The sequence below is a fragment of the Pezoporus flaviventris genome, unplaced genomic scaffold (genome assembly GCF_033815535.1).
Source record: "Pezoporus flaviventris isolate CSIRO_AGI_PZ_B2104156 unplaced genomic scaffold, CSIRO_AGI_Pfla_v1 ptg000007l, whole genome shotgun sequence".
Classification (NCBI taxonomy): domain Eukaryota; kingdom Metazoa; phylum Chordata; class Aves; order Psittaciformes; family Psittacidae; genus Pezoporus; species Pezoporus flaviventris.
In genome coordinates this window covers 29295106-29367194 of record NW_026892555.1, presented here as the reverse complement: position 1 = coordinate 29367194, position 72089 = coordinate 29295106, and the positions used below count along the sequence as shown (strand labels likewise).

Sequence of the window (72089 nt, the reverse complement as noted above, 5' to 3'; positions counted from 1 at the left end):
ACACTGTAGAAGGGGATAAAGTTCCTGTGGTGCACATAAAGAATTTGCTGTGGAAGACAGTCTAGGCTATTCCTGCTTCAGGTAAAGGCAAACCCACTCGTGGGATTGCTTTTGCTCAGGGACCGGGATATACTTGGTGGGTAATGTGGGAAGATGGGGAAGTCCGATGTGTACCTCAAGGGGATTTGATTTTAGGGGAAAACAGCCAATGAACTCAATTGTATACTGTTGCCAGCTGTGTAGCACTTTTATAGCCCACTGACTAGATGTCTTCAGGTCACCAGTGACTGGCCCTGACTTCCCTCTGATCATCCCAACAGAGAATGAACTTTGACAAAACCATACGAGCTCAGCAGTGACCAGGTGAGTTCCGCGTGTCATCAGCAGGACTGTCACAAGAGATGGAGCCTGACATCATGGACTGGATGAATTGAGCAGCTTTATAAGGATTGGTCCATGGACAAAGGAATGATCTCTCTCTTTGTGTGGGTGTGGCGGGGTGTGTAGATATATATGGAGATATATATATATACATGAGACAAGAGCGATGGCATATAGAAAAATGTGGATCTGAGCATGACATGAATAGCATGGAATGAGGGGTGGATACTGTCCTGGGTTCAGCAGTAGCAGTCATTTTTCTCCTTAGTAACTGGTGCAGTGCTGTGGTTTTGACTTTCAGCCTGGAAACAGCACTGATAACACCAATGTTTTTAGTTTCTGCTCAGTAATGTTTACTCTGACCAAGGACTTTCTGGGCCTCATGCTCTGCCGGGGAGGAGGGGAAGCCAGGAGGAAGCAGAGACAGGACACCTGACCCAAACTAGCCAAAGAGGTATCCCATACCACAGCATGTCATGCCCAGTATATAAACGGGGGGCAGTTACCCAGAAGGCCCAGATCGCTGCTCAGGTTGGGCTGGGTTTTGGTCGGCAGGTGGTGAGTGGTTGTATTCTCTTCCCTTGTTATTTCCCTTATCATTATTATTATTGGTGGTATCAGTAATGGTTTGTGTCATACCTTAGTTACTGGGCTGTACTTATCTCAACCTGGGGGAGTTACATTCTTTTGATTCTCCTCCTCATCCCTCCAGCAGCAGAGGGAGGAAGAAGCAGCAGGGAGTGAGCGAGTGGCTGCGTGGTTCTGTGTTACCGGCTGGTCTTAAACCACAACAACTACCACACTATTTTAACAAAGAGTCAGCATCCTCAATGGGAACAAGTAAACCATAGAAATGTTACTGCAAATTGCATAAAGAGAAGTATCTTCCCTCGTTTCACAGGCATGTTTCTCCTATGAAATCAAATGCTGCTGAACCAACCAAACTTTCCCGATAAACTCTTTAGCTTATTTTTGTTTTAATTGAGATAATAATTCTATTTTTATAGTAAAATTAAACCAGTCATATATTCCCCCTCCCACCTCGAATAGGAAATTGGTTCCCCAGAAATGCTGAAAAAGAATTTTCTACAAAATCCAATCCCATCTGATAGGTTTGTTGGAAAAATTCGTACTGGCTATTATGAAGACTACTATTTTTGTACCTGCCTTCTCTTGCTCCATCAGGGATAATGAATAAATGACCTGAATAACATCTCATAGTCCACTAACAGTAGCAAGAGGTATTGATTTTAAAATAGAAAATTAAACTGTTGTAAATATTTTCACTGCAGATAAAGCCTCTGCTTTGTTATTAACAGTCCTGGGGAAACGCACACAAGATTTTTCTGGTAATACACAATCCTATTTACTGATATTTGAAAATTACCATAGGCTTCTCCTCTGGGAAATTCATTTATTTCTACTGTTAATGTGAAAAAAAAAAAAAAAAGCATGTCTATTTATCAGTCCACATAGTAAGTAGCCAGTGTTTAGTCAACAGTCACTAATTAATGTTCACAAAATTTCTGGTTTTGTTTATCTCATTTTATTGTCAAAGATGAATCCAAGATAGAAAAAAAGAAATGAATGGATCAAAACTTCAACAGATTCAGTAGCAAAGCTACAACTGTACCTGCAGCTTCCTGATAATCATGGCTATATACATTTCTCCACATCCCAGAGAGAGAGCTAACATTTATTACCTCCCTCCACGCCAAATGGCCAATGAGGACCCAAGAAGGACCTAAAAAATAGATGTTTTCCATGTTGGTTTGGAAAAACTAAGCATTTTTACTCCTCTTTTACTACTTAGCTGTAAAAGTTTAACTTCACTTATTGTTCTACTCAAGTATATATGAAGGCTAACTTGCCATATCCTTTGACAGAGCCATTTTTTGACTAAATTTCAAGGATAATGGTCTTTGGCTGAAGAATAATGAATAAGGGTCTAAATCAGGGTCTGACCTCCTGTTTTCTGGCAGCACTACATGTTCACATTCTGCAAAAATGATTCAAGAATAACCTCCTGGAAGCACAAGAACAGTCCATCTTCCATTCCCACTACAAAGGGAAATAAAAAAGCCAGAGCAACCTGGGCTGTTGTATGATACTATGAAAATCAGGATCCCATTGCAACATTAGGAGAAAAACCAAACACGGAGGCTGAACCTGTAAAGAGATGAACCATCTGAAATTATAATATTACTGACATCAAATGGGGAAAAACAAAGAAAATATAAAATCAGAAGTACTGGTAAACCCTTGAAAGTGTTTCAAAAGAAGCTTGAAAGTAATCTTGAAATCCATTTTCATGGATTACACAGTGAAGAAGTTCCCAAAATGGAATACAGGGCACCATGCTGTAAAATAATGAAAAAGATTAGGAACACAAGCAGAATAGAGAAAAGATTTAATAAACAGGAAAGGGCAGCAGAAACCAGAGCTAAAAACAGCCAGCTCATATGATGAGCTACAAACTATTTGACAAGGAATCGATACTGATGGTATACTCAGGACTCCGCTTGCACTCAATCCCTGCCTTTGCCCAAAGGAATTTATTCTGTAGTTATGGGCTTACTGCTCTTTAAATCAATGAAACAATGTATATCTACATTGCACTTTATGACTTACAGTGAAAGATCTCGTCACAATGGTCTCACAGGTGAGAGGAGACATCCTTATGTATGCATGAGTAACTGCACTGAAAATGTCCTTATGTTTACAGCAATGAGGAGCACTTAGTACGGCTGAAGGGATTTGGGCAGAAGGTCTAGGGGGAAGGGAACAAAAGTAGTCATTCCTGAAAGACCTTGGAGGGAAGGCCAAATACTGAGAATGGCACAGCGGCTTGAAGCGCAACAGGGATAATTTACTGATGGATTACTAAGTATCAGGCTTCAGTGAAAGCTACAGAAAAGTTTCAAAATCTCTACAAAACAGGCCTGTTTTAAAGCGGCCATCATTTCTGAAAGGAAAAATAATAGACTAATGGGTCTAAACCCAGCCGTTCTGGAGGTGAGTCCCCACAGAACAGAAAGGGAAAGCAATCATGCCAGAGAAAAGAGAACTTGGAAGAATATTCTGCTGGGTACCAGGAAGCCAATTGTGGACTAATGCACATCTCTCATTGCTGTCCCTAATTTAAATAGGCTGAACATTCAATCACTATTATTATGTTATCTTTTTAGCCAAAGGTCGAACACATGGGCATTGAAACCTTATCATTTCTCCTGTACATGTTAAAAATTTATGCCCCTACATTTGGCATATAATATTGCACTTCGTAACTAGAATGTTTATTAGTAACTAGAATTGAAGGGTGTATCTGAGCAGAAGAAAGCAGAAAATGCTTTGGGTGGCTGGCCTCCACCCAACAAGTAGGGATGCATTTCAGCAAGGTAAGGAATGACATGGTCCCTCTCACAGAGCTTCCCAGCATGGACACACATGTATGATGCATTGTGCTAGGGCTGGGGTTGCCTGTGAGCAGTTCTTTTTATTGCAGCTCCTATGATTATTTCTCATATAACAGAAGTCTCTACAGGGCTTTTTCTTTATATACACTCTATGATGCAGATATTAAAAAAAAATAAATCACAAAGTAAAGTTATTAGCAGAAAACCTCCTCATAATTCTGTAACTCCGAAACAAGGAGTATCTCTTCTGTAAGTTTATTAAAGAATCATACAATAATCTAGGTTTGAAGGAATTTAGGTCATCTAGGCAGACCTCCCAGAGCAGGGCCAGTTTCCAGCTTAATGAGCTTGCTCAAGGCTGTGTCCAAGAAAGTTTCAAGAATCTCCAAGGATGGCAACTCACCAACTTTCCTAGGTAACTATTTCAGTGTTTCCCATTCTCATTGAGCAGAAATATTTGCTTTATATCTATCCAGAAAATTTAATGTTTTAATTGCTATACTGAAGGTAAAAATTGCCAAGTATGGTCTTTTCAGCATGCCAAATAAATATATTTAAATAGACAAATGTCCAGCTCTTTGCTACAACTTGCAGTGTAACCTGGAATACAATAATGCATTTTTAATAGCATATGTCTTGTGGAATAAAATAAAAGAAGTCAAGGACTGTCAGGATTTCCAAGTTACTACTCTCCCAATTTAAATAATGGGAACAGAGACAGCTGTTCATAGATAGACTGTTCATAGATAGCTGTTCATAGATAGACAGATCATAGCTTTCCATCCTGCTTTTTAAAATAATTATAATAATAATAATAATCATCATCTATCTTTGGTTCCTTCCAAAAGGGGGATTTTGATGCACCCTGTTGCAGCTCTGTCTCCTAGGCAGGACATACTGTATGCTTCAACAGCACTCACCAAAATTTCAGATAATGTGTTAGAAATTATAGTAGTTATTTTTATATGTATCCCAGTGTCTTAAAAGACACAGTTATGCTATTGACTACGCAGCACAGAACAGCACAAGGTTTTCTGTCAAATTTAAGCAATAACACAGAACCCTCATGGGCATGGACTGGTCGAGGAGGAAGAGAGGATGTTACAGGACCTCATGTCTTAATGTCTGACTTCTGTCCCAGCACTGGGCTATCCAAATCACAGTCCCAGGTGCACTAGGCAGAGACCTGCTGCAAGGAGCTGAGAACTGCAGAATTGTGAGACTCCTCATCCCAGAAGCATGAAGAGAAACAGGTCCCCCACTACACATTGGGATCACCTTGCCCTTCTCCCCTGCCACCCAGACTGGGGCTGCAGTGACCTCGGAGTCAAGTGTCACTGGTGGACAACAAAAAAGATGAAAGGACAGAGAAGAGGCAACAGTTATTGTAGACCCAAGAAGCACATGGAAATATCTTCTACGTGACTGGTTTTACCTTAGCAAAGTATCCAGGCCCATGTCATGACAGTATTTACTGCAAGTCAATGCACATAATGCCATTGTGCTTTCTGTAGTCAAAAACTGTGAGTGATTTAGCAATTGCCAAGCAAGCTGAGAGCACTGGGATAAAGTAACACAGCCTTTTTTGTAACTGTAGATGTTTCCTGATTTTATTTCTCTTTGGATAAGAATGTATCTCTAAGAAAACATTGATTTCCAAAACTGCCAGTGGCAGTAAAACCATCACAACCTTTGAGAAACAATACAGATGATTAGTTACCTCTATGGTTAAAAATGTAAACCATACTTAGAGGCTGAAATAATCTTTCACTTTCTGGTCTTTACCTCTTTTTTTACACCTGGGTCTATTAAAATGAAGGCCCCATTATCAAACTTTGGTTTCTTATGCAAAACTACCCTGAAGCCATTTTCCTTCCTCCTCAGGGAGCTCAATCGATTAGTCAACCTTATTTTCCTAATAAGTGGGTCCTGTCCTTCCAGCTGTTGATGTTTTCACCACTTCACATTTCTTCAAGGACATTTACATAATAGTTCTCTTGAACTGTGCTTATTACTCCAGCAGCTGAAGCAGGGCACACCATGGTAACAGGACCACAATTACTTCTGAGATCTTTGACAGCACTACCGCAGTCATTGCTATATGAATGGGATGAACACATTTAATGACAATCTCAGGGAGAAAAAAAAATGGAAAATTATTGTATAAACACACATCATAGTCTTCTACCCTAAATTCAAAACCATCTAGGATAAAACACTAACTGAATCAAACATTTGTATTTTCCTTCACTGTTAAGGTTATATGTGTGTATAAAGACGTAATCTGGTTTTATCCCATGAAAAGAATGATGCAATACAGATCTAGGGATATAAAAGTGTAAAAGCAGGTATTTCAGCCTTAAACAGTATTCTTTCTTCCTCTATTTTATCTATCTTATACAAATGCTGCTCTGAAATACACTACAGAATGAATCAATGCACCACTGCAGTTATGGGAGCAGGAGTGGCACCTGAATGCCTAATTTTGAAAAATACAGATTGCTCCTAACTCTCCTGAATGGTGTAATACCCCCACCCAAGGCTACAAGGATCCTGGATTGCTCCTGTTGCTATTACTTGGATGCATGTCACTCCTGTGCCTTCCATGCTGCAGAGTTTCCAAAGTATCTGCAGGAGGTTTCAAATGAACTCCAATTTTCAAAGCGATACCCAGGGGGAAGCACTGAATTTCATTTCGGTTTGTTTTGAAGCACAGACCTTCAGGCATGAACCTCAGAGCTTCCTAAACTTGAGTGAAGCTTTCAGAAAAACTGACTGGAGTCAGTAATAAAAGCTTTTGGTTTCAGAAACTACTATAAGTAGTTCACATCAGTATCACAATGTTCTAACCTCAAAGTAAAATACACCATAAAAGTGTGATCTTTGTTATAAATGCAGAGTAAACTTACGAAAAAATGGCTGCTAACTGTAGCTGGTTGCAACCATCACATATGATCTCATAATTAAGTCATTCCAGGAGTCAACAAATGACTTTAAAGAACTCTGCTGAGAAACCAGTGGAGCTGCTTGCTGAGAATGACAATTCATCGTTTCCAGTTTAATAAGATGAAGGAAACAAACACAAGAAACCTGTGAAAGCTAAGTGTAGCATTTACCTCAGGATGTTCAGCAGCTAGCTTTTAAGGGATGCTGTTGCCAAAATCCTTCTAAGCCAGAACTCTGAAGAGATCAGCTCTGCAAGCTCTGGCCAAGAAGTTCGCTGCTTCCACCTCCTAGTGGGGATCAAATCAAGCCCCAAGAGCTTGCAACTGTGCTCATCAACTTCAGTGAAGGAACTGCAGTGTAGCCAAGTCTCTACTCCTCGAAGGCTGTTAATGCTCACCCACAGACTCCCATTGGGGCTGCGTTTCCAGCTCTTCTGCAGAGCACAGAAACACAGCTTCGCTCATGCTAAGCAAATAATACACACTCTCTGCTCAGGCCTTGCCTCTTTGTACTAATATCTTCAGCCTGAAGGACTGAGAGGAAGCTTATCCATGGCGTACAATGCTTCAGCTTGAAAGTTGGCACCCTAATGTGCAGAGGATTTATGGCATATGAGTGTGCATAACAGAATCAGATTGTTATACCAAGAAATTGGACCCAATCTCGTCCTGACAAAACTAGTGGTAATTTTCCTAATTAATGCATTGGGAGCAGTCCTCAGGAACTATATTGAAAAGTAGTTTTCCATTAGCCTCTGCAGGGCTGCAGTTTTACAACATAACAATTATTCAAATCTCATTTCATTGTAAAAATTATAGTTTTAAGCTTTGTCATGGGTTTTGGCATTTGATAAATTCATGACACATTTCACTACATGTTCCTGCTCAGGTGTTAATGTGCAAAATCACACAAATGCAACAAAATACAATAAAGCTTCTGACTTAAAATATTGATTAGGTGATTAAACTGTCACACGAGATTTGTTTGTTTGTCATTTGTAAATTAGTAGCTCAATCCTCACAATTTATAAGCAGAACAAATAATAAAACAAAAGGCTTGGTTCACTATAAAAACCACTAAGCATTTGTACAAGGCCAAAGCAGTCATGGAAAATTGATTTTTCACAGCTTTCTTAGTCTTGAATAGGCTTTGCTTTGTAGAAGACTTTCAATGAGTGAAGCCAAAACTCATTATAGCTAAGACCTTTAGGAACAACGTGTGTTTGCTCCATTATTTTTAATGTCATCAACATCACAGTTTAATCTCCTGTACTGAAGTGGGAAGAGCGCACAGATACATTTGCATTTTATTACCAGGGTAAAAGAGGGTGACTATGGTAGATATTTAGTAAAATGTGGACTGTGGGAGAAGGCAAATTATTATTCATTATTTTTCACAGGATAAGCTGTGGGTAAAGAGCAGGTTTAAGGTAATTTGGAGCTGGGCTTTTTGTACAACATACAATTATGCTTTATGGAACTCTTTATCATCAAATCTAAGGACAGTTGACACATGAATAGTCCTAGACAAATTTGGGGAATAGGAAACTAGAAGCAGCATTCCAAGTGTTGCTGAAGAAACCTCTCAGCCAGTGATCACTGTAACATAGGAAGCCCTGAGCAACCTGGTCTCTTCTAATCTGGCCTTGCTGGGGGCAGCAGGTTGGACCAGAGTCCTCCTGAGGTGCCTTCCAACCTGAACTGTGCTACATCCCCCTGTACATGCTCTTTTCTTACACTGTTAACATCCTAGCTGGTATCAGAAGCAAGGGCTACAGGGATGGAAGTTTTTACACTCTGTTGATAGACAAAATTTTATCATCTCGATCCAAAATATGTTAAAGTTTCCAGTAGCTTCTCTGGTTATTGAATTAGTCTAGTTAATTTTACCAGGATTATTGTGAAGACATTGTTCTAGACACACCTGAATAATAACAGTGATGGGGCCGGCCAACCTGCATTTTTCAAGTTATGATCCACACAAAAAACATTAGCTGCTCACTCAGCTCTTGGCAGACACATGATCTTATGGAGTCACAGTGTTTAAATCCAGAAGTGCCATTTGTGATCACCTAATCTGATCTACTTATTGCAGGCTATTACCTTTGTACTGAGCTCAGTAATTTTGTGTTTGACTTAAATACATCTTCCAGAATGACATACCATCTTAATTTGAAAATGAGGGATGGGGAATCCATCTCTCCCCTTCATCATGTATTTCAATGATTAATCACTCTTTCTGTTAAAAATGGGCACAGATTTTCTAATTTGAATTTGGCTGGTGACAGCTTCCAGCCATTGCTTCTGTAGTACTCAGAATTTTCTTATTGTGAGTATGCTCACACATTTTAATGAGGTCACCTCTGAGTCTTGTTTTTAATTCACTAACATGCCAATTTCCTTATTCCTTATGGGATGAGGTATTTCTCCCAGGTCATGAATCATTTTCATCGTTCTTTCTCTTGCTTTCTCAAATCATTGAACAGTTTTTAAAATATGAATATGAACTGGATACAACATTCCATTTCTGTGCATATAAGACAGATATCTTCCACACTCCTTTCAGGAATGTGTTTATCAGTGGACATCCTTCCATTGACTGGAACATGTAAACTGGAATATACAGCTACTGTAAGAGTGAATTTTTTCATATACAAAGGTTTAGTTGAGTACCCCAATCCCTGAGTAAAGAAAAATTTCTTAGTTAAGCTGTGGCCTTTCAAAAGTCACATTACCATCTGACCTCAGTTTCCATAACCATAAAACTGGATTAAAATCTTGTTGTTGTGGTTTAAACCCTACAGACAGCTTGTTCACACACCACCAGTGAGTGGTGCTGGGCTGGAAGCAATCAAGGCCACACCCCCCCCCCCCCCCCGGGGCTCTCCCCTTCCCTGCTGCCTGATGGATGGGAAGGAGAATCAAAAAGAATGCAACTCCCTCGGGTTGAGATAAGAACAGTTTAGTAACTAAGGTATAACACAAATCACTACTGCTACCACCAATAATAATAATGATAAAGGAAAAACAAGGGAAGAGAATACAACACCTCACCACCAGCCGATAGATAACTCACCCCCCCCAGCCCAACCAAGCACCGACCAATACCTCCTCCAACCCTGCTGTCCTCTAGCCCTTCTGGGTAACTCCCAGTTACATCCTGGGCATGACGTGCTGTGGTATGGAATACCTCTTTGGCTAGCTTGGGTCAGGTATCCTGTCTCTGCTTCCTCCTGGCTTCCCCTCCTCCCTGGCAGAGCATGAGGCTCACAAAGTCCTTGGCCAAACCAAAACATCATTGTTATCAGCTCTGTTCCCAGGCCAAAAGTCAAAACACAGCACTGCACCAGCTACCAAGAAGGAGAAAAATGACTGCTACTGCTGAACCCAGGACACTTGTTAATCCTGATACACCAGGAAAAATTAAAAATTGCTTGCTGTATTACTGTCATGGCAACTCCATTCTTCACCACAACTGACATTTTCAAATCACTATGCCCTCTTTATGTTAAATAATTAATTTTATGCTACAGTCCTTGCTTCTCCTGTGGCTTTGCAAAGTAAATTCTTATTCCCTAGAACCACCACAGACATGGGAAAAACCATTATCCCACTACTACAATGATGAGATAAATGACTACCGAGATAAAAAAGCACATGTGCTTAAGTATATTAGTTCAAACCTACTGAATTTTGCAAACTTTTAGCTGACAATTCTCACTTTAGAATCACTGCTGCCATAGTTTGTAAGTAATAATGCCAACATAATACATCACTGAATTGAAAATTTGAGCTATCCAGAATGTGTTTTATTTACTTTCAAAATTATTTCTTTTTAGCATAGAGATACATGGTTTCTCAGAATTGATGGATGCTGCATTCCTTTTGCTGCTCAGTATTCTTATCATCCTTTCAGACAATTGAATTTCTTTCATTTGTAAAATCTATTGCCAGAGGAAGGATTGTAAGTAACACCCAATGACTGGAATTGGAACTGTTCTAGCAATACAGGAATACTTCACTGAACCATATTAATACCTAGGAAACCCATTAAAAAAATTTTTGTATTTACTCAGCCTTAGGAATTAGAACTTGAGCAATATCATGAAAAAGCTCATAGAATCATAGAATAGTTAGGGTTGGAAAGGACCTTAAGATCATCAAGTTCCAACCCCCCTGCCGTGGGCAGGGACACCTTACGCTAAACCATCTCACCCAAGGCTCTGTCCAACCTGCCCTTGAACACTGTCAGGGATGAAACATTCACAGCTTCCCTGGGCAACTCATTCCACTGCCTCACCACCCTCACAGTAAAGAACTTCTTCCTTATATCCAATCTAAACTTCCCCTGTTATGTTTTAACCCACTACCCCTTGTCCTGTCACTATAGTACCTAATGAGGAGTCCCTCCCCAGCATCCTTATAGCACCCCTTCAGATACTGTAAGGCTGCTATGAGGTCTCCACACAGCCTTTTCTTCTCCAGGCTGAACAGCCCCAACTTTCTCAGCCTATCTTCATACAGGAGGTGCTCCAGCCCTGTGACCATCCTCGTGGCCCTCTTCTGGACTTGTTCCAACAGTTCCATGCCCTTTTTATGTTGAGGACACCAGAACTGTACACAATACTCCAAGTGAGGCCTCATGAGAGTAGAGGGAAATAAACCTGTTATATTCATATAACAGATTTCTGCAAGATACTGATACTTGAATTAATTTGATTTTTGATTTTCGGAAATTTTCTAAATAAATGTGACCACATTAAATGTCTAAAGGCTGATTAACCATAGAGACTGAAGAAAACAATAGCAAGCACATCTTTATCCAAAGAGGTATTTTCTAGACTTGATCCCAAAAAATTATCTCCTTTAAAACAGATGTGAAGCAGCATTTGTCAATAATCTAAATGGGACTATTAAATCATCAAGATGATAGTAGACGTGAAAATACTGATAAAAATTGTGACTTCGTAAATAATTATTTGCAGAACGACTAAGAGAAAGCAATAGCCCTTTCCAGACTTAAAAATTTATGAACAGATGACACACTATTGATTGGATCATTTACTGCACCTTCTTTAGGTCTAATTAATGAAACTGTCCACAGAATTAAACATGGTACTTAGCAGGATGACTCTGTGTCCTAGTGCTTCGCAAACATCTCCACATTTAACCATTTTCATGCTCCTGGAGTGGCCTACTGAGGAGTCTACTGGTTGTTCTAGTGAAGTCAGGCAGTGTTTCTCATTAACTTCAAGCATCTTATGCTTACCTATGTATCAGTATAAAGATACTTATGAGACATATAATTTGTAAGATCTGACAAAACAACAATCTTGATGAAACAATACTGTTAATAATTAGATGTAAAAAATATTTGGTTTGTTTCTTTTATGAGTTAACTTTAAATCATTACTATAGCAATGACGATGTGGAAAAATAAATTTCCTCTATTTTGCAAATAATATAAATTTGCATTTTTATATGTTCCAATACAAAGGTATATATCCAGAAATGGGCAGTCTAACATAACAGAGAACAACAACCTGGAAAACAGTCTGAAAGGGATCTGTGGAGAAGTGGAGAAGTGGCATAAACTCTTCAGCAGCTACATTATATCAAGAAAAGCTAATACAGTTTTGAGCACATTAAAAAAAAAAAAAAAGAAATGAGCAAAAGTGGAGAGGCAGGTTTTGCCTGTTGATGAGATCATTTTAGAATAATATGTTCCTGTCTACTACCCTTCTATTAAGATGCTAAAAGAGAGGGATAGAAATGGAAAAAGAAAAGCCGTAAAGCTCAGGCCTAAGCAAGGAACTTCAGAGGCCAGAAGATCTTGGTTTTTCAGTAGAAGAACTGAGAAGACACTGCAAACTAAACCGAAGACACAAAGAAAATGAGATGGACTCAGAAGGCGGAGAAATTAAAATTTAAAACTAGATATAATTTTTCACAAAGATTAGTGAATTTTTCATCTCTCAGTGCCTTCAGGTAAACACTAGGTACCTTTCTTTCAGGATAGTTTTAGGAAAATATGAGTTATTTTGCCAAATAGTTTTTAGAATGCAAGAGTAACTGTGTGTTTGTTCAATACATGAAAGAAAGAGAATTTATGATTTACTATTCTTTCCTGTCCATCTACAAAGGTAGAAATGTCAGTGGAGCAAGAATTTCGGCAAAGGAGATTCAAGTTTTCTGGCTCAGTAGTCTTGTTACCACAATTTCACTGTTAATCAGGCATCTGACAAGCAACTTCAGAAGATCATATCTTAAAATAATGGATTGTGATCCTTGCCTAACTATTCAGTCTATGAATCCAAGAGTTTAACATTTTCATCCTCAAAGTCATATTGTTAAATCTGTAGTATACTACTTGCATTGCACTATCTCATGTCACATATACACTGCAGTATGGAACATTTTCAAAATGAGATGACAGCCTTAGTTTTCATGGTTTGTGAGCTTCAATCACAACTTCTCTACTTACACTGTAGAGATGTGTTAGAATACCAAGGACAGCAAAAAGGTTTGGGTTAGCAACTGGATATTCTACTGCAAACCATCATAAAATGTGGTATTCTAAATTCTGAAATTTTGGGTAATGAAGTATTTCTAATTCTAAAATCGATCTAGTTATAAAAGCAACCAGCCTTTGGAAGTTGACATCCTACATTAGTCCACAGAATATAGCTGTGGCTACCAACAGCTGTACATATTCATCTGCCAGTTGTAGATTCCTACTTGAGTCTTCCCAAGAAAGAGAGTGCATCACTCTTCAGCTTACAACCTCATTTGTTCTCAAGGAACTTCCCTTAATCATCTTTCCTTTTCACCCTTCAGATAACAAATCTGTAATCTGTAGGTTACCAACACTATGACCCATTCAGACTTCTCTATCTATAATCTGTTCTGGTAATAAGTCCACCCCAAACTGCCACACTTCAAAGAACTTTTGAACAATTTGCACTTAAGTTTAAAAAACAGTATAAAAATGCATTCCTGGACAGTCCCATTCTGCTGCTGAACTAGGAAGTTTTAATCTAATGTGATCTTCCATGTTTGGTTATTACAATGGCTATGTACCATGGAGTCATCAAAAAAGGCAGGCAGCTTTTGCTATTATTATTATTATTATTATTATTATTATTATTATTATTATTACTATTTTCTGGTTAAAGTTAAAGCCCTTACATGACTTGAATCTAATAGCATTTGACTGAATAGGAAATCAGAAGTCAGACAAGAATATTTTCAGCCCTAGAAAAGATAAAACTGAGTTACTGATTTAAATGGCTGTTGAATTAGTTCACATGAATAATAGCTCATGGTCTTTTCAAGTTTTGTGGGTTAATAAGACTCCTTTTTACTTCTTGTCCGAAGATTTACTAGAAAAGAGTCATTCCTTCTGGACACAGTGATTACATTCAAACTCCAGAGATGAAAAAAGAAACAGCTATGCAAAGCAAAAAGCATAAATAGCATTGGCTCTTGGTAGCACTTTTCTTACCACCTTCATGCGACAAGCACAAAGGTCTACACAACAAAAACTGAGGGAACACTTCATAGCATGGGACTGCAGCACATGGGCTTTGCAGAGCTGCACATAAAAACAGGAAAAGGCCAAAAGGGACAGGACAGATGTGCACCAGTCAACAGAACTATCACCCATATGACAAAGCTGGAACTCAGGTGGTACATGGGCTTTTGTAAGTTCAGAGCTGAGACAACAAATACGGGGAGAAAATTTATGTGATCCAAAAAGAAGATTCCTATTGAGCTCCATACCTACAGTACCTACAAGCAAACACTACCAAAAGAGGTCAATACCAAGGTCAATACAAAAGTAAACACTTTATTCTCTTTGAACAACTTTTGTTGTGAGTTACTAAGCCAGTAGCTCCCTACCTGCATGAACTTTCACTATAACACCCTTTTTCTTTCAAACAGTAGCATTAAGATGTTTATCTAACTTCTACCCGGACACAAGCTGCTAATTTCCATTTCTATTTTCCATGTCACCAATTAAATATCTACCTAAGCACTATTTACTTTTAGTGTACCCAACCATACTGCTTGGAGGCAGTGACTATGTGGAGCATAGTGTGGAACAAATTCCCACAAGAGACAAGAACCTCCAAAAACTCCATCACCTTCTACTCAGCACAGTGTACACTCATGAACCCTATGCATTTAAAATAGGAGTATAACCATCAAAGTACTCATCACAAACCCAAAACGTCACACTATCTGAATAACAAACCCTGCCCTAGAGACAGAAAAAGGCACACGGGGCATCAACACATTGTTTAATTCCCCTCTTGGAAATCTCTCCTGTTCAAGGGTGATAGTAACATTTTGTATCTATGCATTTTGATATAGTCTTTAATCACTGATTTGCATAAAACCACTGCTTCACTTAGCAAACAGCTAATCAATACTTTGCTTTCACCTCATAACTCACTGTGTGGCCCATGCTTTGTTTACTGACCATTATTCAACTGTGTTATGATGGCAGAATAATTAATCTCCTCCAGGGCTTCTCATTGGTGCTCATTACTTCAATATCTAAGAGCTGCACAAATGCAAATCAACTTAGCTTCACAAAAATTCAGTGGCACAGAAAAGGTACTACTGCTGTCTAAACTGTAGGGTTTGGAAGCACAGCAAAATTAAAGCAGAGGTGTTCAGTGATTTTAGATGTCCTGTCTAAGGGATCATAGATGTAGTTTAAAAGTATTTAACAATATTCCAAACACAGACATTGCAGCACCAGTCGCAGGTGTGACTGCTGAGCAAATTAGATTTAAGACTCTAAAGGTGGTCATTAAAAATTAGATAATTAGAAACTATTAAAGGTTCCACATACAGAGATCACAGAACTTGTTCAAGTGGTTATATTAGCACCAGGTGGGAAAAGTTCAGTGCAACAGTGCATTATTTTGCTCACATGACCTTCCTTCACCCTCCCTTGCTTCCATCATTAATGACTTCCAAGCTCCAGCAATAAATGAGGCAGGAGCCACACAGGTATAACTCATCTCTCCTGCACAGCCCTAGTACATCGCTACAGCAGGTCCATCCTGCTCAACGCTTGGGCCAGAAATCATGCAATAAAAACAATGTGTGATCACACATGTATCACAAGGGGAACAAATTAAGGTTGCCAGGCAACCACCTCCCCATATTATGCTGCAAATCCCTGTCATCTCTTCAGCAAACAAATGCAAGGCTCTGTCTCACAACCCTGCTCTCTCCCTAGTCTGCTCCTGCAACGCTAATTACCCATGCTCCCAAAGGCTTCTTCATTGTAGTTTCTTTGTCTAGCCAGTGCCTGCTTTCTGCTTTCACTCACTACATCAGCTGTTTTTCTGTCTTAGTGTTCTTCATAATTAACATTTAGTTCACTTCATTTCCTATTTCCCTGACCAACTCTCAATCCCAAAAGATGAAACAGACACTGTTAAAAAAAAAAAAAAAAAAAAAAAATTAAAGCATGCTCAATGAGGAAACTTCAGACTTCAGCTATTTAAGTTTTAGCAAGTCTCCAAAAGCGGTGTAAAGCAGTTTTTTTCTAAAGCATTAAAATATTGCCAACTTTAAGTGGATTTTTACAGTGAAAAGACAATCCATCTCTCTGTTACCAAAACAACTGCCTGCCAGATTTCAATTATCTGCTGCAGAATAGGGCATGCTGCTGCATTTCCAAGAAAAGATCACCAGAATGAGCAAAATATTGTCATATTGCACAAAATTTATCCTCAAAACCAGCTAAGACATCTCAGCTGACTTTTTAAAAGGACAAACAATAACCAGTGGGCATGCAACACAGAATGTTAGATGACGACAATGAAGTCTGGCAAAGCTGTGAGCAAAAACAGTGTTCAATGAAATTTCCTGTAAAGTCTTTAATGGAAAAAAAATATTTCTTTAACAGAGAAAGACTAAAAGTTAAAAAAAAAAATGTTCTCCTACACTTCATTGTCAAAGTTCTTTTCTGCTACTGTTTTCCTTTAAGTGTGAATTTCACTCAAATGCAACTAATATTTTCAGTCTGGTTTATCTATTCTCAGCATATTTTACCATCACATATTGTCTTTACTGTGATAAGTCACTGAGTAAGTCAAAATAAATTTTAATTGCAAAACTAAATGATGAGCCTGGTATGAAGAACTTATTTGAGAGCCAGCAATAACATAACAGTTATTGCTCTAAAACACGTATCTATGGATATACCTGACTATAAAGAGAAAACTGGTCTAGAGTACAGATGGGAGCAGCAAATGGTCTACTGAACTTCTCCAGGGGGAACAAGACAAAATGATGAAATAGCTGATAAATAGTCAACAGTCATAAGAAATTTAGTCAATCTGAAGAAAAGCAAAAACAGAAAAAGAAAGTTAAAACACTTGTGTATTTACTCATAAAGGAAGACAGAGCAAATGGAATTAGACACTTTGCAGCATAATTTGGTTGTTAGTTTCTTGGTACACAAAGCATTTTGCTGTGCAGAAAAATAAAGTCAGGAAACCAAATCAGAAAATGTGCCAGTATAATACCTTTTTTCAGTCGGATACTTGGAGGACACATTCAAACTAGGCCTCATGGTCTTAGAATAACTTGTGATTTAGATCTGATAAACACTGGCACTTTTATTTTTCTAGGAAAATTTCATTGTGAACCTCCAAGGCGCAGCGGATGGCATTGTCCCCAGTTAGCCTAATCTCAATTACTCCTGCATCACCTACTCGTCTCCTCCCATTTTAAAAGAACTGGATCTGGTATTCTTATCTCCACTCCTTTTTACCTTAAGGAATGAAGAACCCTATGACTCTATGAACAAAAGTGTACTTAGTATCCCAGATCTAGATAAACATAATAGGTCTTAGTAGGACACATGCTTAAAATAAGCAAAAGAAGATGCCTCTTTACACAGCAAAGAGCCACTCTGTGGAGCCAACTGCCACGGGACATTGTGGATATTGCAGAAGAAACCCTGTCAAGGGTTACAAAGTAGGAAAACTGCGTCAGGCACAGGCAGTTCCTGAGAGCAGTCAGTGGCTGGAACAATCCCTGTGGGAATACTGCACGTGCTGCTCCTACTTTCAGCCTTCCCCAGCATTCACCTACAGCCAGTGGTAACACAGAGAGGCTGGACTACAGGAGGGTTACTAAATGTGTAGAAGACCACAGGAAGGCCCCAAGCTGCATACACTGGCAGAATAATAGGAGCTCTACCACACATGTTAGCCCTTTGCTGCTACTCCTAGGCCTGTGTTTATGGCTGCTCTTCCTACGTGATTTTCCATTTCAGAGACAGGTGTCTGCTCTTCCCTAAAAAAGCCAAACAAACAAACAAAACCACTAAGGTAAGGGAATTTGTAAGAGGGAACAAGAAAGCAGGACAGAGTCGAAGGGTTACAAATGCAGAAAATACAGGTTTGCTAGGGGACATCAAGCTGAGCATCTGTAACAGCTTTTCTGTGACCACTCCAAGCATATTAAGGATGTGGTGGCCTACCCAGAGATGTGGTGCCCAGTGGTGGCCTACCCAGAGATGGGTCATGATGAGAAAACCAAAATGGGTCCACAGGCACTGGGATTCCCCTGCAAGCTGCCTCCTTGGAGAGCTGCTGCCAACAGGTTCACCCAAGGCAAGAATGTCACTGACCAGAAAATCCTGTTACCTGCTGGGGCCTTGGAAGGGGAGAATATACAATTTACAAGCTACTGGATAAACGGCCCCTTGGTCTGATCCCACACAACAGTTCTCATGGTCTCATGAGCATGCTGTCCTCATTCACAATGAATGACACAATTGGTTTCTGCTACAATTTGCTCTGTTTTCCCCCATAAGGCCTATGGTGGTTTATGTATTTGCAGTACAGGACAGAGTCTAGACACAACCAACCTGCTCTCATCACATGGCCTGGCACAGCTCACATCTCATGGACAAGGGTGTTGCGGGAGACCTCATTATGTACAATTCCTGTGTTAACACTAAGCCATCGCTTACACATTTCTAGGGGGGGAAAAAAAATCTGCAAATAGCGTAATACGATTATTCAGCTTCCCCACAGTGTTCCTGAATGCTGCTGAAAGGAACACCATGTGCAGCCGTGCACGTATAAAAGCCTGCATGAAACCAGCCAAGTGCTAAAGCTGCGCTATTCTAACGTGTATGTGGAATGAACAGCAACCGAAATCACTAATGGTGACATTGTTTGCAGCTGGCTTATGAAGTCACTACCAAGCTTTAACAAGATTTTTAGAGAGGCTACACCCAGCAAAAAAGAACAAATTCAGAAGCAAGAGAAATGCTAATACAGCAGTAATGTACTGTTATGTTTCTGTAACTCGAATGTTACATAGGAAAATGAAAGGATAAGAAAAATACAATTCAAGAAGAAAATGGTGCCATGCTTCACATATAAGACACAGCTATGCATACGTACCAGTGCTCTTCATTCTCCCTGTGCTTTCAGCACACAGCTGATCTTTGCATCTGCTTAGTGTAGTGATAGCATTCTGCAGAAAATTGCAGGAAAAGTTACAGAAAAAGCCAAAACATTACAGAAATTACAAAATTTCACCTGCACGTTTGTAGTCCTTTCTCTATATTTCACATTAAAATAGACAGGGTTTAGCTGCTTACTGAAACACAAACTCTGCTAATATCTTCTAAACTAGCTTAACCTGCTGTGATGAATAAGGCTAGACAAAAGATTTTTTTACCGATGTTATAAAAAGATTTTGGCAAACATCCCTACAAGAAAATCTTTATTGTACCCATGGTTTCAAGGCACAGAGGACTGTTTCAAGGTTCTGGTTTATGAGAACAGAATGAAAACAAAACATCAAATAGGGCTCACCAAGGGACAACCATCCATCTTGTTATGTATGTAGGGAGAATCCAGTGGAAAAAGTAGAACATGAGCATATAATTAAAAACTGTATCATGATATTTATGCATAGGAAGGGTAACTGAGGTTGCACAGGCACCATTCTTTTCTGAATTCCAAGGACTTAATCTTAGATTCTGAATAATATCCTTTACCATAGTTTTGGTGAGGGGTTGGAAGGAATAGGGATGAAAACAAGCTAATCATGAATTAATTACTAGTTAATTTTCTAAAATTGCATAGACACAAAGAGAATTTGCTCCATGAGGCCTAAAGAAGAACTAAAAGTAACCAAAGGAAATAAAATCAGATGTTCTAAATAAGGTCTGTTACATTTCCTAATGATAAAGGCTAAGGGTAAAGAAGTCTCCCAAAAGTCAGTAGGAAAAAGCTGAATTTCTCAAGTTATTTCAGAAAGTGAAACAAGGCTGCACAGCCTTCCAGCCAATGCAGCAGAGACACAAACCCCAGGCAAACAGAAAGAGATTCATGACCTACTCCCATCTCTGCCATTTGTACTATTACCGTACCAATGTAGTTCATTTACCTAGCAACAACAGTCTTCAAAGCGCTGCATAAACATTTTTCTTTCCAGTATCATCTCCCTTTTCCTCTTGTCTGCAAGGGGGTAAAAAGTAAGATCCTTTATAAGAAATGGAGAAAAGAACAAGAGTTTTTCACTGGGACAGAGTCCCAGGCCACAGAAGAAGCATCTGACAAAAGTGGGGTGAAAGCCACAGTTATATCCCATTGCTATTTAGAAGCAGTTAAGGAGTGCTTTGCTCAGCAGCACATCTTTAGAGCCTGGGCATCCATGCATCTGGAGCTAGGCTAGGCTGCAAATGAATTTTGATGTTAATCGAGAGAAGGTCCACACTGTGAAAGAAACCAAGTCCTAGGCGTGCTAGGACATGCAGGAGCTTGATTCACACTCCCTCTAAAATGTAGGTGAAACAACATCAAAAAGTGGCAGCGGATCAGAGATGATACATGGAGTGTCTCGTAACTGCTCCAGCATATGCCAAGAGCTTGACGTGACAGCTGATTGGCCATGCAACTTCTTCCATTGCTTTCTCCCCAACTCCGTACCTCTCCCTGAGGGAGAGCCAAGCCCCTGTTCCCGGCCTGATAGCCTGCTGCAGCACCGCGCTGGCTCCCCCGGAACGCGGGCGCGGAGGGTCCGCGCCCTATCCCCGGCCTGGGGCATCGGAGGCCGGGTAGAGGAAGCGCTCCCGCACCGCCGGGTGGCAGGGCCGGGAGCGGGAAGTTCTGCTGTCCCTGCGGCGGTGGCTGCGGGGAAGGCGGGCGCGATCGAGCTCTTGCAGGGGCTGTAGGAACCCACCGCCGACGGGAACCCTGCCGCTGTGCCTGTCGCCCTTCGCTGCCGGCTGAGCTCGGAGGAAAGGCAAGACAGGATTAAACAAAAAGGACAGATGCCAGGGTGGGCTTGCTGCCTGCTGGGCGTGACGGGTGCTGCGACGGGGGAACGAAACCGAGAACGGAACCGAGGGCAGTCCTGGCGCCCCCACCTCCCCAGACAGCCGAGCCTCACCGCTTCCCGGTGCCGCCCCGTGCCGGGAAGGAAGCAGGGCATCGGGGAGCAGCCGGGCGGAGCTTCACCGTGGCGCCTCACCCGCTCCGCGCTGCGGCTGCCGAGCTGGCGCAGGGCCCGCGGGGGGGGGGGCAGGGGGAGGACAGCCGCGCCCAGTGCTGCCTACCCCAGCCCTGCCTGCCCCTCCTCTGTGCGTGCCTACTTCCTCTGCCTATCTCCCTACCTCTCCTTCCTTGCCTCCCTGCCTGTCTCCCCGCTTGCCCCCTCCTTGCCTGTCCGCCCGCACTCTGCCTCCGGTAGCGCAGTCGCCTCCAGCACCACGGACAGCGCCCGCACAGTCTCCGCCCGCACCGCGCAGGGCCGGGCTGATCCGTGCTCCCGTCTGCTGCCCCGCCTGGCCCGGAGTAGGGCCACCCCTGCCGGGGTACCGGGGGCTAGGGGTGCCCCTCCTGGCGTGCCCCTCCCTACGCCCTCCCATGCGCTGCACTCAGTCGTTTCTCACCATTTCCTTTCAGGGTCAACCTCCTCTCACTATAGACACCCCGACACTTCCAGATATCCGTCCCCTGCTCACCCTACCCTATATGCAGCCACAGCTGAAGGCCCAGAAGTGTTTTCCCTCAAAAGGCCGCAGGGCCCTCCGGCCGCCTTCCTTCTCTCGGTGCCTTGCAGGCAGGGGATTGCCCAGCCCCTGCATCGCAGCACCTCACCCCCTCCGCCGAGCTGTGCTGCCTCTCCAGGCAGCCACAGCAGCATCTGCCCTACCACAGCTCACACCCTGAGGAATCACACACATCTCCCTGGGCACATTGTGCAGTCTGGGGATGCTCGTCTCCCCAGAATCACTTCCAGACTTTACTATTCTCATTTAAATTTAAATAAATAAATAAAAAAAAAAAATAATTTAGTTCCTGCAATTCAGAAATCACCAGTAGTGACTCCAAAAGAGATAGCTGGCCCTCAGACTCATGCTCAGGACCCTGCTCTACTCGAAGATGCTGTTCACTGACATCCAGGAAGCTTGAAAAGTGTAATCCTATGATGCCTGTCCTAAGGAAGCACACATGGAGGAAGAACACCCCAGCCAGTGCTGGCACATCTCAGGGACTGTGCAGCTGCAATAGCACCACTGAAGGAAGCAGAATTGTGCCTGCACTCTGGCTGCTTCAGAAGAGCACAGCTCCACCCGTGAGACCTCTGGCTCTCTCCCACTTTTCTCACCCACCCATACACACCGTGAAACAACTCCACAAGTAGCATCCTCCAAATTCCAAGCTGAAAATTTGCCATGTCTGTCTACCAGCAGCATGGGAGTCTGTTATCACTGATAGCTTCTAACAATAGGGCTGGTTTCCCTTGGGAGTCGCAAATGAGCTCCAGTTGGACAGCACATGGATTAGACAGTAAAGATGGAGTGTCGTCCTCTTTGCACCACTCTCTTGTATACTGTCTCCTCCAGGCAAGCAACTGCTTTCAGCCCTAGGAGGTGTACAAATAGGCCCCATCGCTGCCATGTTTCTAGCAAGAATTTGAATTAAACACCCACATTTATGTAGTGTCTACCAGTCATGTCACTGGTGTTCCTCCTGCGGGGGAGAGAGAACCCTTAGAGTGAATGTAGAGAATCCTTACAATGTGTCCATCCCCTGTCATATGATGTTATCAGGTCCCATTCTGCACACTTTATCAGATGAATCAAGCTCACAGCTTCCCTGTGGCTTGTATTACAGCACAGCAGGGGGGTGGTTATTGATTTATTTTCCCAATTATCCTGAGTTTGGCTTTCCAGAGCCCTTCAAGAGTGTAAGCAGGTCCAGCTGCCATTCCCCATGTTTTAGCAGAGTTCCAGTTGTCCATGGTGAGGTCTGAGGATACTAAAACAAATACCAACATGGAGAAAAATTCAATATAAAACTATTGTTCGTGGTATCTGTATACGTTTGTAAGAAATGGGATGCAGAGGTAAAAATAATCTGAGCAGCAGTTTTACTGAAATGGTTTACAAAATCCCTTGTGTTGGTCCCTTCTTTTTTTGGTTGTATCTTTGGAATAAAATGTGTTAAAATGAATTTGTACATGTTTTACAGGTAGCAACAGCAGAGCCTTCAACACCAATAGGCTTCTCTCGTGTAAGACATAAAACATTTGACATGGAATGTACTATCGAAGCCAGGCCGAGGGGGGAGAGGCATTCAAGGGCTGATTTCCATTTCAAACTGCATTCTGGCACTTTGTACTCCAGCACCATTGGTGGATCAATATTTAATGCCCAGAGATTCTGGCTCTGCAGGAGTCATGTCAGGGGACCTCTAGAGCCAATCTGCTTGGGTAGAGGAGTGATAATTATTCATGGGCTCCTGCCTCTCACTCCTTCTCTTGCACAGCCCCACTCTGCTGACTCAGTGCCTTACTCAGTCTCCTCTCCCTCTCTCCGCCGCTGTAGCTGGACCCCTTTGCCTTCACAGCCTCTGAGAGCCTGCACGTCTCACCATGGCCAAAACAGCGATGGGTAAGAAAATGCCTCTCTTTCCTCCAGCCACTACACCGGCCACTATTCCCTGGGAATGCTGCTGGCACTGACCGCTCCTCTCAGCATCCCCGGAGTTTAGGAAGAAATCAAGACAACGCTAAGCAGATTTTTGATTTCTTTGATCATGAAAAAAAAAAAAAAAGTGAGAGGGTGGGGGACCCCGGGCTCTTTTAACATCCTGAGATCAGATTAATTATTTAACGATGGGTGAGGTCGGCACATGAGCACAGCCTGATTTTGAAATGGCTTTCGTTATTTTGAAGATTAATATATATATTATGGTATTAATATATATATTAAATATATATATATAAAAAAGAAAACGAACCGGAAAGTTATCCCCGCTGTAGATACACCTCCCCCCGCCGTTGTAGCCCCCAGTCTGTGCTCCCCTCTGCTCCTGAAACACCCTGCGTAGGGAGGAGAAGAAAAGCAGGCACGGGTACAGACACCGCCGGACCGGGAAGTGCGGGTGCCCGTGATGGTGCCGTGGGGACGGGAAAGGATCGGGTGGGGGGGCTGCAGCGGCGCGATCACCGGCCGCGGCGCGCACTGCGGGCCTGCCGCGCCCAGCCCGGCGGAAGGGGCGGTGGTGTGGGGGGGGGGACGGGGGGGGACACGGGGGGCGGCAGCGGGAGTCACCGCTCGGTTGCTGCCCAGGTGCTGCCCGCACCTGCAGTCTAACGGAGGGATAACGGGGACTGGGGGACAGGCTGAAGCAGGTCACTGCATCATGGCTAGCTGGTATTTTCTAGTACCTTTCACCCTGTTTTTCTCTGGCCCGGGGGCTGTTGATACCTTGGGGTTGTGAGCTGCAAGCAGAACATCCCCTCACCCTCCCGGTCCTCCCCCCGCCATCCCCCGGCCAGAGCCGCGCCCTACAGCCGCATCCCCCGCCTCTTCCCCCGCCGGGCCCAGGGGAGCGGCCGGGCGGGGCCGGGCGAGCTGCGCTCTCCCCCCCGCAGCCCCGGCCCCGAGAGCCCCCGGGAGACCTTTGCTCTCCGGTCCTCTCTGGCCGTCGGGTGGTTGTCCCGGCGCCCGCGGCGGGAGCGAAAGGCGCAGCCCCGCGCCGGCCCCTTTGTTCGAGGGAGTGAGGGTTGGGGTGGGGTGGGGTGGGGGGTGGGGGGAATGGTAGTGGAGGGTGTGTGAGTGAGAGAACAGGCTGCTGAAAGCATCCAGGCAGTATTGATCCTTGATTTTTCTTTTGGGGCAAATGAAGCAGGACCTACGTTTACGCATTCAAATTCAAGTTTTCACAATCATTCACGATTAAAGTCATGCACGCACAAATCCCACAGAATAAGGTTGGAGAGCTCCAACACAATTATTATCCTTCTCCAAGAAACAAAACCCATTCAAATTCCCATTTTGTGCAGACTCTCTCTCTAAATCACAAAGTTATACCAAATCCTCGTGTCACTGATGCATTATATATTTATTCATTTGAATGCTTATGATCCAATCCTGAGGAATAATCGGTGTGGACTGAAAGCATTTTGACTGGCCATGGCACACCTGGGAACAAGGCGTGAGACAGCTATAGGTGCAAGCAGAGGAGGGAAAGCACGGCTGTGGGAGTCTGGCCAGCCCTGCAGTGCCGAGCACGCCGTCCCCTCCCCACTGCAGCAGTCTGGTAATCAGTATTGATAATTTGCAGGCAGTCAGAGACTGATTTCCGCAGAAGGCCCTGTTAGGAATTCTGTCACTAGGGAAGAAAGGGCTCTTCAGCCTTCGATTAATTGTCTCACATCACGCAAATGGGAAGCTTTCTGCAGCAAGAGATGCCTGGAATCATTTGAGTTTGCCTAGAGACAGGCTGACCATGCCTCGCCAGTTTGCCTATTAATAATATCTGGTTAAGGAGCTACATATGCAAGCAATAAAAAGCAATGTAACTACCTAGTTTGGGTTTCTAACAACACTAATTACAGCAGCATACGATAAAAAAAGTGAAAGATACATTATTAAAAGCATCTTCCCTCTTTAAACTCCCAAAGGTTAAGTATGATCTTCACCATTTCTTTAAACCTTATTCTTCGTTGGTGTAGTTATTTGTAGAGAAAATTTGGATCTAGGCAGCTGATTAGAGTAAGCCACTTCATCATGGGAGTTTCTTCAAGGCAACAAATTTTATTTTCATGTGGAAAAAATAGATGCACTTTTAGTCATACGCTTTTCCAGTTAGTGCTAAATAAGCTACATTTGTTTTGTACTCAAGCTTTACCCAGTAGACCACTGAGACAACTATAGAGTGCCTGACTTTTCCCTTTTTTTTTCCCTGTTGAACACCGTATTTTGCAAAGTGGCAGTGAAGGCTTGATCCTGCTGCCACTGGAGCCAACAGAACATTTCTAATCAGCTTAAGCTGGCCCTCTATTATGTTTCTGGCCCTGGTCCAGCAAGGCACTTAAGCAGGTGTCTGAGTTTGAGCATGTGAATAGTCCTGTGGCTTTGGACAGAACAGCATGTAACTCAGGTTAGGCAGATGCTAAATACCTTGATAAGTCTGTGTTTATTTTCTGCCCTAGAAGGCAGAATTAAGCCTAATTTTCTCTTCAGCTCTGTTAATAAAAGGTTTTAAGGAAAGCCCCTTTGTCATACATAGGAATTTCAACAGCTGTAGGAAACTCTGGAGCTCAGTACACCCTCAAGACCTATGGAGTTCTTTCTGTTTAGCTTAGAGTATATGAATGATGCACATGAGACACACACACACACGCACTTTTATGTATTTGTATTTAAGTGTGTATTATTTTTAAATTTCATATAACACAACCATACAGACATTCTGGGAGCTTTTAAATTGCATCTTCCCCTTGACACCATCCTCTAAATGAAGCCAGGGTTGGATAAATGGACTCCTTCATGCATTATGCTGCCTAACTTATAGGCCATGCACCTGGCTGGATAAACTTTTTTAGGGTGTGTACATGGCAGTGTGAGGGTGAAACTGTCAATGATGCCACTAGAGCTAAATAAGGTGTCTGAAACCATTATTTCATTCTTTCCTTGCAGTGTTTACATTAAGGAATTTATTTTGAAGACATCTTCAGACAATCATCACACAGAAAGTCTCAGTCACTATTATGGTTCTTGTTTATTTTATAGGAACTTGTTTAACAGAAGTATATGGGATATGTGTTAATAATGTGTTAAAGAAGTGTTTTAATTCAAACTGCTTTTAAGACAGAAACTCTGTGAGGTTATAAATAGGTGGGATTCTGAGGAAACAGAAGAGAGAGTTCAGGCAGCTTCATGCTGCCTCCTTTGCATATCTCAGTAAGACTAATTAAACTGTTGTAAAAGTGCTTCAGAGTTGTTCTTCTACTTTATCATTTGCATTTTGGTTACAAGCTCAGTCTTCCATACTTAGCTTGATGGAAGCAGTGTCACTGTTGTCTATTAACTGAGTACTGCGTTATTCTTTTATCTGGTATACAAATGTACATATGAAGTCACAAGTAACTATGGTTGTTGAATTTAACTGGTTTAATTATTTTAATAACTAGGGAGCTTTACTGCAAAGGGGTAGGCATTTTGCCTCTGATCTGCCAGTACACTTCAAGAATTGCTTGATATTCCACAACTGTGCATGAGTAGTCATCTGGACATCAATGGCAGCGACAAGCTTCAAGTTAAACGGCATATGGCTAGGCGCCAGGCTGCATTTGGACAGAGCATGCTCCTTTCCATATTATGCAGTTTTTAGCAGAAGGCTTTAACCTCCTGCTTTTATAAATAAATGCAGTTCTTCCCCTTTTAGAAATAAATTAACACAAATCATCACTACATTATTTTCAGCTGTCATAAAATTGCATATTTGAATAGACAAATAGGAAATTAAGATGAGAATGAATTTAGACAAGATTCAGAAGACTTTGTTGTCTCATAATGTCAGCAGACATGTGATTTGACTGAGACACTGTTATTCCAACTTTTATCAAGATCTAGAATAAACATTTCAACTAGTTTATTTTTCCAAAAATTTTGATTACTAAGCTAATATGGCAAGTACAATTCACTGGAGACCTGAAGGTTAACACCCGTGCACATTCTTTCCCTGTGTTTAAAAAGTAGATTACTCTTCCTGCTGTTGATAATTGAGGCAGTAGAAACAGTCCATATGGCTGGGAATTTATGTTGCTTTATAGCAGTTCTTTACTTACCCTGTGAAGTGTAGAGGCAGGAGCATGGAAGCATCATCTATTCCGTCATCTTATGGAAGAGATCCCATAACATGCTGAGGAAATAAAAATAAAATTCAGCAGCTTGAACACTTCTAAAATGTTCTCTCACCTCCACCTCCATCACCTCTTTGTTCTAATATAAGCTCTATTTAGACTAAAGGCTTCCTTTTTGATAAAGTATACCTGGAATTAATTCACATTGATTTTGTCAATTTGAATTGCCTTTAATTCATTGTTTTTTGTTTTTCATTTCTTTGGAATTTTACAAAAATAATACATTTCTCTTGATCACATTTTGCACAGCTATTTTTTAGTATTAATATATGTGTAATCCAGTCTTATAGTTAGAATTTCTCTGGTGCGCTTATAGCTATTTCTTTACAAAAGAATTCTTCATTTTCAAATCAATAGCATTAATAAAAAAAAAAAAAAACACCACCAAAAAAAACCAGCCACCTCATTGCAGAAGAGAGATGGGACAGTCAAATCCAGCAGTATTTTTAGATTGCATTTTAGCCTTCAAAGACCATATGAAATTAACTACTTATTTCTCCTAAGAGCCTTCTGTGAGTAGTAGGCATTATTATGTAGTCTGAAACAGAGAGATCAAAATGTTCCTATGACAGGTAGGTCTGGCCAATACTTGACCCATGCAGCATTTTCATGTAGGTCTAATTTAACTACCTTCATAATCAAAAGGAACATGAGATGTTCCTCATTCCTGAAAAACATCAGGCTCTAGGTGTCTTAAAGTGATACCACCCTAAAATGGTGTCACTCCAAATAATACAGTGGGAAAATGAACTCGCTAAAAGGTTTTATAAAGATTATACAGCAAGAAAGCCACCACTTGAATGTGAGTGACTGAGGGTGGCTCCTAGCCCTGTGACTAGCCGGCAAAATCACAGCTGGGAGTAAAGTCCTTCAACAAGTCTTCTCACTTGGTGTGCTCCCCCCAGGCTGTATATGTATACTGAGTAAATTTGCCTGTCAGCTTCTGGTACCAGCCTTCACAGCTGGTACTTCCCAGTGCTTTAAAGAGGATCAAATATCACATCATGAACCAGTGCTCACTTACCTCTGCAGTAACTACCTTCAAAAATCCAATGTTCTCCGTACAAGTCACCTTTATATACAAAGGAACTGTTGCTGTTATCAGGTAGCTTACAGAGAATGTGTTCTTCAGCAGTATCCATAAAATGGATGACAGATGAACCAACTTTGCAAATAAGGCTTGCTTTGATGGAGCCAAGGGAGTTCAACCACTAACCTCCGTACCATCAGCTGATCCTCATCCCATGGGGGCCACAGAAATTGCTGGATGATTTGATGGAATGTGTGCCATTCACAGTTCTTTCTAGGCTGCACAAAATGCTCATGCTGTGAGTTCTGTGGATACAGTCTGAGGTGGTGATGGTTTCCGTGTGAGTCCCCCTGTGATCATGAGCCAGCGATTCTACCTGGGACACATACTCAATCCTGCAAGATGCTGGGCCCCCATGACTACAGCACAGGCAGTATCTATTGCTCTGGTTGCTCAACACTTTTCAAAACCAGAAAAAAATTGCTTCAGAGACCTCAGTCTTCACAGATCTGCATCCTCAGTCAAAAGAAAAGGACCAGTGCAAAAATGCTGGCTTCTGGGATTACAGTACTCAAGACATCATGTGTCTGAGCAATACCAGCACAAAAAACTACTCTGTAATTACTTAATTTTCCATTTATTACATTTTTCCTTTTTCTTCTGCTAAAATATAGTTTAACCAATGAAATCAATTTAAGCTCTTTCCGCCAAGATGTGCAGTTAAACTGATGCCAGCATCTACACAAGACATACAACTTTGCTGAAGTTGGTGATATTTAAAAATGTATTTTTTAAAGTTATAGCTATCTAATCGAAGAAGTTCACTAATAAATTATAATTTATGCATTCATTCTAATACACAAAACCCATCACTGTTGTAGCAGTTACTGTGTGGAGAGATTGTGATCCTTCATGCACTCAATCACAAAACATCATTGTTAGGATTTGGTAGGGCTCTGGGGGATTCTTTGCACTTTTTCCCCAAGCAGGTGGTGTAGTCTAGAGAGTTGACTTAGGATAGAGTAACTAAAGTTCTAAGGCACCTGTGGTGGGATCCAGGTGTGACTGTACCTCCTCAACACACCGGGAAAGGTCAGTGCCTCCAGCTATGGCTGAACAGAATATTGCTGCGGGCTGCCCAGAGTGAAGGTACTCATCACTTAGTGACCCAGAGGGAGATGCAGTGGGGAATGGTGAGACTGCAACTGTCCCTTGGGAACTTAATCTGTGGCTGCAGAGAAACTCTGCTTCAGTCTCCTCCATCGTGGTGGGAGGAAAAAGAGGTGTCAGTGAGTGCACTCCTGCCCCTCAGCCAAACAACTGGTGGTTGGCCTCCAAGTATTCTGCTGAGATCTGGTGGTCCTTGTCCCTCGCCAGAGAACACTAGAGCCACCAAGCTGTGGCCCCTTTCCACCCTCCTGTGGGAAGAGCATCGTGCTGGAGAGAGGACAACAGAGCACACAGGAGGGAAGATAACTTCCACCTGTAAGTGGGAAGTTCTGGCTTATAAGACCATTGATGGATTTTGCATGATACAGCAAAATAGACTAGAGCAGAAAATAAAATTTGAGTTTCATTGGGTGGCAGGTGGGACCCTTCACCTTGAATTCCCTAATTTCTGCAAGAGGTTGAACCCAGCTCTGGCCCTTCCCAGTCAAAGGTGCTCACTGTAGACAGTTGTCCCAAAGGACTATAAGAGTGCCAGCAACATTTCCTTTCTGCTGTATGTTAAAAGAAAGCAATGGCTGTCCCTCCATTTATGCAGGACCCTGTCCTATCTATGCATGCCACATGCTCTCATGAAGTAGGCTAGACAGATTTCTTCAGAGGACAGGGTCTGGATTGGAAGAACATGCAGTTCCCAGTGTTAAGGGAGTAAACAGTTCAAGTCTGAGGCACCCTTGCTTGTACAAAAAGGTAGCACACTACAGTGCACCACCAATTTGATGAGCACAAATTGTGCTATTTGTGGATGTTCATGATCGCTCTGCAGCCATGCAGGAATTTGCAGAATCTACGTTTTTGATTTAGAAGCTTAAATTTTTCTTAAACATCAATTTAGGTGCCTAGCTCCTTTATCAGATTTGTCCGTTAAACATTTTATGAACTGACTTTGTCTTCATTAAGATGGGGATAATCTTCAATACTTACCCCAGAGCTGTGATGTGAGGTTATGTCCCATAGTGCATGGAAATGTGTAACAATGCTTGAATGTTACAGGAGTTGCAAAATCCGTAGTGATCAAATTAGGAAACCAAGCAATTTACCATCTGAAGCTGTATTAGCATTCAGGTTCTTTTTATGATCCTTGGGAGATTTTTTTAGGTAAAGAAAGAATAATGATGTGTATATTTAATATTACTGATTGGTGTAGAAGTCTACAAATTGAGAATTTACCTTAAGGTAAGTTATGCTTTACCTAAAGCTAGCTAAGGTACCTTATAATGCTTACATTTTTTGCATTTAAATACAATCACTAGTCACTAAATGACTATGTAGCTAAAACTTTTGATCTTTGTACTATTTTTGATCTTATCTAAAGTTATTGAAAAGACAAATTGTCCTTTTGGCCTAAAATTTCTGATATACACATGTTCACATTCATCCTCTGGTTTCCACTAGGATGTCTCCTGATGTGATTTCATTGGCAGGGCTCCTTGAGGTGTTCAATATTACTACAGTTACTATTATTACAATTCAATATTGTTACAGTTAATTATTACAGTAAAGGACTTTTGACCTTTACAAAAGGCTGCAGACAATACAGCCAGGTCAAAGATGCACAAAATAATTTAGTTATATTTGTACATAAAAGTGTAGCAAAATTTGGGTTTTGGTTTTTGTACTGTAATTCCTCTAGCTACCTGAATGGATCTGTAAAAAAATGTTTGCATTCCCCTAGGAAATCTTCTGATTTAAAATGGATGCATGAATCAAGCTTTATAGTTTTTCAAATACTTTTTTTAAAGTGAAATTCACTCCTGTAACCTGTATGATTAGCCTTTACTGGCATTTATTTGATTTATTATGTAGAGTAATACAAAATACTTATTTCTAAGATAATATTTTTTCTATGTGTTTAGATTATTTTTTTTTTCACACTGTCAAGGCTGCAATCAGGGAGCTTTCAATATTACATATTGTAGATAGGAAAGAATCCCATACTCATTGTGGTTTAAAAAAACAAAATATTTAATATCTGTCAACAAACCACTTGTTCTCAAGGCAAATATCTTCCTGCTACAGAAATAATTTTCTATCTCTAAACATCATTATTTTCTAAGAAAAATATCAATAATGACTTCTTAAGAGACCTGGTAGTAAGATACTGATTTTAATCTGCATTGAGGAGTCAAGTTATTCCTTTTTGAAGTGCATTTGTATTTTTTTCAAGGAAATATTAAGAAAGGAAATAATCTTACTTAGAGAATCATACTGCGTTAGATTAGTAGTGTAAAGAATTCCACCTTCTAGCGGTGGGAGGCCTGAAAAACAGGATTAAGCATGACAAGGGTACTTTTAAATGCTCTGCAAAATTGTAATTATCAGTCTGCATAGCTTGCCAATGCTGTTCTAGAGGTCTCAGTCCTGCTGGCATGCTGATTTCTGCACAGAAGATGTGAACAGTCCTGTCAAGGGTAAAAAATTGCCGCAGTAAGAATAAATACTGAACCCTGGCAGAAAATTCAAGGAATTTAGAGAAGCAAACAGGGGTAACCTACATTACAAAGATTACAAAATTACATTTAGTATTTTTCTATGTGATTAGATGGATATAATTTCCTAGATTAAAACAAAGACTGGAAACAGAGTATTAGGGACTTCAGTCTGCCCCTGGACTGCTACTCTAATATTTTTGTAGTCTTTTAGTGTCATTTACATATTAGAGGAAAGTCTGAGTTAGCAGTCAGGAAGACATTCTTGTGCGCAATCTGCTGTCCTCGTCAGTTTCCCATCTGCTTCATTACCACCACCTACTGATTTCCAGTCCCAATCCATTTCCTTGGTATTTTTTCCCTCATTTTCGTAACTTAATATCATCATCTATTCAGTCATCATAGTATCACCCTTATTCTTGGTCCAGTTTCAATCATCCCATTTCCTGACTGACTTTACCTTTTTTCTTATTCTTTTATTTTTAATTCATCCTCTCTTTGCAGTTTCTTTCACCAGGCAGATTGAACTGCCATCCCTTCACACAGCCCATTCCTTCTGCTAATTGCTGATCCTCCACACTTCTGTTGGGCCAGAAGGGAAGGAATTAAGACCACAGGATAGTTCTTTTTTCTTCCCATTTCCAGCTCTCCTTTAGTCCAGAGTGACAAGGAAGAGCACTGCAAATCAATTGGCTGTAAAGCTTGGTTGTGTTTCTGCCAGCCACAGTTGAAGCTTGAAATCAGATATTTCAGTGACTTCTTCCGCAGCCAGGCCTGGGCAGATTTTTCAAATGAGGAATGATTTCCTGGCACAAAGCTCTAGAGCCTTCCAAACAAATAAGTGCTTGTTTAGTTTACCGCATGCATCTATTTTTCCCTAGTCATCTTCCTAGAAATAGTGAAATAATTTTTGCTAAGAGCTTCTCCAAAATTCAGCAAGAGGCAGCCCTTCAGCCAAGAAAACTGTAGGCCAAATTGCAATTTAACAAAGTCATGTTCAGTGGAAGGAGGACTCCTGTATTTTCTAGTGCAGTGGAAGAAGAAGGGTGGCATTAGGTGGGAAATAGCAATGTCTCACTGTGGTGTATGGGTAACACATTTAAGCTGCTCAAATGTGCAAAGGCCAGGAACACCAGCCTTGCTAGAATTAGATCCTAAAACAGCAGAAATCTATGGTAGTAGACCCATGTTGATTTAAGTGTGATGAACCCATTTTTTCCCTCCTTTAAATCTCCCAAAGCATCATCTTAGGAAGGAAATATATTTATTATTTTGAAAAGTCATACAAAAGCCAGCTACACTAATAAAGGAGGATCTGATTACACAGGAAAGGAGACTTTTTAATACATAAAAAAGAATTTGATTATACAAAAAAGATTAAAAACAGACTGCTACAAGTTGACACTTGCCTATCTCCAGGTCCTGCTACTTACTGAAAAAATACAACATACTGAAGAATACGTAGGCCAACCCAGTTCTGGAAGTTTGATAGGTCTGTTAGAAAGGATGGGCTGATACATAGAATAAGTTCTGATTTGCCTTGAGTGACAGGCTCCTGATGCTGGGACATGCTGATGCACAGTGCCCTGAAAATCTAGCTGTTTTATTCTAAATGAGCCAAGCACCTTCACACCAGAGCCCCACAGAAACCATTGGAGCATCTCTGCAGGGATTGACTCCTTGTGTGGTTCCTTTTAGTAGCAAAGCGGTGTTTCTGAAGTCATCAAGATCCTCTTCTGCTTAAGTGGAGGCCAGTACTACAGAAAAATAGAGACAGAGAGGCTCTGTCTAACAGATATATAGCTGCAGAGTGATAAATAGACTGACAGAGCAAATGAATTCTAAAAATCTTCAGTAATGTTTCAGCACAGGAAAAAAATCACTGAATTGAAAAAGAAGGAAGGAGAAGAGAAAGAAAAAAAAAGGGGTGGATTGTGGAAGGTTTCATTTACAGCAGTCACATTACTGAAAGTCCATATAAATTGTTACAGCGTAGACATTTAAGATTAATTTTACATCTTAAAAAGAATCTATGTATTTCTATGATGCAAGTCTGAGGAGAGCTACTTAAAACACAAGTTGCTTCCTCTGACCAGTGGTTCTTGTTCTAGTTTTATTGTAGCATCAGTTGTAATAAAATATTCCACCAGCAAATGTTTTAGCCCAGCCAATTTAATCAATTCTGAATAATATACTAATTTCTTTGCACAATCCACATGGCTTCAAAGAAGAAGCTGTTATTCTTTGTTGTTTTTTTTTTCCATTCATTTTCATATCTTCTGATTAAAGTAATCTGTAATGTTTACAATCTATTCCTAACTATGATATATTTTAGCAATGCGATGTTGAGTGGTATCATTATTTGCTTAATGGAAGCAATCAAAATGTTTGAATATATGCATAAAGATATGTCGGGTACAATAGTAGAAATATAGAAATACTTCTATAGTAGAAGTAGTAGAAATATAAATCAGGTTAATTGGTAATAATAACATAGTTTAGTTAAAGAACATATAGAAAAATCTGGAGCCACAGAAGCACAGATATATGTTATGTGGAAAAGCTTGTGCCTGTCATTTCATTGATCTTTCCTTCAAATAGTTGTAAGCAGCTAGTACATTCTCCCTTGGCCACCTCTTTGCCCAACTAAACAACCTTGCCCCTTCTACCACGCTTCACAGGTAGTCCTCCACTGGACCTTCACCTGTTTTTTGATGTCCCTCTTGGACTGGGGGCCCAGAACTGGATGCAGTACCCAAGGTGCAGCTCCACAAAACCAAACACCTTTGACTACTGCTGAACCTAACCTCCCCTCCTGCTGAGTCATACATACCTCTGCCTCCTTCATCTCTCCATTTTCCCAGTCTGACCCATTTAAAAGAAAGGTGGAAGAAACAGCAAAAAACTCTTCCTTGTGGGACTTTCAGAGCCAGCCTACATACACTGAATATATTTCCGTAAATTTAAGAAAAGGAAAAAAGTCACTGCCTCAGTATCTGTTCCTATTTTGGTGTTTAGATTTCACCTTTCAGCATTGACAATTATGGGTTTATGTAGACATAGACTGAAACATCATCTGAAATTTCACTTGGGTTTTTGTGTCCTCTTGAGGGCTCTGTAGAAGACTAATAGAAAATTATCTTATGTCTTTAACTGCTGTGAAATAAATTTTCACAGTGAGCACTGAATAATGAAATATCTAGAAGTAGCCCCAGTTTCTAGATTTGGGGACCTGCCAAAAAATCCTTTCCCTAGTCATTCTGCTGCCCACAGTTTAGGAGGTAATGCCAAATGAAAAGATGAGTTTTACAGATTCTGCTTCATATCAGCATGGTTGATAAGGGAGTTGATTTCATTTTTGCTTACTCTGTGCAGTGCTTTCAAAGTCCTTCGAAACCTAAAGACATTATTTTTGAATGAAAAGATTTTTCCAGGAATAAACACACCCTTGACAGGCTTCCTCCTAGGGAGACATCCTTAAATTAGACCCAGAAATTCAGTCCTTTGGAATATCTTGTAATCAAATAAATACAGCCCCTTGCTCCCACATATACCAAATTAAGTAGACTCTTAAATTTGTATAAAAGCATTTAAACTTCTGTAATCTTTGTTATGAAAAAAAGGGGAATTAAACCATATGACATAAAGCACCAAAGTATAAATGAGACTATTGGGTACCCATGACACAGTCTCAATTATGGTACTTCCTTGGGCTTAAATCAAAATCCTCCACAAACACAAATTCCGTAAATAGGCAAACTCTAATACAGTTTTATACAGAAACTTTAGAGTCATTTACTAAGAGCTTGTTTTGTCATTTACTAAGATCATTCAGCTTTTAAATACTATTGTTAATTAACACAGTTATAATGTGTATGCCATTGTCTGTATTATTGCAAGGATAGGAACCCTTCATTTTTAAGTAATCTACTTGCATACATCATTTGCGAGTGTGTACAGAAAACAAACTAATGCCTTTATTCAAACTGATGATACATCCTTATTTGAAAATGTCTCACAAAGTTAAAATTCCATTCAAAACCCAGAAGAATATTGGATTTTTCAGACTGTCTCCTTTCATTGTCTTGCATTTTGACATTTAGTCAGTAGTCGTGGCAGCCAGAAAGAGTGATTGTAGTAGAATAAAGATGCAGTTACACATACATGGCTTTAGGTCAAGTACATTAAATACATGTGGATTGCTCTAAATCCACCAATAAACATATATAAAAAGCTATCTATGTATATATTTTTATGTATAAACATATGTACAAACTAAATAATGAATGATTCTATATGTCTGCTATTCAGACACTGTAAGGTGGGCTTTCTAGTCTACATAAAATAATTAGTTTGAGGGGTACCTTTCACAGCCCTCACAGCAGCATATTGTCTGTAAAATTGATTCTCCTGATAATTATGGTGTGAAAATAATTGCAGTAGGTTCTGCACTCAGTGGAATGACTCAGCAAGCAAGGAATACATTTACTGAAATGTAAAGATCAAGTCCGATCCTACTGTAAATTATAATTGCATTTATCCCATATAATGTAAACACAAGTGTCTACTTAGCTGATTGCCCTCAGTATTTTCTTTGCCTAAAGGAAGAAAAATGCACCTTGCAATTGAATTTGCTTCTTGTTTTCTGAGCCTTGAGTTGTGAATAACTCATATTTTAGCCTTCATAGTTTCAAAGCACAATTTTTAAAATATTGGAAGATATCTGTACTTTGGAGTGGCACAGGATGTGTATTAATGAGGGCTGTGGTTACAAGCCCAATATGAATTATAAAAAATAGTCACATTTTGTATGTGACTTACTGTTCTGTTAAAGCCACATGCGTATCTGGTCCCAGAAAAATGACAAGGACCAGCCTGTTTGTCTATGAAAACTGGAACTGTAGTAATACGTCTCTGTTCCCTTGTTTGAGGTACACAACAGCTAAGACTCCCTGAATGATGAAAACAGAAAAAGTTGGATATTTTTATCCATTCTTTCTAAATTGCCTTACTTGCTGAAGGATTTTATGCTATTCCTTTGCTTGATGCTGCATTACTGTCTTGCTTTCAGAACATAGAATCATAGCATCACAGAATGGTTTGGGTTGGAAAGGACTTTAAGATCATCTAGTTCCAACCCCCCTGCCGTTTGCAGGGACACCCCACACTAAACCATCTCACCCAAGGTTCTGTCCAGCCTGGCCTTGAACACTGCCACGGATGGAGCATTCACAGCTTCCCTGGACAACCCATTCCAGTGCCTCACCACCTTCACAGTAAAGAACTTTTTCCTTGTATCTAGCATGAACTTTTCCTTTAAACCCATTAGCCCTTGTCCTATTGTCCTACAGTTTTTGTTGATAAGTTCCTCCCCAGCATCCTCATAGATAGCCCTCTTCAGATGGTGGAAGGCTGCTATGAGGTCTTCACGCAGCCTTCTCTTCTCCTTCTCTTCTCCAGGATGAACAAGCCCAGCTTGCTAAAAAATTGCTCTCTTGAGAAGCTCAGTCTGGCTCTTAGGACAGTTTTGACAGTGATCTCAGTCCAAAGACAGGGGATGGCATTTCATAATGTGAAATTATACCAGTACAAATACAGAAAGAATCTACTGTGTCCAGATGAAAAGAAACAGCAGCAGAACTCCTATTTCTATTGTGAAGACTGACAACATGCCAGGATTATATCATTACTCTCTAGGCATGATAATACACAGCTGCCATGGAACAAAAACATCCAATGTCAGCAGGTGACATGTGGCCAGATGTTACAAGACCAGGAAGAGTTTGTTGAGACTATATAAAAGGATCAAGATGATGCAGAATTAAGTCACTGGAAGCCCCTGAAGAGATCATTATGAAAAACTGAGTAAATGCCACTGTTCCAAATACATGTGGCTGAAGGAGAGAATCAGAAAAATGAAAGAGACTGGCAGCCAGCTCTGCCACACCCTGCTCTAGTAGCCCAGTCTTACTGCACTAAAACATAAGCCGTAGCATGATTCATACCTTGGGAAGATGCTGTTTGATCATAGTAGGCTTTATAACTAAACTGTTGCCATTTTATTTCATCATACTTGATTTGCATCCTCACTCTAGGGGCTGTTTCACCAGCCAGCACCAGTATTGCCAGCAGCACTCTCAAGGAGACAGCCTGTGCCAGTGGAGGTGTCACTCTAGAAATCAGACCTATGTTCTCCATTAAGTTTTCCTATAGAGAGGGTCTGTGACCTGAGGCAGGTTTTTTCAACTCTGAGTAATTTCTCCCCCAGCATCCCTTGCCTGTCTTTTATCGTTTACACCATAACCTTTTTGGCATGGGGTGTTGGCATCCAACTTGTTTGTGCAGAAGGCACTGCACAGGTAGATGGACCTCCATGTGTTCACACCATGCAATAAGATCACCTTAAGAGTTTACTGGGAGACAGCAGCCATCTCCTAGTCCCTGACTGCTGGGTACTCAAGGGAGACTAGTGTGCTTAACACAAGGACTCAAAATTGCGCTTCTCATGCCGTGCCTGGATCAGCACAAGTGTAGGCACACTGGTGGTGTGGTGACTGATACCTACATGGCAGGGCTGGTGGCGGAAAGCAGGCTGCCTGCAGGCTCTGCACCTTCCAAGCTGTAATACAGTCCACCCCACACTGACAAGGACACTGAAGAACCACTTCCTTTGCAAGTCCTTCCCTAGTGCTGCAGCCATGAGCATGGCCCCAAGACTAAGCACCACAGCTTTGCAGCCAGGAAACAGCATGGCTCCAGGGGCTTCTAAGCACTGCACAGCCACTTCTGGGGGAAGTATCATACCTCTCGTGGTTGTCTGGCTGCGGGGAAGTCCTGAAGCAAGCTGCTGTTATGGCAGGCTAGTACAGGTGGTAGCCTCAATCTCTGACATCCTGAGACCAGATAATCTGTGAACAACAGAGCTGGGGTGGGTGTGTTAGGAGCATCTCTAAGAAGCTTTCTGCTTCTCTGGCCTTTATACATGGACATTAGCATCCCTGAAAACATTGCTTTTAGCCTGCATGGAGACAGATTCTGGTTCAGTGCTGTTTACCAGAGGGCATCTTCAAAGCCATGCTAGCGGAAATTTTTGAGTGAAATACCTGGCTTTTTAAGCCATTTTGTATTTAACCTGTCTCAGAAGTAAAAGAGTTTAATGGCTTTGTGTGCTGGTGAAAGGGTGTGTCACAACTCTTCAGGTATACGATGAGAAGGAAATAACTTTTCACACAGTGAGCACTAAATCATGAAGAGCAAATCTGCTCGTTCAGAAATTCCAGGGATTAAGGTTTTTATTTTTAAATCATTCATACAAGACTCTGAGTGATAGCTCAGGGGATAGGGATTTTTCTTGAGAACAGGAAAATTAATTATAGGATCAGACCCAGAATAATACGCACAGAATTGTTGTTATTACTGTATCAGTAGTCCTGAACTAAAAGTAAAACAGAATTTTTCTGTCAGACATGACACAGCCAAGTTTGCTACAATACCAAAAGAGACTGTTTTTCCCATGTGCAGGTATATACACAAAACCATCACCAGGTCTCAAGCAGGTAAGGTGAGTCAAACAGACTAACCAAACAGCCTACTCCCTTTTTCCATCCAGTTCACATTCAGGAAAATCTCTTTGGTTCACATCATCCCATAGCTGAATTTCCATAGTTTTTAGTGCTTCCTTAGAATACAGGAGACAGCAGATAGTAGAACAGTTACTGGGTGGGGCTGCCTTAAAGATTTGCAAACTACGGATGTTTGCACAACTTTCACAGTTAGGTGATAGTAAGAACTATCTATGGCTGAGGTAGCCTCTTATGAAGGCAGGTGTAAGTCCAGCATCTTAAACATCAGCATTCTGCAAAAGCATCTGAAGAGCAGGGATTAAATTTCTCACTGCAAAAAACTGAACAGTTGTTTTCAGTTAGCCATCAGGAAATAAAGGTGTCTTAGCCATTGAGTTCATTCCTCAGTTTTCATCCTCTCCATTGTCTTCAAAGTCTGCTTTAGTAGCTCACATCTTTTCTTACATAAAAAAAACTCTATGGGAGGAAAATTGGGAGAAAGAAGATAGGGTGTGGAGGTGAGGAAGGAAATATAGTGGGAGATGCCTTGAGCAAATTGCAAAGGTAAAGCAGACCTTAAAGAAGGAGGTCTTCTCCCCTTGGGAAAAAAAATATCACTGCAATTTTTATTTTCACCCTGGCTGAAGTTCCCTGAAGTTTAAATAGATTTCAGGAGGGTCACAGACCTCTGTATTAGCAGTGGGCTACGTTCCCTTCCACTCAGTCCTGAAGGACTGCTGGAACTGAACTGCCAGGGGCTTCCTCATGCTGATGTGATGCACTGGCTCCCCAGAGGGATGGCTCAGATGACAGAGTGCAGCACCTGGCTCTGCCACTGCCACTGCTACAGACCAGTGTCTGCAGAGCTGGAGAAGGAGAAGCCTACCCATAGCTTTCCTGTCTGCTCTTCCCATGCCTACCAGCATGCTGTGTGATGAGGCTGTCATGTCTCTGAGTTCACTGACAAGCTCTGGACAGGCACATGTCTATATTCCTTCCACACTGGAAGAAAATGTATGAGTTTTTCTTTCTACAAACAGACAGTACAATCTGGCCCAAGTTTCTGTAATAGTGACTATGGCAAAGCATCTGTATCACTGTTTGTTTTGGGTAACCATGACAACATCAATTATTTTTTTATTATTAAAAAAACACTTCCATTAAAATCTTGACAATGCAATTGCATTAGCATAACAAAATAGTCCCATTAACTCATGTCACAGGTGACTATAACAGTCAGGGTTCAGTAAATGGGTTTTCTCATTGCTTCAGCAGTGAAAATTACACAAATAGAAATAATACAAATAATACATTTTCTGGACATAAGGTAGGAAACGCTGGAGTCACTGTTGGCAGAGAAAACTCAATCATACACAATTTCTATTCCTTGTTTTCTGTTTCTTGTTTCTTTTCATAGTACCAATTTACTCTATGGCCTAGATACTGAAATATCCAGAATTTCAGGGACAGAGGACACGACCAAAACTCTGTATTCATCTCTATATTAAATCGCATTGTAGTATATGAAGAGTGCAATTTTAAAGACTTAGCCATCAATGATTGGTCCCACCCGGGTGAGGGTCCCATGGCACCTTTACCACCAGTGAAACAGCTGAGGACTCTAGGGCATTAAAGAGCCCATGCTCTGTGAGTACAATTTAAAGCAACCTTATTTTCGTTGGGGAGACTGGAAAAGCACATACTCAAGGTAGTGAGATAGACTCACACCAAATACTCTGTTGAGAAGTGTTTTGCTTTCAGAGAGACGGTAACAAAATAAGCCCCACCTCTGTGAACCACCAAAATGAGATATCACTCATGACTGAACATGGATAAGATGTATTCACTGCAGGGGCTTTTGCTTTCATTCCCTCCATTACTGACAACTCTGTAAGCCTCTCAACATCCTTAGGTTTTGTGACAACACAGAGATTCACTGGCCTTAAAACAACCTAATTCATTTATCTCTTGGAGCTGGACCAGTCACTCCCTCGTGATGCTCATCTTTCCATTGACTAAAATGAAAGCTTTCATGACTGCTGCAAACTAGCTGTCTTAAGTATTAGACCACAAACTCACACATTTCAGACAAGTGCTAAAAATTAAATGATATGTAGGATCCCTGTCAGTCATGCCCCATCTTGAGTTTTAGTTCTCCCAGTCCCATATATGAGTCCCAGTACTAGTTCACCACTTTGTAAACACTTAGCATGCAGCTTTTTTCAAATACTCCACCACCTATGGGGAACCAATTACAGTTATGATCATATAACACCATTTCATTTGACATAAAACTATGCAGCACACTTCTGAAACAGTTTATTAAAACAAAAACAAAAATACTGGCCAGAAGATTGTACCTGTTGGTGTTCACAAAATTATGTGGGTTTTCATGACTTAAAGCATTGTCTTGACAGACCAAAAGCTCTATCATCTCAAAGGAGCATTAACAAAGTGAAATTTTGCGGCAGACTGCTTTGTCAATAACATCCATGAGAAATCGTTGTACAGGATGGGTGTAGTAGGTCTTCTCTGCCTTGCAGTAAAGATGCTTCATCTAATCTTATTTCTTACTCCCTGCAGTTTCTTTCAAAGCAGAAAGCAAAGCAGGATACCCCGTTCCTGGCAGTATTCAAAGCCAGGCTGGATGGGGCTTTGAGCAACCTGGTCTAGTGGAAGGTGTTCCTGCCTGTGGCAGGGGGTTTGGAACTAGATGATCTTTAAGGTCCCTTCCAGCTGAAACCATTCTATGATTCTATGATTTCAGTTTGGTTTCAGAAATCTGACTGTCTCACAGGTACCTGGAATGGGAACATGGGGCTGAGCCATATTATCAGCTCACATTTTGACCATGGGCAACATGCCAGTTTCTGTTTCCTTCCAGGTGTGCACAACTTCAAGAACCATTTTGCTGGTAGGACTTGAACCATCAAAAATCAGTAACACTTCATTATATGTGGACTGGATTCAGGAAGGCAAAAGGAATCAATATATTTGCTTTCATCAGATATTAATTATAAGTAACATTTACAATTATGTCTCTTGCTTTCATGTGTTAAAAATAGTCTTGCTTATGAATAATGTTGTCTCTGCTGTGACACTGCAATCTGTCGTAGCAGTGCTTTGCCAAGGAACAAAATATGACCCAAATTGCCAGTGTCCTGTCAGTCAGGACAGATTTTCATTTTACAGTGTAAACTGTATAATATTCCTTATAACTACTGGTTTATAGATGAAAACAGACAGGGTGGTTTTACCAGTGGTTTCCCTAATCTTTCTATGTCTGCCAGCAACAAAAAATTGGTTGCTGACTTCTAATGGCAGACATGGCACTTTTCCTTATTAGCTTCACTCAATGTGCAAAGAGCTTCAGGACTGGCAATGAAGTAATTTTCTGTCATTTGTAGAGGAATATGGAATGTATCTGAATAATCATATTATTTGACATCAGGAGAGCACTTTCAAAGAGAATCATCAAACACCCCAGCTGACCATGCTTTGGCTGACACTGTAGAGCAATCTCCAAGGACATAAACTGTTTTGCTTGGTGGGTAATGAAACTGGAAGTTATGCATTAGTGCATTAGCACTATACCCGCCATGCTGCAGGCATTAATGGGACTGGATCAGTCTAAAGGAAAGAATCCCAAAATCCATACAGCATGGGCATGGACTCCCTAATATTGTTTCCCTCTGGAGAGCCAGTCCTGCTGTCCTACCCTGCTTGCTCATACAGATGTAGCATTGGCACCCTTGAAAGCATGTGGAAGATCTTACCTAGACAAGCAAGTAGAAAGCCCACAAAGAGCATGGAAATGTTCACCCAACACAGGGTGTGGTTTCACAGTTTCTAAACAGGGTTGTTAAAAATAGTTTGAGAAAATAGCTTAAAACACTAATATTAAGGTGCATTTGGGACTCATTCAGAAAAAATCATGTATTCTTGAGTTTCAGAGCTATCTGACTTTCTTCTCTGAAGCTGTCGAAACTTTTGAGGGGATTAGATAATATTTCTAAGGCTTCCTCTGCAACTCTGAATATGAGGAATTTAAAAAAAAAGTAGATGAGGTTCTGAAATAGTCACACAGCTTTAGAATTTAAGAAGACCTGTAAATACTAGGATATTCACAGCAAAACTGCAAGAATACTGAAATCTCTTCTGGTTTTAACAAAAATCAGTATTCTGCTCTTACCCAATGTTGAAGCTTTTAATGCATATAAACATTTCAATCTTGCTGCATATAACTAGAGGATTCTGTTGCCATCTTTCATCAACATTGTTCTTTCATAGCAATTTCTCTATCAGAGCTTTTGTAGTATTACGATTACCATCATTTACTTCATTTAACTTGCACAGTTAACAGAATATGTCCCCTACATGACTGCACAAGGAGCTATGTAATTAGCAAGCCAGTCGAAACACATTTGGAAAATAAACATTGTTGCAATCACTGCTTGTCTTCAAGGGTTTTCAAAAGCTCCACTATAAGATAGATAATTTTTGTGCCTACTTCAGTTAACACAAGAAGTCCTGTGCAGACTGCATTTATGCAGCAGCTGTGCAGTTCGCATTCTGGCCTAAGTGGGCTGCTTTTCTAATAGAAGAGCATTTATTTTTGGGAGAACAGTCTTCCATGGCTAAAACTCTAACTCCTTGGGATTTCAGAAAGCACAGTTATCTCACTGTTCAACCTGTGTGACATGGGCCAGCCATTCTTATCAAATCGTTACCTGGGCTAATTTTAGTGCTTTGGGGATTTTTAATGTATGGTAGTTTAAAGAAAGGACAGCTGAGCAAAGCAGGGCTCCTGCTACTCAGTGCTGCTAAATAAGCTGTTCTTTGCCTGGTCAAAGGGGAGAGGTTGTCACCATGCTGATGTTGGACCCCTGACGAGGTGTGTAGTTCTTCAGTTCCTTTGAGGCCCTCAGCTCTAAAGTCTCCAACAGGAAAAACAGTATTTGTCAACACAGCAGGTATCTTGGTTCCCAGGGTTGCAGAAGCCTCCAGAACGTTCTGTGAGTATTCAAGCCAAGTTCCAGCTATGGTTGAAGGATTTGCTAGGACAAATGGAGAGCAAATCAATACCATGAAAAAAAAAAAATGCAATGCTTATAAAGCGTGGAAAGTCACCCTAATTCTGTCAGTGGCCAGAGTGAAACAGGACAATGATTTTTCACCAGTGTGCTTTCAGTGCAGCTATTGTACTGAAAGGAAAGAGAACTGAGCACCTTCTTACCTTTCTCCAGTCACATTTTGCAGATGGCAAGCTGGGACCTTTTTCTAATTGTTTTAAATGCTGTTAGAAAACCAGACACCTTCAATGTCAAGCAAAAATAAAAATAACAACAAAGGCTGCAAAAGGCAGGGTTCCTTGGATGCTGCTTTGTATGGATCTTTCTACAACAACATTTATAGGTATTCACTGTAGCAGCTGTTGAGTAGACCTTGTGCAAGAATGGTTAGCTTTCAGCTCATGTCATCAGTGGCCATGTCTTTATCACTTTAGGTTTAGCAGCCTCCCGGGCAGCATGCTGACTCATGTGCTCCCACTCCACTTCTCTGTCCTGGAAAGGATGTGGACTATTGGTAGGGTAGGCAGCTGGCTGGGCAAGCCCTCCTCAAAGGACAGACTGGACAGCAACACCTGTGTGCTTAGAATTATGCATGCAGGTAAATGCTTTGTTGGATGGAGGCCTAAATGAACATATAATTAGTTGGATATGATCAGTTGGACCCTCTATGGAGGGTTTTTGAGTTACTCCTTGCAAGTTGGTACTTATGTTTCCAACCAAAAACCTTGTCAAGTCCAAGTTTCCTTGACAACCTCAGTTCACAGAAAGCAAAATTTTCAGTATGCTCTTCACCTGATATGCTGGCTTTCTTCAGTGGTTTCCAAAAAGTTATACATCCTTTAGATGGGTTATTTGGTGTCCATGATTAAAGGCCCCTACACAAATTAATAAGATTAATCAACCATCCACTGGCAGCTAGAAATCCATTCCTAAACTGATAGACCATTCAAATACCACCATACTGAGCAGCTCACAAAGTCTCTCAAGCCCTCATTAACTTCAGGGGCCTTTCTGAGCAGGAAAAGGTATTCAGAAAGCGCAAAAGCATCTATGAGAAAAGCTGAATAACAATTCCATATGTATCCACAGTTTGAACATCAAAGGGCTGTCTGATTTTGCTTTACTAACATCAAAGATTAATTTAATCTGCTACATACAATACTTTCAGCTGCAGTTGTATTTTAAGCCATGTTTCACATGCTGGCAGCAAATGTGTATCTGTCTCTGTAGATATGATTTTGATAGTAGCAGGAATTTGTGCATGCCAAGAGGAATTTTGAAACAATCCCCTCCCTCAACAAATATATTATGCAGTGTGGGCAGTGGCTAGGGTATTGCCCCAGGACCCAGGAGAGATGTCTATAGTCTGGGATCTGCCATTGACTTGCCAGATACAAGACAATTTTCCTATGTACAAGCTGGGGTGATAGAAATTAGAAAAGGTGAATGCAGAACCCTGTATGATGGTTAGGCATTGGTAGCACCATTTCTAGATGAGCTCCTCCTGAGTCCACAACTGGGGCCTATAGGCATTACAAAGTCAATAAAAGTAACACTGTAAAGGTAAATTTCAAGATATTTATATTGCATCAGCTGATATATGCTAGACCGGGAAGCAACATATTTTGGCCAGTAAGGAAGGAAGGAAGAATTTTGTTTCAAGTACTTAAGCATAATAAGGATATTATGCAGAGGATTTGATAAATGTATCCTCATTTCTGGTTTTATTTTTAATTATCTGGTTGACATTTTCATTTGTAACGGATAATGTCTTTAGCATCTGACTATGGCAACACACGGGCAGTATTTCAGAGCTGTTCTCAATTGCATTTGGATACGTCAGAGTTTTTGCAAGAGCATCGTGTCTCTCCACCTGCCAGGAGAGAGTGGAGTCATGGCACTCTTCCAATGCTAAACACATTTCTTGGTAGCCAGATTCATTTTCTATAAACCAGAGAGGGCTGTCTGCATTACACCCAAGGCTGAGGTCACGCAAGAGATCAGAAGCAGTCTCCGCAGTACTGGGCATCTCATGTGTGTTTTGATAAAGGCTCAATGTTCAGGAGAAATAGTTGAAAGTAAATATTCTAGAGAAATCTGCCAGGTGGAGGACAGAGCAGATTTGCTGGTCTCCAGCCAGTCACCCCAGGAGGAGCTGGGGAAGTGAAGCATGCTAACAAGATCTCTCATTTCAGCTTACAAGGAAAAGATGAAGGAGCTGTCCATGCTTTCTCTGATCTGCTCCTGTTTTTACCCGGAACCTCGCAACATGAACATCTATAAATATGATGGTGAGTGTCTTTCTCTGGGAATCATCCTGCAGGTCAGATAATGTGCTGGTGCTGGGCAATGACTCAGGTCATCGTCCCAGTCCATAATATTAGTCAGTGAATAATTTTCTGATCCAACCACTTATTTGCTAGTTTTGGTTATTACTATTTACTGATTGTGTATTGCCCATGATGTTGGCTGTTGTTCCCCATAGCAACTCACTAAATTAATATAGTTAGCCCTGTTGTACTGAGCTGTTCTTTTTCTACTACTCACTTAAGAATTACAGCTCTTCATAGCTAGCATAATTCCCAAGGAAACCAAGAAATGATGAAAGCACACTTAAAAAATTAATCAGCTTGGGCACTGCTCACAGGGGGTGTGAAATGACACAGAACCCCAATAAGCTTCCAAAACTGCTGTAAATTTTTATCTTTATGAGATTAAGGTATAATCAAGCTGTTACAGATAAAATGGAATATACTTCTCCCAAGATGAGTTTTCAGCCCATAATCTGCCATTGCATTTAAAATGCCCAAGGCAAAAATGCTAAATTTTTTTCTGTACTTCTGGTCCTACACTATGTCTGTGCTGCTTCTCTCCTCACTATTGCTGAGAATTGAAGAGCTTACCATTTCTCATGTCATTGTGCAGACATGGAAGTGAAACAAATCAACAAACGTGCCTCGGGCCAGGCCTTTGAACTGATCCTAAAGCCGCCATCTCCGGTCTCAGAAGCACCACGAACTTTAGCTTCTCCAAAGAAGAAAGAACTCTCTCTTGAGGAGATCCAGAAAAAGCTGGAGGCTGCAGAGGAGAGGAGAAAGGTATCTTTACTTAAAAACAAAACGCTAGTAATTTTAGTGTATGGAATAAGAGCCAAGTTTCCTGTCTGTTGGTATGTTTTCCATTACCATTACTGACTCACAGTGTCATCCATGGACAAAAATTAACACGGTTAGAGAGACAAATGAGTTTATTTGCTTTCAGCAGCTTGCAAACAAACCTCAGTGGTTTTGATGCTTGAGAAATATGTATCACAAAATACAGACAGCTTCAGACACAAGGCCCACATGGGTTCGAATACATGTGCTTGCTGTCTGAATGTAAGTAAGTGGTTCATTCAGAGCATCTGTAGTGGTTGCTGAAACCCAGTGCAATTCTTCTGGTGTCTAAGTTTAAGAGGTGGACGTGCAATTCAAACAGCTCCTGCCTGGGATGACAGATCTTGATTCCATGTAGTTCTCATAGTAATTACTCACAAGACCTACCTGAGGTAGCTAAAATACCCTGTTTGTGCAGTCTGAAGGCCGGTCAGCCCTAAATAAAGAGTGCTCTGGATCACTCACCACATGCTTGAATGAAGATGCCAGCATAGCACAACTAGTAAGAGAGGCATTTCTAGCAGACACTCTCAATAGTGCTGTAAGTTTGCCTTGTAGGGTTATCTACAGACTAAGTCTTCCCTTCTTTACGACCTTACCCATAATGGTGAAAACCTGTTTCATAATCGATAAGTTTGTCACACAGGGTTTGGGAGGGTTGTTAGACCTCCTTCACAAAGGGTAGCACAAATGCAAGGCGCATGCAGCAGGAAGCCCATATTAAATGTATATTTGGCTTTCTGTCATGACGGGTAGTTTGAAGACGTCTTTATTGGCTCTTAGCCAGAACTAGCTCAGATTCCTTTTGGGTTGTTTTTCAGAAGATAAAATTCCAGATCAGATGATTTGGAGGATGACAGGCAAAGCCAATGAGACACAGCCAGCCTGAATTGCCAGTCTGAAAACTGGCAGTGTTCTGTAATGGGCCCAATGTTTATGCTGTGTTGCACCATTTCAGGAAAACCATGGCTGGCTGCCATGGCTACCGAAGGTATGGTAATACATCGTCCTGGTTAATCTTTGCTGTGGTACAAAAGCAGAGCCGCAGTAGCCAGAAAAGCCTCAGGAGCCAAAGAAGGACTTTCTGTGTCCTTCTACCAGGTGATCAATGTTATTTTGTAGCAAATCTGTTTGCAGCAGTTAAATTGGAGTTCACAACCACTTCCAGCTGCTCATGGAGTCCCTGGTAGAGAGTATCTGAAAATGAAACAAGCTTAGATGTATCTAAGGCTTTCATTTAGCTAAAAGAAACAAGTGATTTGTGACTAAAACTGACCTGCCCAGAATCTTCTCCAGATACCAGCAAAAGTATGTGCAGAAGTCCAGGAGCAGCAGATACGCCGCAGGCAGCACATGAAGCACCTCCAACAAAACAGCTCCATTCTCCTTTCACTCCTGTCAGATCAGAGCAGGGTTGCTTCCAAGGATGGAGTGATTGCACTGGTGTATGGTGAGATGTGAGCCCATTAGAGTCAGTAGATACAGATTACTGATAGGTCCTTAAAACCTGTCCCTCAGTTTTGATTTGCAGTGAAACTTGACTATTCTCGCCCTCAGTTATTTGAATAATTCATTCAGATGAATGCTGAATCATTGCTGCATCTGCCATTTCTGCTGCATTGCTAACACAAGGACTCTCGGCTCCTAATGCACACACATTAGCACTATTGCTTCTTTCAAGGTAATACTTCTGCCAGAATATTCATTTCAATAAAAGCACATGACCATATGTGAAAAGAATACTCATTTGCACTAGCACCTGCCCAAAAGTATGAGCTTTCACACACCGAAGAGAGGGTATGACCCAATGACTCAATCTGTGAAGTGCCTCTGTACCAAGTACAAATACTCAAGTAAATATATGGAAACAGAATGAAATGGCAGCAATTAAGAAGCCTAATATTATGCATATACTTAGTGGGAAATATAAATTTAATGTCCCTGAGATTTCATTTATTGATTTCATTACTGTTCATTTCTTCCTAAAGAAAAACTCATTATGCAATAATCAGTGATACCAATACAGACACCTGCCATTTTTTTCCCTTGCTACTATATTCATTTTGAATTAACACATAACTGAGTTATTTTAATAGACAAGATCTTCCACATCAGCATTGCAGCAGATATTGCTAGGAAAAGAACAAAGAACAGAGCAAGAAACTTCATGACATCACTGTTAAAATCCCTGGTGCTCTCACACCTCAACTACTGACTTCATTTTTGGCCTGAAAAAGAGTATAGAGCATAGAAGGATTAAAAAACAATCAGAGGAATAGAAAATCTTCCATAAGAAGATAAATTAAATAGTCCACTTCTCAGCTCAGAAAGAGATAACAGATGAAAGATAAGAAAGAAGTCTGCAAAGTCATGAATGGTAATGAGAAGATTAATAGGAACAATTATATTCTAGTTTACACAATCCAAAGGGGAAGAAACACTCAATTAAATCATCAGACAGCAATTTCAGAACAAAGAGAGCGAATCACCTTTTCATGCATTGTTAATAAAGCTAAATCTGTTATCACAGATTATTGAGAGATTATTAAAGTACTATTTATTTCAAAAAGATAATAGCAAAATTGATAGAGAACCACCTTTCAGGAACTGATTTTGTGAATGCAATCCCTGGCTCAGAAAATATGTAAATTCGTGACTGGTGAAAGCTGTCTGTCTATCTATCTATCTATCTATCTATCTATCTATCATCTATCCATCTATCTATCTGTCTCTCTGTCTATGTATCTGTTTGTCTATCTATCTCTGTGTATCTGCAGGAAAGGACCAGGAAGATTTGCCCAAATTCATTTGCAGTTTCCCTGAGCATCTTCCACTTTCTGCTGCTAGACAAAGCAGGCAGACTTTTTCTGACATCCAGCATGGCAGTTGTTATTATACTTTTCAATCTATGTACAACAGCTGTCAGGCATGACCATTCTAGAGCATGTCCTTCCAGCATAGTCCTAATTAAAATCAAGTATAACTAATTGAGAATTGCCTTTTTGGAAAAAATACTAATTGATTTCACACAGTTTAGGATTTAGGTCCTGCTCTGTTAGACAGTGTTCATTAATAAATTTTCAGAGTCATGAGAACATCTACTGCAAGGCATGCACTTCAGCAGTTTTCTGCTTATGCAGTGTCCTGTTTATTATCTTGTTTATTCCCCACAAGCTATTACAAGGCTCTTTCACTTTCTGCCCCTTTTTTTCTACCTCACTTGACAGTCATGACCTCATACTCTCAGACCAAACTGAGAGTTTCACCTGAGGCATTTTTTTCCTTTGCACCATACAGTGAGACCCATTTGGGCTCATTACAGATTTGTCCTTTCCATTTATAGAATCCTCTTTACAGCATGTCATTATTATCCCTTTTTTTTTTTTTTTTTGGCTTATGTGTGCTATATTTTCCCACCTTGGCAGACAATCAGAAAGATCTTTTCATCCTTCCCACTTAACAAATTAGAGCACAGTGACATTGTATGCAGCAGAAGTTTATTTCTTACAGAGTCTTTACCAGTCATTGATTTTAACCCATTGGCCTTGAATGTTGTTGGCCTTATTACCCTTGATGTACAGACTTCAAGAGCATCTGTCAAATCATATGTCTTTATTGCCCGTGTTCAACTTACTAGTAGAAAAATTAAACACTAATGGGACATGCATTTGTACTAGACTTTGGATTATGGGAGCAAAATGGTATGTAATTAAATCCTTTTAATGGCTTTATATTGGGATAAAATTGAATCAGGCTCATCCCTAGTACTTAGCACTACAAAGAAAGCAGGAGAACAGTCGTATTTTTTAACTTCCATGCTGTTGAACACAGACTTAGAACTACATGAGTTTTTAATACCATTACCATGAAAGCTGCATGATAAGCCCTCATGCAGCCCAGCTGGCTGAGTCCCCTGCAGCAGGCTGTCAGCCCGGCCATCTATACCAGCATCATGGCTTCACTCTGCATCAGGCTCCAGCACTCAACTCGCTGCCCCTTTAAGCCAGCACCAAAACCTGCCCAGAGGCACTTCATAGTACTCTTGATCCATCCTTCCTTTGACACTGAAAAAAAACACCCATGCTTAACCATACAACAGGCTTTTGCGGGGGGAAAGGCTTTGCCCAAGCCGGGAGCATGGTGGAGCTGGGTGGCAAATCTGCACTCCTAGACATTGCATGGGACCTATAAAACTACTTCTGTAGGTGAGATTTAGGCGGAAAAGGGACCAGCACCTCCCCTGGCAAAAGTGGAACTTTCTTTCTTCCAACTCATTCTTGCTCCCCTCCTGGGTTTGCCACCAAGTTTGTAAGCAAGCAGGCTGGGAGGGAGAACAGGCACTGCCTGAGACATTCGCCTCCCATATTGCCCATCTATTGGTCTCCCTTTCTGTTAATGATGTCCCTTTGCTGTGCTTGTGAGGAGAGGGAATGCAGCATGAAGTACTTTTCCATGTAAAGTCCCAGTAACATGTGGAATCAGCCCTGGAAATGGGTGGTTTGGACACATTTTGGTTTACACTGTAGCATTTCCATACACTGTGCTTCACCCCTAACGTTTATAAACGATAGCCAAACCTGGCAGGCCACCTTGCAGTTCCTCATCCAAACAGCATAAGCCTATGGAATATGTGCCCTCAGGAAGATATTTGCTACCAGCTAGGAGAGGATTTGGTGTTAGGCACCAGGGTGTGCCTCAGAGCACACAGAGTCATGAGAAGACACAGCATACATCCCAGTGCTGACAAAACTGCTCCCCACAATCTGCCATTGGCTTTGCTGCTAATGAACTGTCATAAGACAAAGACAAGATCAGGAGATTGATCTTCATTAACTTTAAAATGCTAGGCCTCAAGCTGCAGCAGATCATGAAATGCTTTGAGCAGCTAAGATCATCAGACAGAGGGCTCAGGTGATACCTCTTGCATCCCTCCGACACGCCTTGTTCACCCCGTGGGTCACAAGCCTGAGAGCAGCAATTCTGTGCCAGCTGATGAAGAGAAAGAGAGTTCTCTGTGGATGGGCTTTTAATGTTTTTTTACTCTACTTCACATTCTCTGCAGCCCTGACCCAAAGGTCCCTTGGCAGACTGGATGATTAAAAAAAAACAACCAACCAAAGACCCTCACTTAAATTCAAGCACCATCTAGCCTGGTAGAAGTAGGACTTCACCCTATAGCTACAGCTTCAGATATTTCTGACTCTCCTGCCATATGGCCATTTCACTTCTCTGCTCTGATCCCATGGAGCAGGAGCATCCCCCTCTTCTTCGTGTCTTTTCAGAATGCCATTGCTTTGGGAGAAGAATTGCCTTTCTGTATGTATTTGCACACTGCCTGGGACAGTGAGTCCTCATGACAACCAGAACAGGTGCTAATGTATTGCAAATAGAATACTATTCCCAGTGAGAAACTGGATGCAACCATGGAGAGATTTGAAGAAGCCAATACCATGAGCGAGGTCTCACTTAAGTACATTCCCTTTTTTCTAAAAGGAATAAATCTCAACCTCAATTCCTTCCCCTGCAAACATCACTTCTTCAAGTTACCATTTCTTTCTGATTAATACCTAGGGTTTACCTTGGCATTTACGTTGCAGTAGGAGCCTTTAATCTTGTCTTTGAGTTCAGCTCCATCAGCAGTATCTCTCAAATACACAATACACTGTTCTGCTGAACAAATGAATTTTTGAAAATCAAGCCAGTGAATGAATGAGTAGTGAAAGTGGAGCTCTCGTGACTGATAGGGTACCTCATGGATAAGGGTGCTGGTAACTAAGGTGAATGCATTCAAGACTAAATTCCCAGCTTAAAAGCAGTTGTCTGAGCCTCTTTATTGCTTAAAAGTAATCCTTTCATTTTCTCTCTGCATAAATTACTTCAATGTTTTGATGTACATGTCAAATAAAAATAGATAAATGTGAGAAAATAAAGCACGTGCTACTCAGATTAGTAGAATTTTCTTCCTGTGAGTAGTAATTTAAAAATACGTGTATCTCCAAAGACAGTTTCCATAAATGTTGTAAGTGTTCAGTTGCCTTAGCCTATCTCTGGCCAGATACGCATGAGATGCAGATTTCCTTTTGAAGCGCTCATCTCTGAAAGGTGGGTATGCACAGGATCCTTTAGAAATATGGTATGAATATCATAGGAGTTGGCCTGCATTAACCACGTTTTTAGCACAGCAGTACTTTTCAACGAGCAAAGGTTTCTTTACCAGGAATGCTTTGCAACACTTACAGTCCTCCACATCTACCATTAGATGCTGCAGCTGTAGCTGCATTGATTATGCCTTGTTATATTTAAGAATTCTTCTGGGTATTCCCCCTTGAGTATTGTTTTATTTTTTTTTTCTTTCTCTGCAATTTCATACTTTTCTTTCCTAATTAATCTTCTTTATTTTCATCCCATTTCCAGCCTTTTTTACTCATTTTCTCACAATAACTGTACTAGAAGCAATTACCATAAGCCATTTACAGCTGTGTTAGAACACGGACTATCAAGGATTTGAAAATATCCTTTCCAGCACTTCAGACAATACACTGTTGAAAATAAACTTCCTATGTATGTTGGAATCCTGCATCAACACTGTGGGAATCCAAACACAGCAGTTAAAAGCCAGCACAAACAACAAAGGGAGTCTATTAATCCCAGCCCCACTAGGTATCTGGGTCATTCATTTACCCATTTCTGGACGTACAGTAGACTTTGAGCAGACAACGTGGCCAAGTTCTTTTGCCAAATGTGTTGGAAGCAGAAAATTGTGTGACAATCCAATACAAAAAAAATATCAATCACTTTCCAAAAGTGTCATAAGGGGATTTCAAAAATGGTCTGAACATCAGGGAAACAAGCAGGCTCACAGCTGTTGTACAACAACACTAGAAGAGGGATGTCAGTCAAAATGCTCTACCCTGTGGATGTTTTCTGGTGGGGAGGGCTCTTCCTTTATTTTGAACGAGTCCGGATTACCTTGAACATTCTGAGCGAGGAAAAAGAATGCTGTTTAAGGCATATCTTAAAGGAAAATTGCATTAAGGGTGTACAGTCAGTTCTTGAGGCCTGGTTTAGCTTTCATTCTGACTTTTACTGCTGCCAATGTAATGTGCATCCAGTAAATACCAAACTAGAGAATAAGGATTTTCTTCATTATCGTGGATTAGTGGACAGAGTACTTTTGAATGTGTTGTCTGCCAGCGTAGCCTCCAGAACTGTATGTTCTTTGATATGCAACTCTAACTTTTCACAGTTCTCCTGGATTTATGATTATAAGAAGTAGTTTCAGAAGGCGAAGGGTTTGAATGGAAGAAAACAAATCCTGAAAAAGAGACAAATGCCGCAAGGTCTAAAAGGCATTTTGCTACCTCCCTTTAAAAGCCAATGCTCTTTTCAAAAATGCTGCTTACAAACACAGCCCAAATCTTACTGATATTATAGCATCTTCATAGGCCCAGTATATATCCTCTAAAATGTTTGTTTTCCAAATCTGAAAAGGTTTGGTTTTATAATATGTTATATATACATACTGAAACAGTATGAAATGTTTGCTTTTCAAATTAACAAGTCACTTCATAAACATTTCATAGAAAAGAACATTACAATTAATATCATAGTACCTTTCCTAGTAAAGGGCCAATAGAAAGTGAAATAGATTCTTAGGTTATCAAAATCACTTTTAGATCACTTAAGCAAAAGGTTCACAAAATTCATATTGGCAACCAAAATTTAATGACAATAACTTTTCCAAAAGTAGATGAAAGGTTGTGATTGAATAGTAAATTAAACAGAAAATGCAGAATAACTTCACAAGCACTGGTCAAACTGAGCCACTCAAGTTAGTCCATGTCAAGATGCAGATGTTCAAATATTTCCATTTTAACATTGTACCAAATCTTTCAAAATAACTTTCTTACATTTTGAACAAGCCTGCAGTTCAAGAAATGTTAAGTGCTAAGTATCTGAAATAAAATATTTTACTTCAAAATCACCTATTTTTAAAATTATTGATGTTTTTCTTAAACTTATGGGGCTTTTATGGTTTTTAGTTAGTCTACAAAATTGCTTCATGGCCCAACAGTTTTTCCCTTTGGCTCATGTGCCTTCCATTCTCTACCAGTGAAACTCCCTCTACTTTTGGCTGCAGCTCTCTGGGGACATTTTGTTCCCATTGGCAACATCTTTTGGCCTGCACAACAGTTATTTTCTCTGATTCAAAGATCTGAAAAATGCTCTCTCAGTTACTCTCTGTTCAGCATATGCTATAATGAAGGTAAGAGCCAGAAAGAGCCTTTGTGAGGTACCAGCCATTTCAGTAGATCATTCCCATCAGCAAGTGCTCCCAGAATCAGTTTGAGAAATAAGAACATAACTGTGACCAGGCCAGAGGTGAAAGCAAATACCTTAAGTGGCCAAGGTGGATGAAAGTAGCTCTTTCTTCTGATCTCAAGTAAGTCATTACAGCCTTTCAAAGCTATAAATGTTTTACTCCAGTGTCTTGCTGCAAGATGTTCTGCCTGGCTTTTGCAGCCTTTCCTAGACACTATTTAATTTGCCTTATCAATGCATTTGGCTTGATGCGTATCTTACCTTTGTTAAACTATTTGTTTTCTCCTCTTAACTGGATCTTAATCATGTAAAAGAACTGCAGCCTTTTTCACTCTGTTTCAAGCCATATGACAGAATTTAATAGGATTCATTACCACTAATTGTAATTATTGGTTAAAGCCCTTAGTTTAGGCCTTAAATTAATTCATTTTTACAGATAACAATAGCAACAGCATATTGTAATCTGCACTGAAATACTCACTTAGCTTCCCAGAGCCATATTTCATTCCCTGTTTTCTGTTTGCTTCTCATGCTTCTGCTAATTTATCTTATCCAAAAGCATACAATGTTGTTTATCATTTCCAAATAACCCCTCTCAAGCATGTCTTTTCAACTAGACTTGCTTGGAGGATGGGCCCAACCCTGTAAGTTCTTTGGCTTCTCTCCTAGGATTAATGGTTTCATGTTAGCAGTTTGATTTAAAATAAATAATAAAGCTTATGCTTCTGAGCAATGAATTTACAAAGAAAAATAACACAGTATTACACATAGGCTGCATCCTACCTGCAGTTTTCATCTTCCTTGCAAAATTGAACTCTCAACTAAAAATAGTGCTCTTTTTCTTATTTTCTATAGAATAAACCCCTTTTTTTCCGTCCTAATCAGTGAGGTGAAGCCAAACATAAATATCGTGGGGGAAAAACTATTATCTTAATTGGTTCTGTCTGTCTTTCACAATAAACTTAGAAGCCCATTTTTAACTATTTAAGCACGTTAAAGGGAAGTCCACCTTAGGTGAAAAATGCACCTTTCCCGTGTCTCCTTTTAACACTAGACATACCTTTAGCCCTCCATTCCCTCTCTCTACAAATACAATGCAGCTCTCAGAGACTGGGCAACCACAGCAGTAATCCATACAACCCAGGGCAGTAACACATGGCTGCATTTCTTGTTAACAGAAGTGCTTCAGACACCTCTCTGCTGCTGTCTCAGGCATATACCCTATTAATGGAGATAATCTGCTTTATACACAGAAGTGATCATTCCAAACAGTGCATGTAACAACAAAGCAACAAAATTTATGCAGTTTCCAAACCCAGTAAACTGTTGCCCATGGTGGTTACTTTGCTCCATGCCAGTATTTAATTTCAGCTGTGTGTCTCTCTGTTTCCAGTCCCAGGAGGCCCAGGTGCTGAAACATCTGGCAGAGAAGAGAGAACATGAGCGAGAAGTGCTTCAAAAAGCTTTGGAGGAGAACAATAACTTCAGCAAAATGGCAGAGGAAAAGCTGATACTGAAAATGGAACAGATCAAAGAAAACCGTGAAGCTAACTTAGCTGCTCTTATTGAACGTCTCCAAGAGAAGGTAACCACACCATCACTCTTCACCTTAGACTAGAGAGGAAAATCTAATCAACATTTTGAAGAGATGTTGTGGGTAGATCTTATCTCAGTTGCTACATGCTAGACTTGAGCAATTTTTAAGTCAGAGCCCCTTATGTCTGTCTAAACCAGCGCTCACTTTTGAGGTGAGAAGGGACTTCTGGGGGTCATCTGGTCCAACCCCCCTGCTCAAGCAGGGACACCAAGACCCACTTGCCCAGGAGCATGTCCAGATGGCTTTTGAATATCTCCAAGGAAGGAGACTCTAAAACCTCTCTGGACAATCTGTGCCAGTGCTCAATCATCCTAACAGTGAAAAAAAATGTTTCCTGATGTTCAGAGGGAACCTCCTGTGTTTCAGTGTGTATCCATTGCCACTGGTCATGTCACTGGGCACCACTGAGAAGAGCCTGGCTCTGTGTATCCTCCATTAAGGTATTTATACACAATGAAGAGATCCTCCTGAGCTTTCTCTTCTCCAGGAGGAACAGTCTCAGCTCTCTTAGCCTTTCCTTCAGTTCCTTCATCTCAATGGCTCTCTATTGGACTCTCTCCAGAGAAAGGTTGATTTTCTAGCTTTTAAGAACTCCTGTGAACAAATGAAAGGTCACTTCTGTTTAGATTTCAGGTTTTAAGTCAGTCATTGATCAAATCAAACTGTTGTCCATCTGTAGCTGTTAGTTTCTCAGAGAAGAAAGATGAAAAAATATGGGGAAAAATTCTTTCCTATACATCCCTATACCAAAGGGGTCTGTTCTTCCATAAGACTAAAAAACAGTAAATTTTCTCTTGGAGATCTTTGGTACAACCAAAGGAAACAGGTAAACCACAAACCCCATCATTCAGGACCAAGCGTGTCAGTCTCAAAACAACCCTTCCATACAAGAGAGGGTGTCGTGGTTTAAACCCAGTCAGGTAACTCGTTAACTCACACCCCCCCCCCTTCTTTCCCTCCCCCTACTCCCGGAGGGATGGAGAGGAGAATCGAAAAGAATGCAACTCCCACGGGTTGAGATAAGAACAGTTTAGTAACTAAGGTATAACACAAATCACTACTGCTACTACCAATAATAACAATGATAAAGGAAATAACAAGGGAAGAGAATACAACATCTCACCACCAGCCAACCGATAACTCACCCCCCTCAGCCCGACCAAGCTCTGACCGATACCTCCTCCAACCCTGCCATCTACCAGCCCTTCCGGCTAACTCCCAGTTACATCCTGGACATGACGTGCTGTGGTATGGAATACCTCTTTGGTCAGTTTGGGTCAGGTGTCCTGTCTCTGCTTCCTCCTGGCTTCCCTTCCTCCCTGGCAGAGCATGAGGCTCACAAAGTCCTTGGCCAAACCAAAACATCGCTATCAGTTCTGTTCCCAGGCCGAAAGTCAAAACACTGCACTGCACCAGCTACCAAGAAGGAGAAAAATGACTGCTACTGCTGAACCCAGGACAGAGGGAAATATGTCTATAAAGATTTAGAATTGTTAAGAAAAAAATAATTAGCTCTGTGTGAGTGATCACTTGTGTCTTTCAGTGATGAACTTTCTAGTATGTTAGTGACTTGACTAACAAAGAAATAGCTCTGTGGTTTTCGATGAGATCTTCTCCATAAGCACCTCTACTTCTGTGATGGAGTCAAAAATCCCAGAAAGTAGGAAAGAAACAACAGAAACCAAAGGATGATGCTACAAGTAACTACACAAATGGGATAATTCTTGAACTTAAGAGCTGTACCCAGATTACTTGACATTTTTGCATTATTAGATTAGTTTGCAGGCACATATCCCAGAGCTTATGAAAACAAGGGAAAAAGCCAATTAGCCTTCTTTGAGGTCCAGAAGGAAATGAGGACAGCTGAAGCATCTCTCTGTCTCAGGTTAATGTTAACAGGCTGTTAAACCCTATTTCTACAGCATGTGCATGAAATCCAAAAAAAACTTCTGAAAAAAAGATGACAGTAACTAATTTGGGAACATTTGTACAGACCAGTAATTAAGAATCGCATGACTATACAGTTTTGCTAACACAAAAGTGAACCCTGAATATGCAGGAAAAGAAAAAGTGAGGCATCTGGATCCAAGTCTTCAAAAGTTACACAGAACTGTGGATGCCCAAAGGTATTGGTGTCTAGAAGTACCTGCAATCAAAGTAACTTCTGTGTACTGCAGTTAATAAGAGTTCTGAGGAAAAAGTCCCTTATAAAATCTAGCCTTCAGAGTTACGGATCTTTAAAGAACTGTGATTTACAGTTTCACTTGATGCAATAAGCTGGCCTTTGATCCATAGTCCAACTCAGACAATAAAAAGGTAACCATTGCCTTCTGAAAAATGTTTATCATAAAAAGACCCACTAATGCATGGAACTACCTAGGGGGTGCCTTAAACAAAGCAGCTAGGGATGGATGTTTTCTTCTGAAGTCAATTTCTGCTTGTCATTTCATTGTCTGGGGTGGGGGTTTAGTGATCAGACACAAGAGGTAAAAGTCTGATAGTTTGAGAGTTGAAAGGAGAGAGGCATAAACCAAATCCCCTAAAACCCAGAAGCTGCAAAAATGATGGTTTTTATAAACACCCCAGGTAGATCATGATTAAATTAGTTTGACATCTGTTATTCGTGACCACAGGCCCATTTCCACAGAAGTATATGAACATACAGTGGCCCAAATAAGTCTAAATTAATAATGACTGCTTTTGTAAAAGGGAAGACAACATGGCTGAAAGTGGACTGAAAGGCCAATATTGACTTTTGGTTACCATGTCCCTTCTCCATCACAGCCAGATAAACAACAGAGAGGACAGACAGCTTCAACGTTCAGTGTAAGAGGATGTTTGAGATGTTCAGATTGACCCATCTTGATAGAACTGAATTCTTGGGCTGTTATATATGGTTCCTAAATGCTACAGATAGATAACACAGTAACTAAACACTATTTCATCATACAATGTGCACAAAATTAATTCAAGCCCACTCATCCTTCCCTAGATTAAGTTTAACATCTAGGAATTCAAAGGGCAAATGTGAGCATGAGGCACATTTTATGCTGCAAGCACCACCTCTCTGTGTGGGCCTTAAAAATGAAAATCTGTGAGGTACTGAGGAGTATAAGGCCATATCAGATATAAGACTGAGCTCCAGAGAATAAGTAGAATGTAGGCCTCAGGCTGGTCTACTGGATGGCACCTTTCCTGAGTTGCAACCTCTAAAGATGGCTGTGCTGCAAAACAAGTTTTGCACAAGCATTAAACGCACAGTCTAAACGGGTTGTTGTCAGGAGCTTCCCTGGGCAGGCAGAATGAGAAAAGGTTTGATTTTTCCCTTCTTGATGTTTTTCAGGAGAGGCATGCTGCAGAGGTCCGTAGAAACAAGGAGCTCCAGGTGGAACTGTCTGGCTGAAAACAGCAATGGTGGATGTGACCCATCCCCACCATTAGTAAACTCCCCCTGCCTATATTATTATGGATCATGCGATATCAGTATGGGAAATGTATGACATGGTTTAAAAAAAAAATAAAAATCAAGAACTCAATAAAAAACTTTAAAAAAGAAACAAAAATGAAAACAAAACCAATGTGGTCTCTTTGCAGAATGATTTGCTTGATGTTTAAAAAACTTGGATCTTATTTTGTAAATACTTACATTTTTGTTAAAAAATACAAGTATTGCATTATGCAAGTTATTTCATAATCTTACATGTCCTGTAACAGGCTTCTGATGTTGTCTACTTCCACTCGGTTGAATTTGCTGGGTCTGTTCATCTGAAGCACCTCATGTCTAATTCCATCCCCTGCGACTTTCATTCCAATCCACCACGAGGTCAGTAGTAGTTCTATGGTGCTAGAGACCAGTCATTGCCTAATAACCTAGACTGCTTTGCCATCAATAAGCTATGTTGAAACAGTGACTAGATCACAGGTATTGTGACTTCATATTCAGCTGTCCAAGACAAAAGGCTCTTAAAATGTAGTTTCTTCAAATGCAACTTGCACTACAGGACTCTGTAGTGTACTAAATAATTGAGGTTAAATAGCCACATGCAGTACTTGTTGTTTCTGCTTCTTGGGGTAAGAGGCAACAAACACAGCTGTGCAAAGTGGGATCAGTTTGAGGCAAATTTAAGAGGCACATTGTAACCATCAAGCTATGACAAATTCTGGATGATGCCAAACAGCCATACAAATGCTAATTGTAAAGTGAGCTTAACTCACCACTTGAAAATTTATTGATGGAGCAACTAATAAACAGCATCAAGTGGCTTTATCTATAGGTGCCATGATCTATGATACTTATCTGATGCTACCACATTACATCTGTAATAAATAGTACAAGAGGCTAAAGAATATTTCATCTGGAAACCATGAGCCAGTTGTTACCTTTTATTTTTGACACTGCTGACTTCCATTCATCATGACCTTAACTCTTCAGTGTTAGCCAACCCTACCTAGTGACAGACATCTAGGACTAAGAGGGCTGAAGCAGGAGGAATGACTAGACAGGGTGCTTGTGCCAAGTACAGTATCACCAAACCTAACACCACTCCCAAAATAGCTGCAGTTTTGAAGTTGTCCCTACCCCCCTGGAGGTTGCTGACTGCATATTCTACTCTTCATTAGTGCTATTTTCCTGTATGTCATTGTGAGCAAGCTGTGATTAATAAAGAATTGGGGTTCTGTGAACTGAAAAAGGGCTTGTCTCTTCTCTTGCTCCATTACTTCTCTTGCCATGTGCCCATGTGGAAACCTAATGTAATCGTACAAGCATAGAAATGAGACTTAAATAAGACTTACTAATAAATCAAGCCTATCCCCCTTCTAATACAGGACTAACTCCTGCTACGTGTTTTCTAGAGTTTAGGCTGTTTTTTTATAAATATTACCATATAAACTGAGCCTATGAATGTGATCTCTAGCACTGAATTTATTAAAAAAGAGAGCTAGTTACGCACATGCACCCCTCAGTCCAGACTCAATATTGAGAAAAAAAGGAATTGGGAGAAATAAAAGTGAATAATGTAGCTCTGGGTACATACGTCAGCAGCTGCAGCAAGATTTTAGCTGTTAACACGCTGATTTTCAAGGTAAAAGGGATTTATTTACATGATTTTTTGAAAAACACAAAATAATTAGGAAAGCTTCTGAGCTGCAGAGCTGAGATATAAAATTGGATCAGGCCCCACTTAGAACTGGACTAGTGATCAAGTATTACCTCTAGGATTAGCTTTTCGACCTAAGGTCATGCATCTACTTGCTTTTTTGGAGAGATGGTCCAAAAGCTACAGATCTGTAACAGCCAGTTTCTGACCCATAAAGCCTGTTTTATTTCAGAGCCAAATTACTGCCCTGGAAAACTTGGCACTCAGTCAAAAAGCAGCAGAAGCTGATCCATGTGCAAGGCTGCAAGCAGAGCTCTGTGTGCAGTGAGCTCTGTACCACAGAATGACAGGAGTACTCCAGCTCGTTATGGCAGCTGGTTTTCCTTGCCTAAATTCCTTGTCTGGCAAAACTACCAGAAGTAAACTTGGCAGAGAAGCCAAATAGCAAACTTTGAATCTGTATGTCATGAGCTTCAATGTTGCCAAGCCTTCAAAGTTTGTATATTGCTTTAAGCCCCAGTATAAAAGGTCACTCAGTCATGTTTATATTTCCATTTAAGGTCCAGGATCTTGGTTTGAGGGCTCCTGGATTTCCATTTCATTTCCCAATGGCAAGTCACTTACAGTTTTCCCTGTGCATTGATTTAACAAGCTCTAGTCGTGCTTCAAGCCCTTTTCCTGTTTGTCCTGCTGGCTGTGCTTGCTTGGAGAACAGGCCAAGGACAAACCTTTGGTGCTGAGGCCAAGCAGGGCAGCCTGCCTCCATGAGGCCAAACTCTCTTCCCCCACAGATGAGGGTGTCCACATCCAAAGTGCCCATTGGGATGGTCCCCAGCACATGCTCACCCCAGCACAGGCCTAGGCATTGCCTGGCAAATGGTTCTCAGCAAGTACCAAGACTGCACCAGGGAAACAAGTGAAGACCAATACACTGTGAGTGCCAGAGACCCATGTTAAAGCCATACTCTGCTCCTGTTCACTTGAATCTTTAAACAGCTGTGGGTCTGAAGTTTTATTAATTTTATTAAGGTATAACTATATTTTGAAAGTCTCTTTGCAAATACACTGCATATTTAATCTATAATAGCAAGAAGAAATACCTGGAGAGCTGCAGTATGGCAGCTTACTTTATTTCCTTGTATTTTGCTTTAGTACTGCCTTCCTAGCTCCTCCCTGCTTGTGCTAGCAAAAGCATGTTGGTGCCATGGGTCTCTCATGTGGATTTACAGATTAAGGATCACCTTGAAAAGGAATGAAATATTCAAAACATAAATTTTTAAAGTATCACAATTCTTGCTACTTGAAATACTTCAGCTTATTTTTTAATTCAGTGGCAAACAGAGCACTCAGGACTTTCAGATAAAAAAGTAGGCCGTGGCTTTGATTAGCTGTAGATGCCCAACTACATGCTGCGAGCAGCTGATGCTGAAATGCAGAGCATTTTCCATAGGCCACCTGAAAGCTCCTGCAGGACATGAAGGGAGCCTGGAGCACTGGCGCTGCACCATGCAGATGCACCCCCCCTCACTAAAATAGATATATGGTGGCTCAGCAGCAGGGCAGAGCTGTGCAGCACATGGAGAAAGGCACTTCCGATCTGTGGCTTCCAGGTCCCAGGACTGCCCCTCTGAGATAGGGTAGGGCTCTCCCACTAGTTAACCCATCAGTTATGTTCAGGCTGCCACAAGAAGGCTGCCCAAGTAATCAAACAGGAACGATTCAAACCTGTCAAATTTCATGTGGTCCTACTGAAGCCACGGAATTTATGTTCAAACCAAGCCAAGCATTTCCAAAGTCAGGAGGCTTGGATGTAGGGTTTATACCCATCACTGGTCCAGAACTTGAAAACAATGCCCTTTTCCTTTGTTATCATGCTACTTGGCATGTGGAGGTTTGAGGTTTGAGGTTTTGTTTTGAATGACTGGAACAAAATCCTGACCCTTCTATAGCCAAATAGCAATGTCTGTTCCTTCATTCCAGAATCCCCAAACACGTCACTGATGTACAGCAACATCTTACGCACACACAGAGAGTTTGCTACTTGTATGCTTTTCAGCAGTCCTGTCACAGAGATGGGCTCTGTGATCAGAGTAGGAAAGAGTTTTACCCTCAGCACCTTAAAGCATACAAAGAAGTACTTCTCTCGTCTCCCAAAAGGAGAGGGACATGGTTTAAAACCTACATTTAGGGCAGTATGAACATCTTCTTTCTCATCCAGATCTCATCATGTCGCATCAAGCCTTCTCATCAGGTATGTGGTGGAGAGAAGAAAGGATTGCACAGGAAGAGGTAGGCCCTACTTCCATCTTACAGCACATGTCCCATTCTGAGCATATTTCAGCGATGGCAGAAGGAATATTTCGAGGGAGACAATGGGAGAACGTTAGAGAGTCTTTCCCACGCCTCAGTGATGCTGGTGCAATACTGCCATGCAGTGGCCAGTCTTAATAATGGGGATCATCTCTAAATACATCAGGGATTGTGAGAATTTCCTCTGAGGGATATCCATCTAGTCTGCTGTGCACTTTACACTGAGTCGTGTAGATGGTGGTTCTGAAATCTGAAGCTTGAGACCACACATGTTCAGGTTTAACTCCACTGTAACATGACTGGCACAACCACAGATACCTGTAGGACCAAGAAGAGATGATATTTTTGTGTGGAACAAGGAATAGCTAGAATTACAACTATTGCAACAGCACCATCAGAAACTCTCATGACTATGAGAATACCTGCATTACTGAAACTTGAAACACGTATAGAAAGCAGCAGATAATAGACAGTGCCCAGCTCAGAAGAAAGACCAAGGACATGATAAAACCAATGTCAGAAGTATATGGAAAGATAAGAAAAGCTAGCATCAAAAACTGCCAGCAGATCAGGGGCTAAATGAGCCATGAAACAGTTCTCACATTTGAAAAGCTGTCTTTGTGTCCCAGCAGAGGAGATGTGATGGTCACACTTTAAGCCGTCTCCCTTGAAAAACGCTGAACTTTTTCCACCCCAATCCCAATACTTGTAACTAGGGCACAAGACAGAGGAGCCTAAAACCCAGCCTGCAGTATATATGTAAATGTAACTCCTAGCTTTGTGGGCAGAAGAAACCAGAGTATGCTATGGACTCACCACGGGTTAGGGGCCTCTCCAGTGTGTAATAAAACACATGCGCTACAGGCACTGGCAACTTCCAGTGTTATACTGATGCTCTGATAGCATCTGAGCTTTAACTTTTCCTCTGGGGAAATTAATGGAGGTTTTGTTTTCTATTCCAGTGTCCAAAAAGACCATAGGAATGCGTATAATTGATCATTTACTTAGAGAAACAGCCACCTTCTTCAAGTTTACAACGTGATGCTGCTGTCTCTTTCTTTTAGGTGGCGACAAAGAGCTGCTGAAAACTCTCCTACTGTAACAGGTTGGCTTTGGTCAAACGGGTCCCACAAAAGGATGCTCCTGGGCAGTTCCTGAAGTTGGAGGACATGAAAGGCATTATCCAAGATACAGCCCGTGCAAGTGTGATAGAAAGAAACAGCTGAGCTACAACTTATATTTCTTTTAGCTACTGTAGTTGCAACAGATTTTTAAACAAACTTTGAAAAACAAGTACACCATAATAAAATACATTTTTAAGAACATTAACTCTTAAAATATGTCATTTTCCAAGGAGTCTTTTAGATATTGATTTCCACAGGTTCACAGTTTACAAAAATATACCCCCATGTACACTGCTTGTCACCAGAAGAGGGCAAGCTCTGACTATTTAACAGACAACTACAGATGGTAAGTTTTATTCTTAAAAAACCTGTCAAGCTGTGCACTATCCTGAAATCTCTCTTCGTAGAGACTGATGTTCTATATTTACCCTAAAACCTGTATTTGGGTTTATATACAACATAAAAGATAGCATTATTTCCTTGGGCAAAATTCTTTACTCTTGCAACATTCCCTTAAGAATACACCTCCGGGCAGGCAGTGCATATAAGCAAAAGGATAAGGCAGCCATATGAGTAAACATCTTAAAATTAGCTGTTCCATTACTTTGGAGTTTAGGGGATAGTTCCTACTCATAGCAAGTCTGACCCAGCGCTCCTGAGTGCTGGGTGGAAACACTCAGTTTGAATCAGCTGCATCCAGCACTGGATAAATACGCATTTACATAAAAATAAATAATAATGAATAAAATAAATAATAAATAAAATAAATAATAATAATAAATACACAATCAGCCTTCAGGGACAGAGGTTTGGAAGGAGCACAGATGCTTGCTCACAAGACAACGGCCTGCACCTGGCTTAACAGTTTCTGTCAGACCTTTAGATGTCCCCATGAAGGGGAAGCTCAGTTTTCCTTGTGCCGTGATCCTAGGACACCCTGCCAATGCTGGAGGGAGCCTGGCTCAGCCCAAAATGGTGTGTCAGCTTGAGAGCCTGCCCGTGCAGCCACAACCGGCAGCAGAACTGTAGGGAAAGGAGACATCCCCTGGGAACTGCAGAGAAATAGGAGGCTGCTGGCTGCCACTGGAAAACAGCAGAATATTGGCAGCAGCAGCTGAGCTGGAGGAAAACAAGGGTGAAGTTGGAGGTGCTGCTTCTGCTTTGAGTTCCACTCATCTCTGGGACCTCAGGACGGGTCTCGTGGGAAGGTGATCTGCATGTGGGTGTCATGGTTTAATACAGCAGGTAGCTAAACAGCATGCAGGTGCTCGCTTACTCCACACACACCACAGTGGGATGGGGGAGAGAACTGGGGAAAGAAAAGTAAAATTCATGGGCTGAGATAAAGAGAGTTTAAGAGTACAGCAATGGAAAATAAAATTAAAAAAAAAATAAAAAATAAGCAGAAAAAGGAGAAGAAAAAGAAAAAACAATTTAAAAGCTAGAATATACAAAACAAGTGATGCACAATGCAATTGCTCACCATCAGCTGACCAATGCATGTCATGCCCAGGCAGTTCCTGAGCAGTGGCCCTTCACCAGCTTTCTTCCTAGTTTATATACTGAGCATGACATTATATAGCATGGAATATCCCATGGGTTACTTAGGGTCCCAGCTGTGTCCCCTCCCAGTTACTTGTGCACCCCCAGCCTCCTCACTGGTGGGGTGGGGTGAGAAGACAAACAGTCCTTGACTGAGGATACGTACTACTTAGCAACAACTAAAGCATCATTGTGTGATCAACATTATTCTCATGCTATATCCAAAACAGCACTGCACCAGCTACTAGGAAGAACATTAACACTGTCCCAGCTGAAACAGGACAGTGGGATCACAGGGTGTCCTGGGAGCTGCACCATGGAGCCACCCAAGATGCTCCCCAGCCCTGACACCACTACGTGGATGTCTGCCCCTGTGTTCCCCAGCTTACAGCAGATCAGCCTTGGGCATTGTCTATATGTTCTGGCCAGCTGTTGGCTTCATATTAGAGCTGACTGTAGGAATTATATGTATTTTTCTGTACATTTTTACAATTGCGCTTTATGCAACAACCAAATGCTTGGGCTAGTTCTAAAGACATTTGTATTTTTCTGTGAAAGGCTTGATGATGACTTTTGAAGACAGGCCAGCATCTCTGTCTTCTCAGGAGGCCACCTCCATAACTTTGATACAGCTCATCAGCAAACCAATATGGAATTTACAATGTTGACATTAGAGAGATTCTTTCTCATTATTTCCCCGTATTTTTATGGTTAGACAAGGTTCTCAGTCTCTCCACATCAAGGCTGAGGACTTCTTTTCTTTCGAAGTGACATAGTTGTGGAGGACTAGGAGGAGGCAATTTAAAACAAAAAAGTCACCTAGTATCATTTTATTGTGAAGCTGATAACTCAGACATCTTCTTCCAGAGCTCTGGAACATGCAGAATTTACAGTGCTGCAAGCACCCTTTTGGCCAATGCAAGTTTCTGCTGTGCCAAGAAGGTCTCAGGCAGGGTTGGGGGGTCCCACATCGCTATCAGACAGCCTACATGCAGCTGCACTGCTTGGACACCCTGATTGTTTACTGAGACATGGGCTGTTTGCACCATTTGGCCTCCATGCTGAGGCATGTTTAATGACCATAGATGTAGCAAGCAGTCTTGGCTATACAAAGTCCTTTGCATTGCCCAAGGCATCTTCTGGTTCTTGCAGCACATATGTAAGGATGTATTCAAACAACCTTCACCTCCCTAGCCTGGGCTTAGAGCCAGCTGAGCACAGGCAGCTTGAAAACAGGATCTCCCCAGCCAAGCAACTCCATGCTGGGAGTCCCAGGACATGGCAGTGCAAGCACTCAGCTGCTGTAGCACAGCTACATGGGATCCACTCACTGCTAGCTCAGCTCAGCTGGTGTGGAGTACAGGCAGATCCACCACAACTGCACAGAACTCTCCAGACCCAAGTCAAGGCAGAGCTGGCACTTTGTCCTCCATCACACTGTCTCTTTCTCCTCTAGTGCAGCAGGTTCCTCTGGTCAAGGTTTCCCATGCCATGGTTCCCCACTCTTTCTGCAGCCAAGTTGGCTGCTCCTGTCTTTTACTACTAAAGCCCAGTTAGTCCTTGGGGGTTTTGGGGAGTATTAAAGTGGATTTGATTCCCTTTCTCTTCCAGGAAGTATTCTGGAAGTCCAGTTGGCTGCCAGGGTGTTGAGGCTGACTTCCGAAGCTACTCAGACACTTCCTTCTCTTTGCTGCACTGAGACCCCTGCCAAAGCAGATAGGAAGCAAAGGGTGTGGGTAGGACTTGCAGGTTTGTCCTGTAGGTCTCAGCAGAGCTCCTAAACACACCAGCCAATTTTTCAAGCTTCCAATGGACTCAAAGACAGGACAAAACCAAGAAATAAGTATTCCAGCCTGCTAAAGAGCTCTGTATATGCATTTTGTAGCTCTGAAGTCCTATGTCCAGCATAGGATGATGTACAGTTCTGCAGTGTAAACAAAACCAGATGTTTAACACACGATGTTTCTAAAGAGTATATTGTTTTTTTTCTCAATGTAGCATCTAGCTTTCTATCCCTGCAGTGGAAGTCAAACACAAATACTCTGATACGGAATCCTGGCATGGCTATACCCATAAACTTTCTTGGTTTGTGTAACATGGGAAAACACAATCTTTCTCCTTATTCTGCTCAGTGATCTATTTGTTATTTTGGTGTTAACAATGACTTATTTTCTTTCTGCTACCCTTTTAGTAGAAGCTGTATTTGACAGAAAAGTTTTTGCAAAACGCATATTATCTCACTGTGAAAAAGTCTTAAAACAAGCTTTTGCATCTTTGCGTCACTATGAAGACACTATTGTTCTCCAAATGACCACTGTGTTTACAGTGGTCTTAAAAGAATGCAAACAGAAATTAAGTATGAAATTATCTCCATTACACTTGGCCAGAGAAGGGTTGGCTGAAAACCAAGTTGCTAGAGCAGTTGCAGTTTTGCTCAGCAGCTGGCCTTAAAGAAAGACAATAAATCTGATATCAAAATGTCTCAAGATGAATCAGTAACTCCACAGTTTTCTCAGAATGAGGAAAGACTCATGAATCTTACCATCTCGAGGCTTACTTCTGAGAAAATGCCTGGAGATGGAGATAAATCACATTGATGAAGCAACAAGCTTTAGAAAGTCAAAAGCAACTGGATATGTGGGAGATACTACGAATATTCTTGGTATTCATTGCATTGCATGAGGTAGCTGCTACACATCAACAGCAGTAACCATGTCAGTAACAGCAGATATTTTATTAAATTTAAATACGAGGAACAAGTCCACCAGAAACTTACAAATGTGTCACTTTCAGTAGCAATCAGCCTCCTACCGGAGAAACCTTTAACTACATGTCATCATATGCTTTGGGCATGATACACCTCTAAAGTAAAATCAACTATGAAGCATTAACAGCTCCATATGGAATCATAAAATTGTTTTGACATAATTATCAAAAAAGCTGCAGAAAATAAAAAAAAACCACCTTCTAACAAGGGGCCAGCAAATAGAGGTCTTCATGTAGTCCATAGTGCTGCACAGAAACAGCCTCCTCAGGAACTGGAGGCAACTTGCAAGACACAGAATGGCCGTTCCTGTAAAGAGCAGGCCAGATAGCTATGTGATTCAGGTAAAAATGTCCTGCATTCAGGTAGCTGCTACTACCCAGCCACCACTAACGGCTGCATTTGGAAAGTTGCTGGAAGTCCAGACACTGTTCCTTTAAATAGTATTAAATTCAAGGCAACTCAAAACAGAAATTAAAGTTTCCCTAATTTTGTCTTCTCACTCACACTTTGGACAACTAACATGCTACCTATCTTAGTTAAATGGGCCTCTCTCATGACGCAAGTCCCTCAGACAACTTCTCTAGGTACCCTCACAAGCTACCCATCCTCTGAGTAAGCCTGTGCATGGCATTGGGCTTCATTTAGTACAGCAGTCATAAGAGAACATGAACCCATGAACTTCTCAAGTGCTACTGAACATCTTAGGAAGGACACAAACCCTTACTTCAAACTTCTTAATATTTGCTGGCAAAAGAGGTCTCAGAGGCTATAGCAGAGAAAAACATGTTAAGGATAAGCAGGCAGTTTCTAAAATATGTCTGGTTTACCCCACCTTACGTATTTTGTCCATCATACCATAAGATAATATTCACAAGTCCCGGAAAAAGTGTTT

The 72089-nt window shown here is 41.1% G+C and overlaps 1 protein-coding gene across 1 annotated transcript; it reads left to right on the top strand.

Annotated features, from left to right (window-relative positions):
• The first annotated feature begins 23455 nt into the window (after positions 1–23455).
• Positions 23456–63046, top strand: STMN2 (stathmin 2). Its single transcript, XM_061448244.1, has 5 exons — positions 23456–23699; positions 47477–47572; positions 48207–48379; positions 58152–58343; positions 61699–63046. Exons 1-5 carry the CDS (start codon positions 23681–23683, stop codon positions 61756–61758), a joined length of 540 nt encoding a protein of 179 aa, XP_061304228.1. The 5' UTR covers positions 23456–23680; the 3' UTR covers positions 61759–63046.
• The last annotated feature ends 9043 nt before the right edge of the window (positions 63047–72089 follow it).

What these genes read in the sequence shown, in the direction of transcription:
- STMN2 (XM_061448244.1), top strand. An exon ending in GAACATCTATAAATATGATG is followed by an intron (nt 47,573 to 48,206) that starts GTGAGTGTCTTT and finishes GTCATTGTGCAG; the next exon opens with ACATGGAAGTGAAACAAATC. An exon ending in TTGAACGTCTCCAAGAGAAG is followed by an intron (nt 58,344 to 61,698) that starts GTAACCACACCA and finishes GATGTTTTTCAG; the next exon opens with GAGAGGCATGCTGCAGAGGT.